General features: G+C 40.0%; 2 protein-coding genes across 3 annotated transcripts in view; both read left to right on the forward strand.

Annotated features, from left to right (window-relative positions):
* The window catches only part of LOC121632764 (BTB/POZ domain-containing protein 17), a 4,144-nt gene extending 3,507 nt beyond the window's left edge, over window positions 1-637 (forward strand). The window contains exon 3 of the mRNA XM_041974496.1: window positions 1-637. This exon is cut by the window's left edge and continues 504 nt beyond it. Coding sequence (XP_041830430.1) covers window positions 1-571 — 571 coding nt within the window. The 3' untranslated portion in view covers window positions 572-637.
* A 4,382-nt stretch (window positions 638-5,019) lies between these two features.
* On the forward strand, window positions 5,020-47,635 carry map2k6 (mitogen-activated protein kinase kinase 6). Of its 2 annotated transcripts, none has more exons than XM_041973698.1 (12): window positions 5,020-5,377; window positions 16,935-16,987; window positions 17,813-17,861; window positions 18,349-18,462; window positions 19,609-19,728; window positions 21,638-21,754; window positions 21,880-21,931; window positions 24,451-24,578; window positions 25,772-25,849; window positions 29,862-30,001; window positions 36,941-36,986; window positions 38,787-47,635. In XM_041973698.1, the coding sequence occupies exons 1-12, from the start codon at window positions 5,264-5,266 to the stop codon at window positions 38,862-38,864; spliced, it is 1,089 nt and encodes a 362-aa protein (XP_041829632.1). In that variant the 5' UTR covers window positions 5,020-5,263; the 3' UTR covers window positions 38,865-47,635. The 2 variants fall into 2 exon arrangements, with proteins under 2 accessions (XP_041829632.1, XP_041829631.1); XM_041973697.1 differs by having other exon boundaries at window positions 5,020-5,354; window positions 16,924-16,987.
* Window positions 47,636-72,089: the final 24,454 nt, after the last annotated feature.

A 72,089-nucleotide genomic window follows, 5' to 3' on the forward strand; every position in this document is an offset into this window, starting at 1 on the left:
CATGTCCTATCAGTTTCATTCAGCTTCGCCACTGCAGATGGCCAAATACTTTGATGTGAACTGCAGCCTCTTCGTGCCCAGGAACTACCTCTCCCCAGTGTGGGGTTCACCATGGATCATCAACAACCCCACCCGGGATGACCGCAGCATCAGCTTCCAGACCCAGCTAGGGCCCAGCAGCCACGATGCCAGCAAGCGAGTGACGTGGAACGCGTTGTTCTCACCCCGCTGGTTACCCCTCAGCATGAGGCCGATGTTCACGGAGACGGGCGCCATGCAGCCAACACGTGTGGAAGGCGGACGCCCTCGCATCATCATCACCCCAGCCACGTCCAGTGCCGACTTTGCCGGAGTGAACTTCCAGAAGACGGTGCTTGTGATGGCTCGGCAGCAGGGGAAGCTGGTGGCGAAGCACGTCTATAACTTCCACCAGAGCACCGAGGAAAACGGCGACTTCTTGGCTGACGCTGACCTGCACCGCCGGACGTCTGAGTACCTTGTAGACAGCTCCCTCATCCTCCATATTGTAGTAAAACCATTGTACCAAACCCTCATAACCACTAAGAACTAATCCCACTTAGCTCCACCATCCAGCCCTCACTCATATCCCACCGGGGGCCTGAATCCTCGCTGGTGCAGCTAAGAATCAGAGCGCCGGCACCTGAGAGCATGTTATGAGAGTAAAATCAGAATGAAACATGTTTCTCAGGAATGTTGCTGTTTTCTTCTTACTGTCAACAAATCACAACATTCATGTCCTTCTGCTACAAAAACTCTCTTAAGTAGCAAATTTAGATTAATCCGCCCCTGAAAATAGTCCCCAATAGATGTACTGTTTCCTCCTGTGTAATACGAGTGCTTGTAAACATGCATTTATTTATTTATTGTCAAGGAATTTATTGTCATTAAGAAATCCGTAGAACATCACCAACCTCATTGTACACGCTTGAGGTTTGTTCCCGTCATAGTCTGTGTTACTTCAAAATACTGGTGCTATTTAGTCTCATTTACACATGAGGGGTCGCAGCTGTTCATCAACCAGCTTGTGTGGATTTTATGATTTGTTGATTAAAATATTAATTAAAGTTGACATAACTGCTTGTTTGTTCATTTTTAGATGTTTGTAGAGCAATAAAATGTTAAAATTTGTGCATACTGGGCACCCAGTATTCATCCCATTGAAACTTTTTTACGTTTTTCACTTAATCTTTTGACATAATTAATTAAAAATCCTGAATACTTCATACCGCATTAGATACCTTGTTTGTTAGTTAGCTCTGTAATTTGACTGATTTTGTTATCTGAATTTGTGAATTAAAATGATCTGATAATAAAGGTTTTCACAGTTTTGTGTGACTAAATGTTTGCATCTACATGCATTTGTATTTTTGGACGCACAATTCGGATGCAAACTGGATGTATGAAGTTTTGTCAGTTTTAGTTTAAGTTGACTTTTATTTATAATTAGTGGTATAAAATAACATTTATACCACATGTGCATCACAGACTTATTGTACAACCTCTATTTATGCAGGAAAACAATTAATTTTATCTTTGAAAACAGCAACGTGACATTAAGTCATATTTTTGTCATTCTTTGATAAAAGAAAAGGGAAAAAGTGAATCTCCTAAAGGAAACACGCAAGCTTCACTGATAATCTACTTCATCGTGTTCACTTGTATTGGTACAAAATAGTAAAACATGTATTTTTTTCTTTTATCTTTTTATCTGAAGTCTTTATTTGGCACTTTAACAAAATGCAAGAAAATAGTTTACACAAATATTTTTTGTATTTTTTACCTTTTATTGTGTAATATGTCAAAATGATTGTGCTGCATATTTGTATAGTTATTGTATCCACCAGGGGACAGAAGACAAGTATCAGCATGTGTTCAACAGGGTTTTGAGCAAATATTTTACCATAAAGTGATGCAAAAGTTCTCAGAAACTGTATGTATCAAATAATATATATACAGCATTAAAGGCTTAAAGTCGTAGTGACTGGACAAAGTTTCAGGGATGTGCAACAATTTGTGTTGATTTTTGTGACTGCAACATTGCAAATTTCTGGAGGAACTGAATGACAGAGCAGTCATTCAGTTCTCTGGCTTTAAATTTCTTAAAAATTTCAAAACAGTTCAAGTGCTGTATAAAGGCTTTATACACTGCATCACTTTTTTTATATGAGATGTAAATACAGACAACAAACAAATCTTACATTTGTGTCAGGATTAATTTCAAGATTATCATTGATCAATTTCACCAGCATATCACTTTATTTATACAAACATTTATTTATTTAATATAGGTCGTCCAAATTCCAGGTATCAACATGCGATCAGATTATGAAGGCTACTTTAACAACAGACAAAGCAGCTTGCACATGAATGCGCATAACAAGGAAAATAAAAAAGTATCATTTATTTATTTCAATTCAATCTTTATCAGTCAGAGGAGAGAGTCAAGGTCCAAAAAAAGGTGAAAAACCAGAGTTAAAAATAAAACAAAAATAATAATAATTAAAGCCGCAAGCGGCATCCATCGGGTCCGAGCTGCCTGGACCCCGCCACCCGATGTCGCCATGACAACAGGTGGTGTAACGCGTTAAGGACCCAACGTGTGTGAATACTGTCAAGTTTGGTGCAGTTCCCATTCATTCCTGTGGAGATATAAGCAAAGCGTGTTTCATGGCGAGAAGGCGTTTTCTGTCGGTTGCCACGGTAACACGCTTTCTCCTATTAGAAAGATTTGAGGAGCGTTTGGTCTCCAACTTGTCAGGAAGGTTCCCACCAAGTTTGGAGTCAGTCGTACGAATCCCCTTAGACTAGTTCGTTAAAATGGCAGTGAAATCCAAGATGGCGGGCAGTCCATTGCCATGGCAACAGGTGTTCTATTGACATCAATGCTGGACTTGGGGTGTCACAAGTATGAATCCTGTCAAGTTTGGTGCAGATCCCACGTATTCCTATGGACATATAAGCAAACCGTGTTTCATGGCGAGGGCATTTTTCCGTTGGTTGCCACGGTTACACGCTTTTTCCTATTAGAAAGATTTGAGGAGCGTTTGGTCCCCAAGTTGTCAGGAAGGTTCCCACCAAGTTTGGAGTCAGTTGCACGAATCCCCTCAGACTAGTTCGTTCAAATGGCAGTGAAATCCAAGATGGTGGGCACCCCGTTGCCATGGCAACAGGTGTTTGATGGACTTCTTTGCTGGACTTGGGGTGTTACACGTATGAATACTGTCAAGTTTGGTGCAGTTCCTCTGTATTCCTATGGAGATATAAGCAAAACGCGTTTCATGGCGAGAAGGCTTTTTCTGTCGGTTGCCACGGTTACACGCTTTTTCCTATTAGAAAGATTTGAGGAGCGTTTGGTCCCCAACTTGTCAGGAAGCTTCCCACCAAGTTTGGAGTCAGTCGCACGAATCCCCTCAGACTAGTTTGTGAAAATGTGAGTGAAATCCAAGATGGCGGGCGACCCGTTGCCATGGCAACAGGTGTTTGATTGACTTCTTTGCTGGACTTGGGGTGTGACACGTATGAATACTGTCAACTTTGTTGCAGATCCCATCTATTTCTGTGGAGATATGAGCAAACCGTGTTTAATGGCGAGGTCTTTTTCCATCGGTTGCCACGGTAACACGCTTTCTGCTATTAGAAAGATTTGAGGAGCGTTTGGTCCCCAACTTGTCAGGAAGGTCCCCACCGAGTTTGGAGTCGGTTGGACCATTCCCCTCAGACTAGTTCGTTCAAATGGCAGTGAAATCCAAGATGGCGGGCGACCCGTTGCCATGGTAACAGGTGTTTGATTGACTTCTTTGCTGTACTTGGGGTGTCACACGTATGAATACTGTGAAGTTTGGTGGAGATCCCATCTATTTCTATGGAGATATAAGCAAACCGTGTTTCATGGCGAGAAGGCGTTTTTCCGTCTGTTGCCACGGTAACATGCTTTCTGCTATTAGAAAGATTTGAGGAGCGTTTGGTCCCCAACTTGTCAGGAAGCTTCCCATCAAGTTTGGAGTCAATCGCACGAATCCCCTCAGACTAGTTCGTTCAAATACGATGTGTGTAAAGTGGAAAAAATGGCAAAAAAATGGCCGCACACGCCAAGATGGCGGGCACCCCGTTGCCATGGCAACATGTGTTACATTGAGTTTTTTGGTCAACACGGGGTGGTACACGTGTGTGCCGAGTTTCGTCTTCCTACGTTGAAGTAGACTTCCTGTTCCCCATTGATGTGGTGATTTTTGGTGACTGTAGGTGGCGCTGTTGAGCCAATTTTGCACTGAATAGTATGCGGACCTTAGAATATCCGATTTTCGCCGGGCTTGACGTGTGTGCCAAGTTTCACAACTTTTCATGGGTGTTTAGGGGGTCAAATTTGGCGTCGAAATGCTTAGGAGGAGGAGGAGAAGGAGAATAATAATAAACATAGCAGAAACAATAGGGCCTTGCCATACTTTGTATGGCTCGGACCCTAATAAAAATGCACAGACATCCTAAAATATATTTCAGCCAGCCTCCCACAAGAAGAAAAGTGTACCAATGCCTCTGGAATTGATATTGGTGAATTTCACATGAGTCAGTCTCATAATAGTTTGATTCTCTGAAGAATGATGGCAACAAATAAATTAGAACATAATATTACAAAGATTACAAAGATTTAATATAGAGCTGCATCAGTTGTCAACCAACAAAATATTTATAAATTTTCAATTTTTTTCTGAGAAAAAAAGTTTTCCTAATGTAATTTATTGAAAGACCCGAAGAGTAGAAAACGTTCTTGTGACATTTCTGTGTTTACTCGTGTTTTTCTGTTACAATTAACTACATCTGACTAAATTTTGAATGATTTGCTTTTTTAAAAAAGTAAGGTGTTCTCACGCAAAAAACAAATAAATCAAACAAACAAAAATGCTACAGCTTTCCGCCGCTCCACCTCTACAGAACTACATTTCCCACAACCCTTTGCGCTCCAAGCAGGAAGAACGTTTTCTCGCAGGGGCTCACACTGATCCAAGTTAGGAGCTTTCAGCTGCCAGCCTTGGCCCATCATGTAAGTGCTGCGGAGAATTCTTTGCAGTGCAATTGCAAAATTACCTGTTTTGCCGACGCCTGCGGGGGCTGTGCATTCCTACCAACGCCCTGTACACGGACACGCACTCTTCGGACGCAAAAAGGCTCCAAGTGCATGAAGATCGAGGCTTGTATTTTGCATCTTTGTTGCAAAGCAAGCCGCTGAAGCTCCAGTACGAGGGCGATGGAGGGAGGGAGTGAGAAAGAAGGCAAAGTCTTTTGTGCTTCCCCTCCCCCTCATCAAAGCAAAGGGGAAATGTCTCAGCCAAAGGGAGGTAAGAACATGAAGCCGATCTCTGCAAAACTAGCGACATGCAATCACTGCTGCACGGTTTGCAACATGCACCGCTGCAGCTCGAGCACGGCCGGTGCAATGTAAGTTCGAAGGCTTAAAAGGGTCAGTTGCATTTCCTGTTTGAGATCTTCCCCTTTGCACAGTTCCTGGTAAGACGATGCTGTGCGTACTCACTCATATTGACGCTATTAGCAGCGCACAGACAGGGATGTTTAGCACAAGACGTCTTTAACAGTCACGAGATAAACAAGGACACTGCAACTCTTTATAATAAACTCTGCTCGAGTTGTGGCCCGTGCACGTTGCTCAAGGTAAATCTTGAAAACCATGTCGTGTGCAGGGCCACAAGTATGCATGCGTCTGTACAGGAGGAGAACATGACGTGACAACCTGCGGCTGTCAGTGTTCAAGTTTGTGTGTTCGGATCTGTCTCTGCTTGTGGGAGACAGAATGAAATTCTAAGAATAGACTTAGTTGTGAGCTTTAAGGAGGTGGTGGTGAGTTCAGGAACAGGGGATTCTTTGGGCTTTTAAAACACTGTCAGCTGCTGCTTCTGTCCAGGAAACTGGATATGTGTCAAACCCCTGGGTGTCCACTGATGTGTAACTTTTTCCCCCTGCATGTACGTCACACTTTGACCCCTGCTCTGCCACCCTGCAGCAACTACTCAAACCCCTGCAGCCGGGGGGGAGCTCCAGCTTGCTTGGAGGGTGAAAACAGCTGCAGTGAAAGCAGCACAGTTTTTCTTTTTTTTCTTCCCCTCATCGTTTTTCTCAGAAGTCCAAAGTGAGGCTGGTTTATTGCACAACATGCACACACAAAACACACACTCCCAGCTGCATTGGAGGTGAACAGGTAGGAGAGTGAGAGAGCCCTGGATGGTCAGAACCTGTTTATCTGGTACAGTCAAATGTCCACCCACCTACACAGAGGAACTGTCTACTTGTAGCCAAGCTCAACTTGTGATGAATAATGCACACACTTTTATTTGTTTTGTACATGAATGGTCGGGGTCGGGGTTTTCCTGAGAGCAGAAGTGGGTTTCTGTTGTCACCTACTGACGTTGCAGAAAGCCGCTGTCGTGCAGTCGATTATTCACACACAGATTATTCTTTCAGCTCAGATTTGGCTTTAAGTTTTTTGTAGATAACAAAACGTTTCTCCCATTGCAATGACTTTATGCCAAACAATCCGCTCGGCTTGCAGCTGTGAGGAAGCAACATGTCGTTATGTAAAGCTGAAGAGTTGTTAGTCAAAGACAAACTTTTATATTAAGCTAAAGATGCTAAAACGGTTGTTGGCTCCAACTCCAGTGTGAAAATGTGTGCTTTACTCTATCTGAAATGTGTCTGCAGAGCCTAAAAGTGATTTTTTTCATGCTGCCTTGTACTCTAGCATACATTTCAAGAGAAGTGTTGCTTAAATGGACCATAATTATAAGCCCTTTTGCAGGTTATGATTAAATTCTGCAGCAGATTCAGTCAATGAGCTGTGCAGAAAATCCTGCTCACACATAAATGCAACAGTAACTATGTTACAGTTACAGATTTTCAGATCATTTTTCTGCTGATTTCTGGTGCAGATTATTTAGTTTTTTTATGTATTTGGCATCAGTCAGTTAATTTAAAAACCTGGTAGCCAACAACAGCAGCAGCAGTGGTGCTGCAGAAGAACAGTAATTACCTGAGGATACATATAGGTCTCCACTTAACCACACATAGAAGGCGTGGACACAAGTGAGGAAATGAATTCATTTTAATAGTTTTGTGTCTCATCCTGATAATATGTTGTGTTTTATTAGATGTAAAACTGACAAACAAGTATTGTTTAGCTTATTCTGCTTTTGTAAATATTGTAGGTTAAAACTTCAGTTCAATCAGTTAGGACCTTTTTTAATAATGGCGTAATAATTTTCCATTTATAACCCACAACAGGCTGAAATTGTTTACTTCCCTTTCAGACCGGCGTCAGTGTTTTTGTCTCTGCTGTAACATGAGTGCTGCATCATTTTCAAGATGAGATTTAACTTTAAAATAAGTGCCGATTTATGAGCCATCACATTGGTATACGATTGTTGCGGCTGGAAACCTTAAGAATAGCAATGTTATTGCTACAAAAAAGAAGGTATATTTAGGTTTAGTTTTTTACAATTGGAATGCAAAAATTGTGGAATTGGTGTATAAAGAAATCACTTCTTATCTATAAATTTAACATCAGCAGCTCATTCTTGTGTCACTTTGTTCTGAGCCGTAATTGTTGCATCTCCTTCTCGAGTGCTGGGCTTTGGTTTTGCTGACGCCCCCTGCAGCCTGGAGGCCTTCAAACCTTTGCTCAATCATTCTGTTTGTTATGTAAATGTGCTGTGTTCACGCACTGATTGCTGGCCTCTTACGTTTGTTCTAGAGTAACAGAGTTGTTCATTGCATAGTTGAGATGATCCACCTCATTCAGACAAAAAATGTCTCCTTCTTGTTCTGGCCTTGGTTTGCAGAGAACCCTGATATTCCTGTTAGTGTATGCGCTGGTCTCATGTTTGAAATGGCAGCAGGTTTCCAGACTTCACTGCTGAGGTGAAAATCAGGGTGAGGAAGGGGGGAGGCGATGGTGTTACACCTTCTCATACCCATACAGTGGAAGATAATGCGCTGATGTTCTCTATGTGACTGCTGCATGTTTCCCTTTCATTTCTTTTTATTTAGGCCTGCAACTTCCTTTGTCTGCATTGCTAAATTTAGAATTGTCTGAAAATATTTGAAGATGCTTGCTTCTAGTAGCAGCTTCGTGAAACAGCAGTATGCAGTAGAATTTGAGAAGAAAATAAATATAATATTCACCAACATTTCACTCGGATGTAGAAAGCGGTTGAAATGCTTTCTCTTTTCTCTGGCTTGAATTATAAAACTTTTAACATTTTAAGAGCCATCTGGAGACACTTTTAATACTACCATGTCTTATATGCCAAATCGATGTGAAGAACCCACCCTGATCAGAGGGCAAAGGAGATCCAATCATCCATTCATCCATCCATCGATCCATTCATCCATTCATCCATTCATCTATCCATCCATCCATCCATCCATCCATCCATTGGCCATACCTGTTTATTCCAGTGCAGGGTCACAGGGGCGCCGAAGCCCATCCCAACAGCTGTTCCATGATAGGCGAGTTACACCTAGAACAGGCCGCCATTTAGTGAAACTGAGAATTTAGAGACACCAATTAACCCTAAACATGTTTTTAGATTGTGGGAGGGACGATAATGCAACTTAACCTAAAAACCAGTTGCTCTCTCTAAGCGTCCAGTTTCTCGCACACAAGCCAGCAGTTACAAGAAGGTGCAGGAAACTGGCAATGTTCGAAGTTTTAGCTGTGTGTTGTTTATGGATGCTTTTTTAAAAAAGTTGTACTTTTTATTTATTTATTTATTTAGTTAGTTAGTTACGGACAGACAAATCCCAGCAAAATATTTTGACCTGAATATGGTCCCAATGTGCATTTTTGTTTGGCCCAAAATTGGCCTTTACTTACGGCCTTGACCAAACTCAACTCAGTGACCACCACATGTTGCCCAAAAGGAAATTGCCATAAGGAAGGCTTCCCGTATTAGGACCACCTCTGGCCCACAAAATACTTGGCCTAATCCATGTCCAGGCCAATAACTGACATCTGGACCACGTGTGGCCCACACAACCCTTGCCAGTGCTGTAACTGAGCCATAAGTGCTAAAAGTAACCTGGATGTCTACTATCTGGGATGGGTCAAAAAGGACAATGCTTGAAGGGGAATAATTAGTTACTGATCAGCCACAATGTTTTGTTCTGGACTAAATCTAATCTGCTGCAACTTAACTTTCAGTTTGCAAACATTAAAGTTCTCGTGTTAATTTCTTGGAGATACCAGCGAGCGCCTTTAGATATTTTTTAGTACCAAGGGCATGTATGATTTTTAAAGATATGAGCAGTTCAGGCTATAAATTGACAACTATGAGGTTAGTAAGTTTTGCCGTCAGTCTTGGTGGTTTTTGTTGGCCACTGTAAGGCAGCTTCATGCTGCAAGCGACCAGACTGAATGACATAAAGCGAAGCAGAGGAACCTGCTGGACTTGGAGTCGCTGTCTCAGGTATTTGTCCTGGATTCTGTTAGTGACAGCACCGTCCGTGCTCACTTTCTGCCAGTATCATTCAACTTGATCTGAGTACACAGGAAGTGTAGCGCGAGCCGATGACGGCATGATTCCCAAAGGAGCATCCAACAGCTGTAACCTAAAGGAGCTGCCATCTTTGGAAGTGTAGAGTATCTCACAAACTGCCAGAGCAGTCGGAGGGGGGCAAACAGCCGAAGGCCTTGGCTGAAGTTATTTTCAATCGTTTGGTGCTACCAGCCTCTCTCTCTCTTTTTCTCCCTCCCCTCTGTGTGGCTGTCTTTTCCTGTCCTTCCTTGTGTCAGTCTTTGTGGTTTGCTGCCTCCCTCCCTCTGTGATTGATCTTCCTTTAGCTCTTTGGAATTCCATTGAGGAGCTCTTGGGATTGTTTAAATTCCATGCCAGAGTGCATGTGTGGGTTAGCAGCTGGCACTGTGTGTCCCCCGTCATCTGGGCTGATTATCCCGCCAGCCGGACATCACATTCTGAGACTTTCTGCATGCACTCTGCCTCTATTTCTATAGCACAGACTGCCCTGCAAACCTTACTGTCAGCATTATTTTCTGTCTTTGACAAACTAACAAGATGACGTGCATACATGACGAGGCAGCTTGCATGCTCATATCGGGTGTGGCATAAAACTGAAAGCATAGTCTCTCAGTTGTTCCCCTTCTCGCTGACACTTCTGGAGAAAAAGATAGCTGCACTCATTACAGCAAAGCTAATTAATCACCTTCCTTGTTCTTGTTGGTTCCACTGGGAACAAAATGTGTCCCAGTACAGACATCTCCTGTGGCCTCCCTCTGGTATTTTACCACATATTTGAGCTCATGTGCTGAAAATCACTTGGAATGATGTGAACTGCTGCTTTTAATTAACCCACGCTTCCTACCACAATTTACATGTTTGATACTGAGCTTAGCAAAAATGAACAAGAACAAGGAAAGAATTGTATATTTGAGTCGTGCAATATAATCCGAAGAAAGGCTGAACTGGGATATTCTTATATTACTATCAAATATTAATTCATTAAAGGCAGTATGTAAGTATTTAACTACTTTCAAGATTAAAATATAGTACTTGCTTGTAGTTATGGCTGTAAGAGATGCTGCAGTTCAATAACTTGCAAGCATGATTTTAGAAACCAGATTCAACCAAACCAACTATTTAAAAATAAATATTTTTAAAATAGAAACTACTGCATATGTAGTATTATATTTTGTCTGTGTGCAGAACACACACCGACATTGAGGTTTATAATGTCCTATTTATGCAAATATAGCAGAATTTACAGGTTGACATGACCTGATCCAATACTCATTGGGTTTACTTTTTACTCAAATGTAGTTTTTATGTGCAAAAAATACAGCTTTGGAGTAAATATGAATACAAAATACAAAAAATACAAAAAAAGTTTGTGTTGCAAAATACATTTGAATATAAATGATTTGAAAACCACTTTTAATCAGAACGATAGCTTTGTAATGTAGCCGTTAACCTTTTGGTCTGGTTGACATAGTTCCTGATGTTATGTTGTTTATTATTATAGCAGTTAACTTTATCTTGTTTACATTTACTTTTGTGATAACACAGCCACTCTAAGTTTAACTTTACAGCTAATCTTATTTTCCACAGCCTGACATAGCAGACTTATATAAACTTGCAAGGAGAAAGTAAGTATAGTAGTAAAAAGGAAAATATTGTTTAGCCCAAAATAATGGCCATTGTAGCAGATGTTGCATGTTTAATCCAAAGTTGTGGGTAATGCCATCTTGTTCATGCTAATTTAATAGTTAATATTTTGATTAGGCAGACATTGACAGTTTAAAAGGTTGCTAATGTGTTTTTTCTCATTTTGACACAGTGGCTAATGGTGGTTTGTTCAGACTTATATACTATAGGAGGTAATGTTTTACAATATAATGTGCATGCACATTACCTCAGTGTAATTGCAGCAGTCTTTTAAAAATAAGGTTTATGTTCATACATGATTCCGAAAATTCTGCTATTGTGACATCCTGAATGTTACTGCAAGTTAAGGATGAACATTTATTCCTTCATTGTCCAATATAATGCTCCAAAACAGAGCTCCTGCTTATTCTTTTCCACCACAGAGATTACACAATACCCAGCCCCTCCGACCCCCACCCCCTCCTCTCGGTTTCCTTTCTACACCTCAGCTCACTCTTGTCATTTCTCGTCAGACACTTGCAGTCCGCAAAGGCTGCACTGTTGTTTATTGAGACCTGTTGTACAGGCAGCACTTTGCATACATACCTGTCTTTGCAGGCCTTGTGTTGTCTTTGTAGATATATGTTGTGCATGTTAACATGCATGCTGAGGTTTGGAGAAGGAATCTATCTTCTTACTGTGAGGAACATGCCGTCTCTTGTCTCATGATCTCAGTGCAGCTGTAAGGCTGAAATATTTCTTAGTCAGTCACTGTACGCTCCCATGGAAAAGGAGAAAAGGATGCCGTCGCTTTATTGTGATCACACAGTGGGCCTTTTGTTCAAATATTGTTTAACATCACTCATCTGGTAAACTTCCAGGTCCAGTAACCGTAAATTACAGTGCGGACTTTCCTTTCTCTGAATGTGAAACCTGTTGATACTTCTGCTGCAGGGAATGTAACTACTTACCCTTTTAAATCAGACTTGAATGAATTTGTTGGAGAGTGGAAACATGTGCAGAGATGAGCATATTTTTTTTTTACTCCTGGTGGAGCTGCAGAAACTTGTTAACACTGTCCATCTTACTTCTACTGCTAGCATAGCAATTATGCAAACATGTTACTGACTGTCTTCGTTACATTTTACCTCTCTTTTAAAGCATTAACCAGACTTCATCTGAATTCTGTCAAGAATTGTCAGAATTTAACTAATTTAATTCTCATTTTAAGTGTCAGACTGTTAAATAGTATACCCGTCATTGAAACATGAAAGTTTTGAATGGGAAGACCTTCTCTTACTGAATGTTTCCTGATCTGAAATACAAATACAAATCAGGTTTGTTTCTTTTGCATTAATCCACAAATCTTATCTGATAATAAAACAACATTAAACAGTAGCTATTCATTTACAGTTAATGGTCCATGGCCTGTCAGCTTTTTCTGTTTGTTTTGCACTTCTTTGACAGCAGAAAGTGTGTAAACTGAGAGTGTGTATGTGTGTGTAAATTCATCTGCAACAGAAAACTACCATTACATATTGTTTCATCTGACCATTTGTAGTAGTGAACAGGATAAGAATTTAACTGTACGACTGAAGTATAGAATGAAATTCATTTGATTTTATTTACAGTCAGTCAGTCCCTTTTAAAGTCTTAATATCTGACCTGGCAGGAAGTAATCACAGCTTCCAAGAGCCAACTGAAATTATTTGTTAATGCACATTAAAAACTACTGAAACAGCTTTTAGAGGATTGTGCAGACTTGATGCAGGTGTTGTTTCTCTGTGTGTTTTCTGGTTTCCAGTGTGAGCTGTAAGCACACTGCCCGTTTCCAGTTACTATTGTTGTCTGTGCAAATGCATGTAGGAGGGGCTCACACTGACATTTTAGTGCAACAAAGCTGCTTTGGAAAGTGGAGACCAGGAGGCAGGCAGCAAGAGGCCACCAGTGAAGGACTGCATAGCACAGCAACGTCACACCCTGTGCTGGTGTTGGAATAAACCAGAGCGCACTACACTAGAGTGTGTATGTGTTTGTGTATGATATGCCTTTAGGAAAGCTGTTTGAAGGACAGGTCCAACCACAGCCACTTGTACTTGTATCCTCTCTTAGGACAACAACTTGAGAAATTCCAGTTATTCCTTTGGCACATCTTGTCTTATAAAGAGACACACCTTCAGTTTACTTTTATTAGCATGTGATGACATCAGCTGCTTTGAGTGTCACACGCATTTCAAAACATTCACAGGATTAAAAAACAAGTTACAGATCCCGCATGGCTGGCTGTTTTGCTGCTGCACCTTATGTGCATGTTCAATTCCAAAACTATTAATGGATACAAAAGCTAGCGCCCAGAAAAAGACTTACAAACAGGGCCTCAAACACGTTTGAAAAGGACCATGGACCCTTGAGATCTGCAAGGGAAAATGAGCGTTTTGTTAATAGCCTGATGGCTTTAAAAAGAGCTCTTATGTCATGCAGAAGTGCAGTCGTCTTGATTTATGAAAGTCTGAACAAGGTTAAATTAAGCCTTGTAGAACTATGAATGAAGATGCTGCCTGATGCTTATTGAGAAAGATTTTGATGTGACGAAATACTTAAGCTAATAAGAAACAACAAGTATTAACCGAAGCAACAAGGCTACCTCAGTCAGACGATCAACTAGGCTATTTGTGCACAAATCTAGTTTTCTGTGACTTTACTGAATGGTTAGCGGTTTTTCTACAACTTCAGCTCTCTTAATAGTCCCTTTTATGACTTTAGCTGTGTGGTCTTACGTTTTTGCCGTATATTAGCAATCCTCAGCTATTGTCACCTGTCTTTTTATGGTTTTAACTGTGTTTCAAGATGTTTCTATGACTTTAGCTGTGTTGTTGAGCTCTTTTTTTTTACTTTATCTGTGAAGTTTCTGCCTTTTTTGGCTTCTGTACTTAGTTTTCTTATTACTTTTAACTATAGTTTGCTGTCTTTGCATGTTCTAACATTGTTGTTAGCACTTTCTAGAATTCCAAGATCTTGTAAAAGAGATAATTGGTTCTGAATCATCTGCCTGGTAAAAAAAAAAGGTTAAATAAATTCAGAATTACACTTCAGCTTTAGCTCTTTATTTGACTTTAGCTGTTTAGGTGTCTGGTTCTGTGAACTTAGTTGTCTTTTTATGGCTTTAGCTGAATGGTTATCTTTGTATGGTTTTAGCTGTATTGTTAGCTCTTCCTTTAACTTAAGCTGTGTAGGTTTCTGTATTTTTGTAAATTTTTATGGCAATAATTATTTGGTTAAGCTGTCTTTTTATTGTTTTGTAGTTGTTGTGTTGGGATTTAAACTGAGTAGTTACCCCTGTCTTTAACCTAAGATATGTATACTTAACATACTTAACATTGTATTTAAATGCTTTTCTGTGGCCTTATCCATCAAGCTAGCTCTTCCTTTTACATCAACTTTAATTTATTGACCTCGTTAACCTCTCTGTGTGATCTTAGTTTTGTAGGTAGCTGTCTTAAGCTTACTGGTTAATTGTCCCCAAAATATACATAAATGCATTTTTGGTTTGCGTGTCTATTTTCTCATCTCAACAAATTTAAAAGGATTATAAAGTATGACCAAATCTTTAGCATGCATCCAGCATTAAGTTTTTGTAGGGCAGTACAGCTGCAGCTAGCAGGGGCCCAATGTGACCTTAATCCAGCCACGAGCAAACTTGGACTGGGTTGAGGAGCTGCGAGCCAGTGTGAGGAGGTTTGAGCCAGATGCTACCTGTAGACAAAGCAACTGCTCACATGAGATCACTCACGACTAACAAGGCGTCCAGCCGTTAAACAGCCAGTTCAGCACCTCCACATGAAGAGAGCACACCTGGGATGCCAGACCTCCTCCTCGTTCTCCTGTTTTTCTTCTTGCTCACAATTAGTTTCAATAAGTTAGGATCTGGATCCACTCACTGCATCCAACCGTGAGTATTGATGATGAAGTTAAGATTTGGTTGCTGCTGTAGTTGCTGTATACGCAGGAAATGTAAAATTGGAAAATATTAACTGAAAATTTCTGTTGAAGCTTGACTGATGGTTCTTTGGTAGTTGCATGCCAATATAATGAATAGAAAAATTCACATATTCAGGCCTGCAGAATGTGTGCTCTGCTGCGGTTGAAGGGAAAAACAGTGTGGAAAGCTGAGCAGGATGATCAACTGATCTTTCATCCTGAGCTATGTTAAGAAGTTAAGTATGCTTTCATCTTGTGGTATGCTCTGCTGCCAGTGAAACCGTCCTGTAGTCTCATCAGTCTGCTATCTGCTGCTCATACCTCACCCAGACTCAACTATTATGCTAGTTTACACTCAGACAAGCTGGGGCACAAAGAATAACAAAAATTATACAACAGATATTCGATTAATCATTTTGAACCAAATATGTCAATTTGTGGTTCCAGCATCTTAAATGTAAAGCTGCTTTTCTCTTGTGTATCCCAGTAACTACTGAATGTACGGTATTAGACAAAACAAGCACGCTGAATATGAATATGCTTGTGTGGACTCTGGCAGCACATGGTGTGTTTTTTCTGAATATGTCCTCAACATCGATCACTTTCTTTTTTAGACTGTCCTTCTTTTAAGGCCAAATCTCATTCTTTAGAAACTTACTGAATGCCTTCTATTTTCCAACGTAGTTGTATTTGCTGTAGCCATCTTTGCTGCATTAGCTTTGAAAAACATTGAAGGCGAGTACAAATATGTCCATCACTCCAAAATATGTAACCCAAATATTTATGCTATTTCATCATATTTAGCACCATACCTGATCCTTGTTTTTAAATATGATTTTTAAATGCCTTATTTTTACGTATTAATTTACTGACATTTGTGCAAACATGAATGCAAATGCAGTTCTCAGGCTTCTTGAATTTTTAGGCCAGTCTTAAATAGCTTAACAAAGAAAGACGAAAACCAAAGAAAACATGAAATTGGTCATATATGCAATAATCGGAGTGAAAATGAGCAAAAAAGAAGCAAATGTCTAAAGAAAGTCTGGAGAACTGTGGCTCAGGAGCAATCTAAAAGACCACCAGACAGTCTGGCTGCTTGGAAGCCAAATATAAGAAATGAAAACTGGATCAGGAAGTTTGTGTTGTGCTGTATAGATTGATTATTAAGCTAGCTGCCACTTAAATATGTGCCCTCAAGCTCCCTGCTGTGATGATTATAAGACCTTGTGCGACGTCTTCAGACTTGTTGTGAATTCATTTTGTGATGGTAAAGTCTAGATCAACCTCAAAGTTGCCTGTACATGTCCCAGATCATCTGACTCAAAGGATAAATATCTTTTTAGAACAATTCTTAGTATGCTTCCATGAAACTAGCCTCGGTGTGGCTGTTGCTGCTTATTGTTACTGTTGCATTATTAGAATATTGGAATTGGCTGTTATTGAGTCAGTGTTTTTTCTTGAAATCTTTAGTATCAAATATTCATTATCAGGACAGGATAAGCACACGTATAAAAAGAAAAAACATCATCAGGAAGAAGTCAGAACAAAACTAAATAACCTGTAAACAGCTGTAAATCTGTGCTGGAGTCATAGAGGGTCTTTTACAGTTGCCGTCCTCTTACTGCAACTCTAAACTTTAACAGCTTTTCAGATATCTGATATTTTTTTCTCTGTTTCTCTTCCCTCCAAACTGCAACACCATTTTCAAACTGTCCAAATCCCATAAAAGCCCTTTAATGATGTTTGTGTTTGTTTTCAGTCAAGAAGAAGCCGGTGCTCAAGCTCTCCAAGGAGGTGTTTGAGCAGCCAACACCCGCCGCCGTGTAAGACTCTTTACTTTCATCTCAACATGCACTCTTAAACCCTGCCGTTTATTGATCCTCACATCCTGGTTTCCACATACCTGATCTTCTTTAAACCCCACCAGACTGCTGAATATGTGAAATAAAAATCCACTTAACAGCAGTAAACAGGAGGAGGAAGCTGTATTTCTGCAAATATCATCATTCCGAAGCGCTCACTCACGCTCAGCTTTCTATATAACAGGCTCATCTGCTCATCCTCCGTCACAAATACATGAATGATGAACATCTGTTTGCACGTTTTCAGCACAGTAAGGGAGCCTGCAGGGTGATTTTCATTCTGAGCTTCACGTTAAAAAGGACAAACTTATCCATCAAGTGAATTATTCACATCTAGAAACCATCACCTGCAGACTGTTGGCTTTATTATTATATTATTTCTGTAATATTCTGTGTTTATGTGCTGATACCAGATTTATATTACTATCCATCCATCCATCCATCCATCCATCCATCCATTCATCCATCCATCCATCCATCCATCCATCCATCCATCCATCCATCCATCCATCCATCCATCCATCCATCCATTCATCCATCCATCCATCCATCCATCCATCCATCCATCCATCCATTCATCCATCCATTCATGTATATAAGAACATTTTTATTGTATTTTATATTTAGTGGGAAACTCCTATTGGTCCATAGTCTCCATCTATGTGCTGATAACAAACCATAATTAAAAACTCCTGTTTTTATATTTCAAGGTCAAAAGAAAAGTAACAACTATATTTATGTAAAGCTAAATATTAAACTGTAATAAAATATTTTTCTCTGTTTCAGACCTCCCAGAGATTTGGATTCAAAGGCTTGTGTAACGATTGGAGAAAAGGTCATTTTATTTCTTTGGCTCATTTTTGGCTCCTTCCACTTTTTCTTTAGTTGTATTCTAGTTATTTATTTTTTCTTTACCTAGGCTTTTTACGTGACGTCTTGATGTTGACTCTTTTTGCTTCTCCCAGTGTATTTATTGTTGATCCTCATTGATTGGCGTAATAAAGGGCCCTGGTAAACATTACAGCCATCTCAAACACTTCTGATTGTGGGGAGAGAGGAATGCTTTTTAATGACCCTCAGGCAGTAAAAATATTTATTTTAACTCATCAAATAAGAGGAATTTAAGAGGGACCTGATCTTTCTCAAGTTGACCTCAAGACAGAGAATTTATTTTCCTGCTAAAAAAAATAAATAATAAAGAACAGGAGCTTTTCATCATAAAGGAGACATTCAAAAGGTGGCATTTTCAGATTTAAGGCAGAATGATTCTCCTTTTCTAAGTGTTTACGTCCTCTGATGTTACCCTCTTGTGTCCTGAGCAGAAATGTGAGGTGAAGGCGGACGACCTGGAGCAGATCTGTGAGCTCGGCCGTGGAGCGTACGGCGTGGTGGACAAGATGAGGCACGTGCCCAGCGGCCTGATCATGGCTGTTAAGGTTGGTGGAGGAACAATGACCAGCAGGACCCAGCAGGGTTCTGCACAGCCTGTTCAACAAAGTGGCTCTGAAAGTGGGGGCCAAGGTCCCCTGGGGGGCACCAGGGGGTAGCTCGAGGGAAACTTAAAAAAAAAAAAAAAAAAAAAGTTCAGCAGCAAGTTCGGAACTACGACGTCATAATCCGTGTCGACCTGGCGGTCATCAGGCTGCTCTGTTCCTCAAGCTAGTGTAGTTAGCTAAAGCAAAATGGGCAGGTTTTTGACAACAAATAGACCAAAGCAGCAGACCATCAGCCGTGGACTCAACCTAAGAACTCATGGCCGACTAAAATACTAAAATCAGATGCAGCATACATCAGGTATGACTTTACAGCCGCACAGAAAAATGGCCATGATTGCTCGAAATGTGTTTTCTGCCCACTAGTTTAATCTCTGTCTATCGCTCTTAGACACAGATACACACACCTGCACGTGCATGTGCACGCACACACACACACATGCACACACGAGAGAGGTTTGATTTTTTTTGTTCTCATCTGTCAACAAAAAAAGTTTATTCTTCAGCGGGAATATATGGCGTTTGTTAATAATTTTCTTATGCTAAACAAATGTAATAATTATTGAATAGTGAATAAAAGTAAGAAAATAAATTCTAAAAGCTGATGTTTCTTTACAGATTGTGGGTGGGTGTTAGGGGTCCCTGGCCAGAAGCTGATGCTGTTTGGGGGGGCCTTGGCATGGAAAAGTTTGGGAACCCCTGGTTTAACAGACTGCACATGGACATCAGTAGGACCAATATCCCCTCGTTCTTGCTATAGAGTCGGTAGACTACTGTTCTTTTGTGATATTGGCCATTTTTGGGGAACAATTAAGCAGTGGAGCTGCTGGTGAATGGTGTACCCGGTTTCCCAACTATTCAGCTAGGCAAACCCAGTAAGCCCAGTAAGCTCTCATCTTAACTTAAAAATAAAATGACATAAAATCCTAATTATCCGCATCACATGTGCGCTATAGACATAAATTCCCACGTATAAGTAATGAGTGCCACAAGTTCATTATCTCTGTTGCAAATTCACTTTTACAAAGCTGCACATACTACGCCATTTTTCTTTTAAAATGTTTGATTATTTATGATGTCTTTCCTCAGAGGATTCGGGCAACAGTGAACACTCAGGAGCAGAAGAGGCTGCTGATGGACCTGGACATCTCCATGAGGACGGTGGACTGCTTTTACACAGTCACCTTCTACGGGGCGCTATTCAGAGAGGTAGCCTCATATTCTATCACACCGATGCAATGCAGCCGTCTGCAGGAGAGAAACATCTTTTCAAGTACATCAGCAGGAAAAATGGGCTAAAAGTTTAAGTTGAGTTTGATAAAGTTTTGCTCAGATTCTTTTCTACATCTCCTGCTGCAAAGATAAAATGACAGGAACAAAACAAAGAGGACATAAAAAAGCAGAAAATGTATTTTAATCAAAGCCTTCCAACATTCTCATACATCACATGATATTAATATTACAAAAAATACAAATAAAAAAGTAAATTAATGTTAAATTGGCAATAAATAGTTTTAATAAAACTGAAGTAACTGAATAATTATTAACAGCCACTGAATTTCAAGCCAACAAAAAATATCACCCAGGATTTAATTTATTCATTATCTTGACCTCTTATTCCATTACGGGTCGCAGGTGAGCTGGAGCCTATCCCAGCATCTTAACAGGTGAGAGGCAGGTACACCTGGACAGGTCACCAGTCTGTCGCAGGGCCAACACAAACAACCATTCACACACACACACTCTCTCCTAGGGAGAATTTAGAATAACCAGTTAACCTAACATGCATGTCTTTGGACGGTGGGAGGAAGCCGGAGAACCCGGAGAGAACCCACGCATACACGGGGAGAACATGCAAACTCCACACAGAAAGGCCACCACCCCCCAGGTTCGAACCTCCCCCCAGCCGAGGCTCGAGCCGGCGACCTTCTTGCTGTGAGGCTGCGGTGCTAACCACCACACCATCGTGCAGCCCATTTAATTTAATTCAATTAATTAATTTTTTTTTATATTTATTTATTTTACAGATAATGGAAACAATAAATTTTTTTTATAAATATTGGGAAATTGTTAACCTAACATATTATTATAACATTTCATTTTGTTTTATGTTTGATGATGAGTTTTTCATATTTGCATGGTTGTTTTGTTGTTTTTATTATTTTTTGTTGGAGCACTAAAAAAAACAACCTCCCTTCGATACATGAAGCAAATCTGAATCTAACTAGATTAAAACTGAATAAAGCATAAAAATGGTAAAAATGTCAGTTTTGAATATGAATAAAATCAGCAATTACAGTCAATTCAACAATGGAAAATATAATTAAAAACAAGCCTTCTTTTAGTCTTAAAACTAAAGTACATCAGCTGTTTTTATGCAGATCTTTGGTACAAATTTCCAAAAGAACTGGCTCAGAGATCAGGATCTTATCAGACCCGTAGGCCACAGCACGGTCTTTAAGGTTCCAGTAAACCAGGGATTTACTTCAGAATATTTAGTTTTCCAGTAGAACCAAAGTTCTGAGTAATTTCTGAACATTTTATTTAGGGTCATGCTGCCCAGGGCAGGACAATCTATTGATGACAGATAAATACTTTATTAATCCCAAAGGAAATTTAAGATAAAACTGACATTTAAAATAATTTTCCAGGACATTACAAACTCCATACCACTCCACTAACATGAAGAACTCCCACAGTGGTTATTAAGTTTCTGGTCTGCAGGTGATGTGTAGAATTTAAATATGAACATGTCAATTTTTTTGATGTTAATATATGTGAGTGCAGAGTTTTCTCCAGGTTTACAGCTTTAAAGGGGCAGGTGGGGTGATGAGCGTCAATGCTAAAAAAATGCTTTCTTTGTATCTGTCCACTTCTGAAATGCATCAAAACCAGAACCGCCTCTTTGTTTCCCTGACAAAAATAAAAGTAAAAAAACACCTCTGAAGCCTTTCGGATACAGAAAAAACTTCCTGCAGCAGTGAGTAGATGTTCAGGATTTCCTCACCATGACTCAGACTCTGGGAAATCTTTTACTTCCCGTCTGTTTGGAATCCGGCCGGCTGCTTGTTGTGCTGTTCTGTCCTGATCTCTCCTAATCTCTCCTGTCTGTTTCCAGGGCGACGTCTGGATCTGCATGGAGTTGATGGACACGTCCCTCGACAAGTTCTACAAGCAGGTGATTGAGAAGGGCCTAACCATCCCCGAGGACATCCTGGGAAAGATCGCTGTCTCAGTGGGTTCACTCACAGCACATAAAGCTTTATAAGACATCCTGTGAAGGCTTTCTTCATCCAGTCAGAATGACAGTAATTTCTTATGTAACTCTCATTTGCTTATTAATGGGCTCTGTTATTACAGATAGTAAAAGCTCTGGAGCATCTGCACAGCAATCTGCAAGTCATACACAGAGGTAAGAGCCTGAGAGGAAACCCATTAAACTCAGAGACAGTTTATCCACTCAGCTGCAAGCAGCTGCTTCTCTCTGTCTTCCTTCCTTCCTTTAAACTCCGTCCAGATCTTAATGAAGGACAAGAACAGCATTCACTTAACAGTTTCATTCATATCTATTTCTGGTGGGTGGGACCCTGCAGGCTGGGACTGAGCAGGGGGTAAAATGATGTAAGATGCAGCAGTAGAGTGAGGAGGGTGTTGTGTTGGGCCTGAGTCAGGAGTTGAAACTCGTATGCCACAAACAACAGCGCCACCATAACCAGTAACACCCGAAACAAAATGCAACACAACGCGTGATCCGTTCACTCCACCCAAACATATCGGGTATCAAATGAAACTAGAAAAGCTGCACGTTCATATGATGCCAAGCATAAAAAGATATTCACCAAGCACCTCACGTCAGTCTCAAAACAAACACAAAGCTAACCTTCGCATATCACAGCAGCCTTATCAGACAGCATGTTTATCACCAAATACACCAAATCCCAAAGCTGTTCTCACAAACAGCCACATTTTTCATTTCCTTACCTTTTTGTGGTCATTTTCAGTCTATCCACAATGTTCTTCCACCAAAACACAGCGTAGTAAACCATAATCGTGAAACTGTCATATGCTCCCATTCACAGCCATTTTGTTGTCTTGTTGTGGGTCTTGGCAGTGTAAATAAAGTTTGGTCAAATTCTACATCTTACAAGCTTTCCAACGATATCTTACACTTGAACGAGGCTTTATCTGTCAGGTATAAATGCTTGCGTGTAAACAAACGAGCATCATCGCCATTTTGCTGCAGTTACGCACGTGGGCGCACCGGAAAGAGCGAATATCGAACAGCTTTCATTTCTTTGCTTCATTTTGACTTTTTATCTATTTATTTAGAACAAAGGATAAAAGCAATGAACATGTCCAAGAAATTACAAAGAACCAAATACACCGTGTTAGAAGCTCTGGAGGAAATACAGACACAGCACAGTTTGGCACAGTTTGGGTATCCAAGGGGCCAAATAGAAAGTCCGCCTGGTCCTATCCACACTAAAACCTGCATAAAAGCTATGAGCTCTGTTCTATTCTCATGAAGCTTTGTACAGTTGTAGTCAAGGAGTTGCTGAATCCATGCAGTGGTATCTTTATGCACAGAATGATTTCTATCATGATGTTTTCATCTGTGTAAAAAAAAAACAATTAGGCGAGGATAATTTTTTTAATTTTACCTGTGGTTTATGACAATTTGCACAGGCATATGAACATTCTCAATGTTTCTGACACTGGATTTATATTACATAGGGTCTTACCTATCCATTGAGACCAAGGTTATGTATGTTGACCTGAAAATTACAGAGTTATTGTTGATTTAATTTGGGTAGGTCTGTTCAGGCGAACTACACCTCCAAAAACCCTAGGGTTTCACGGGGTTAAGTTTTTTAACTTAGAGTGTTAAATTGTAAAATGACTACCTTCAGTGTGTCCAGAGGGAAAACCTACGATGCCATCCAATACGATGGAGCTATGAGCAGAGCTGTAGTTCTGAGCAAACGTTTTGAGCCACTCGTTTCCTCAGAATAATGCAAAATATAAACAGAAGAAGAAATATAGATGCAGCACTTTATTGAAATGTTTGCATAAATATATGGAAATACAGCATATAAGGCGAAAACTGAGTTTGTGTCATTCTAACATTATTTGGTCTGTGCAGCTTAGCCTGAACACAAAAATATGTTGAGGTCCAGGCTCTGGGGAGGATTCATCCCTCCAACAGACCTTTTGCCACTGATTTTCAGTCCAGTTCTTGTGTTATTTGTAATTGTTCAAGCAAACATAAGATATAGAGTGAACAGGAATAAAAAAGAGAGTAGAAAGAAGAAAGAGGAGATAAAGATTCACCAGGTGGAAAGCAACACACTGACAACCAACTACTACACCCGTACAGAGCGAGGATGGGAGCCCAAATCCAAGGCCCACCAGACCGTCCCCCAAAAGCCTTTTATTTATTTTATTTTATTTTTTATTTTTATGCACATGAATGCACAAAAAAAAAAAAAAAAAAAAAGAACAGGTAGAAGGACTGGATTGGAAATGTGTGAAAAGCAGCCAATGACAGACCTTCAGAAAGCCGGAGAACCGCGGTCAAAACCACTTTAAAGGGCTGTAAAGAAATGAGGGGAAGCTCAAGACTTTTCCACAAAATTTTTTATACGATCTTTATTTATTAACCTCTTCTCATTATTTTAACAGTCGCTCTATTGCTGATGGTGTTTCACTTGTATCAGTGTTTCCAAGAGTGTTTACCATTTTCTTTGAGACTTTAAAAACAGGATCCTTTCCTGTGTCAAACCTCTGCTGTATGAAAGCATTACGAGTGACAGGAAGCAGCTATGCATCTGGTCTGAGCTGCAACCACAGAGCTGCAGACGGGCAGCCAGCTGTTCTAAAAACAGAAACATTCACTCAATCAAACTGCCGCTTCCTTCTTCATCTGTCCAGATGTGAAACCCTCCAACGTACTGATCAACACTCAGGGCCAGGTGAAGATGTGCGACTTTGGCATCAGCGGCTACCTGGTCGACTCCGTGGCTAAAACAATGGATGCTGGCTGCAAACCCTACATGGCGGTAAGCAGGACGAGACCACATGAAACCAAAACAGTTACTCACATGTTGAGTGTGTGTGTGTATGACATCAGGAGTCGTTTTAAAGGGGTAATATGACACATTCAGGCCAGAAGCAGCTTTCGAAACAGTCAATAAATCTTTGTTTTTCAGATATAATATAAAAAATGAGGTTTTAATCTTATACTTCTCTTTGAGTGGAACTTTTTAACTGAAGAAAGTAATTTGTTCAGTGTAAGAAAAGTTAGAAATGAGGAGAATGAGCACTGCTCTATTAGTTTTCCTTTACCTTATACAGCCCTTTTAAAGAGCCCTGTGATAGACTGGCGACCTGTCCAGGGTGTACGCTGCCTCTCATCTAGTAACCAGGCTCCAGCTTCCCTGTGACCCTGAATTGGAATAAGCAGGATAGAAAATGGATAGATGGATGGAATCCTTTTCAGCTTTACTCATATTTCTCTTTTCGTTATAAAAGGAGGGTTACATGGTTAAAAGTCTCTGTAGGATCAGGTACCTTCCACCGCTGCTTGTGTTTTATTTGGTGAAGAGAAGCAGCAGTTTCTCACTGATGATTTATGTCATGGTTCATTTACAAGTTTTTGCACCAAAGTGAAGTTTGTGAGAGAAAAAGTAAAGATGCAGAAACATTCAGACAGCAGATTACACGCCCACCACATCCTGCACCTGTCTGGTGTCCAGGATGCTCGTGCAGACGCTTCATTAAAATGAGATGAGATGATGTCTGAAAGAGGCTGGAGAGAAATTAAAGAACATGTTTGGACGTCATTCCACAAGCATCATGTTTGCAAATGATTTCCAGTCAGGTTGACAGCATTAAAATGCAGCAGGATTGTCACTTTCTTGTGACTTCTGGTGTTCAAAGGTTAATTAATAACACCAGGATTGTATACTTGATAATTTCTCTGGATACAAACCACTAGATTTTAACTGGAACTGCAGCAAACCTCTTAGTTTTGAGGCTGAAAGCCTTTTTTATAACTCCAGCCTCTCATTATTATCTCCCACACACCTAATGAGCTGGTTACATTTTAACCACTGAGCTGCTGATTAGCTGGTTGACTTTTAGGGCCAGGTTAGCAGCCGGGAACACTCAGTTTTAGCATGGATGGGGAGCGTTTTGGTTGTCCTTGACAACCGCTGCCATGATCATCATCATGTGTCCTTGTGTTCCACAGCCAGAGAGGATCAACCCAGAGACGAATCAGAAAGGCTACAACGTGAAGTCTGACATCTGGAGTTTAGGAATCACAATGGTGAGGCAGCCTGTCAATCACACACCCTCATCCAGTCCAACTTAATCTGTTCACCTCCACTGAAGGCCTGAACTAAATCCAGTTTAATTAAAGGTCCATTTGCAGGACAGTAACAAAGGTCAGCTCCTGACAACACAGTGCTGAGATGTTAAAAATTCACAAGTTTCCAACTAAGATCAGAGAGAATTATCATGAAGTGTTTGTCTCTTGCTCATCTTGTCATCATTAACCCTTTAATGCCAGATGTATCATATTGAAACAGTTTCTGAGACCTTTTGCATCATTTTATGGTAAAAAGTTTGCTCAAAACCCTGTTGTACACAATCAGGTGCTTCCTCCCAAACGGTGGATGCAATAATAAAAAAATAATGCGCTACAATTATTGTGATCTCACATGGTAATAAGCAGTAAATATAACAAAATAAAAGTTAGTTATTTATAAACATTTTATTATTAGTTTTAGATTTTAAATTAATTTAAAAAATTCTCCCCATTATTTTATTGGGTCAGGCTTTAAAGGGTTAAACACATTGGCTGTTTTAAATAAAGATGGTGTTAATGATCATAAGGAAGAAAAGAAGTAATTTAATTTAATTTAATTTAATTTAATTTAATTTAATTTAATTTTTTATTTTTTCTTGTGGGGTGTCAGTGATGGACGGGGTAAAAAGTAGATAAGAGGACCGTTGGATCAGTACATCATAATAAGGTTTTGATGGCTTGGAAAAGAAAGGTGTGAATGAAATATGGCAAGAAAGAAAGCAAAAAAAGAATGAGCACAACTTCCATATTAAACTTTCCCGAAGCATAGAGCTGTAATGTTCATGGGATTTAATGTTTGTTTTTTTTTCTTAGAATTTTTAATTAAAATATAAATTGTCTGGTGAAAAAGAAAAACACCCTGGATTTAGCTGAGGAAATGAGAAAGAGTCTCCCAGTGGAAAAGTTTTACAGTGATTAAAATATTAAGCTGGAAACTAGTTATTGAACTCCGACTGATGCAGCGAGCAGCTTCTCGTCCTGATGTCATTGGAAAGCTGTCAGTCTGAGTCAAACAGCTATTGATAAGCTCCATTTTAATGTTTGGCTTTTTAAAAATGATTAAATATCACAGTAAATGGTCATTCTAAAGTAAACTCTCTAACATAAAGTTACAGCATGAGACCGTAAAAAGTCTTGGATTCCAGCCCACACTGAGGCAGAGGGATGATCGCTGATGTATCTTCCCACATCTGTAGAAAAGCTGACAATATTGCATAATAACTGATGAAACAGATAAATCAGTTACACAGATGAAACATTAAAATGCACAAAATTAGAATCAGATTTCTGTCTTACTGTTTCTTTGCTGCCATCAGAACTGAGCAGCTTGGATTTTGCATCGTATCAAAGAGCTTGAGAAGAGTGTCTGTAAGTCAAGCTGGAAGAGGACCGTTGAAGAGGATAATAAATACACCAAGTAATGATCAAGCAGAAGAAAGGCAGGGTTATGAAAGGCTTTAATTAAAAGCCAGATCAGGAGCTTAAACAGGCGAGAAAACACTTTAAGCTTCTTCAGCGGCAGGAAGGAAGATTCCAGTCGGACACCTACAGGAAATTATTTCAACACCAGCTTCCGACAAACCAGAACATTACGGCTGCTACGATGTCCACACAAAATTTCTCAACTCTACAACAATCGTTTCTTTTTGGGGTATGAATCTGATTTCTGGAGACATTTTAAATGAAATTTATTACATTTTTGTAAAGTTATTACAGTAAATAATTAGATAATAGCATAGAATTACAGAACATAATAAGATATAAAAAGGGATCATATTAGATAATAAACATTTTGTAATAATTTATAACAAATCTTTTAGCTTCCTTTTGCAGATTAATAAAATATTTTTTCATTTCATTGGTGGTTTTGTAGTTCTAAATGAAGCAGCTATGTTTACATGTTTTATGCTGCAAATTCAAACGTATCAAGAACAAATTATATCCATAAATATTAAAATTGCACCTTAATGAGCAGTCATACAGTCATGTAACTGGATGCGTTCCAGCTTCACCTCGACCCTCAGTACAGTCAGAAACATCTGGAATCAGGAACGTCTGCTTTTGGAGGACTCATATCCATCTGTATCTGCAGTGTTAGTTGTTCCCCACATCATCTGTTTAATGTGACAGATAAACATGATAAACATGATAAACATGATAAACAGGCCTGCAGATGCTGCTTTATTTGTATGACAAAGCCATTTTTCGGCCTGTCATCTCATGGCACTTTTACAGATACAGTCCAGTCTATTTCCTTGTTGTCCACTAATTAAAACAAATCCATTATAAGATCCACTTCAGCTGAATTTAGTCTAGTTTATTTTAACTGTGTTCATATCAACTAATTCACACGTGAAAATTGAATAAAAGCACAGTTTGAAGTATTGGCTTTTTTAAGTTAACTTTTAAGTTATTAGCTGTTTTAATTCTGAATGACATCTTTTTTTTGTATATTTTTCTGCTTTCTACTCCGGCTTCCTCTCACAGTCCAAACACATGCTTTCTCGGAGTGAGTGTGAGTGACTATCGTTGCTCTGTGTGGCCCTCGGATGGACCAGCGACCTGTTCAGGGTGTACCTGCCTCGCGGTCGCACCTAATGGCTGCTGACAGGCTACAGCTCCCCCACAACGTTGCACTGGAATAAGTGGGATTGGGAAATTTATAGATGGATGAATCTGTCCTCTGTCTGCATGATATTATCCTTTATAGATCTAAAGTATGCCACTAAATCCCATGATACCTTAAGAAAACGTATTATGTTCTTTAAGAATTTTGGTGCAAAGTCATTAACTAGCTTCAGCGAAGTAGCTGCTGATACTTTTGGACAATGGGCATGAGAAAGCGGTCCAATGTTAACATGAAGAAAGGAACATGTATCAGGTGTCACACAGCAGAAATAAACCACTTCCCAAGGTTTAGATGATTCCAGCAATGTGAGATAGTAACCATAGCAACCACAGCTGTCCGTCTTCTCCTCTTTCTCTGGAGCATTTACATGTTTAACATGTCCGGTTTCTGCCTGCTGCAGATGTTTCCTGATGTTTTACTGAGTTGAAGCTGTACTAAATGAACCAGGACCAGTTTGGTTGAGCTCTAGTTGTTGTTTTCTATGATGAACCTATGTAAACGTGTGCAGGTTAGTAGCTTACTGCATGTTCCACCACGGTTCCTCTGTGGCCTGGATGTGGAAGTTTGTTGAGCAGCCTGAGCCTGATGGAAACATCTGCGTTGTGCTGAGCGTTTGTGTTGTTTTGTGTAAAATCTGATCAATGATCTGAACGTCTCTCACATAATGTTGCTGTTTAGGTTTTTTTTTGATGAACTGATCTCAACCTCAGACTGTCATTTAATTCTAAAGTCTAATTATTGGTTGAAATGACTAGACTGACTTTGTTATTCATAAATTCTGTGTGTAATTTTATATTTTTTTTTACTGTTTTCTAAATTAGCCCCTGATACAGTATAATGAAGATGTTATTCTGTATGTCGACTCCTATTAAAATGCCACCTGTTACCATCTCCTTTAATTATGCCTGTACTGTCCTTTTCAGTCATAAGTTTTTAATTATTTGTAAATAACTGAAATAATCTTTGGCATTAGATGTTTAATTTACTTTATTCCTTAATAAACTCCTGACATTTCTCTCTTTTATCATAATACAAATTACTGTTGTACATTTACTTATGTAATTTGTACAGTAACACATTACTGGTCTAGTGTGTTGCACAAATTATTTCCTGATGTTTAATGAAGACAATGTGACATTTTAAAGTTTACTGCACATACGTAAAATGCTATATTGTGACTTAAATTTAGCAGGAAAAAACAAATTGATGAGAATTCATCCTGTTATTTTGACTATCGAGGCATTAAGTACATATTGATGAGTCTGTGTCATGCTCAGTTTTAGCTCATGTGCTGTTCTGTGTTTTTATTGTCTTTAAATGACCTTCTTTCTGTGTCCTCAGATCGAGCTCGCCATCCTGCGTTTCCCGTACGACTCATGGGGGACGCCCTTTCAACAGCTGAAGCAGGTGGTGGAAGAACCTTCGCCCCAGCTTCCTGCCGAAAAGTTCTCCCCAGATTTTGTGGACTTCACCTCTCAGTGGTACATCTTTGTCTTTTAAGAGTCTAAGAAGCAGCCAGACAGACAGAAGATGAATAGGTTGTTTTTGCTGCTGTAAAGTTGTTTTTGCAACATAACGTCATGGTGCTTCATCATTCCCAGGAAACTTACTCCCTGCTATTATGTGTGTGTGTGTATGTTTTAAGCTGTAAATTGCTTAATATTACTTTGATTTAATTAGCTGCAATTGAACAGTTTTGACAAAGAAAATAAGAAATGGGATGAAAAACAAACAAACAAAAAAAAACAAACAACAAAACTCAAACTGAATTTCTCGCTTTTATAGGAAATTAGGCAGAATTATTTATTATGACTATGTAAAGTGTGTGTGTGAGAGAAATCTTGCTTTAAGGAAAAATGTATAATAGAGATACTGTTCAAAGTCTTCACTAAACCCTCATTCTTTATATTTGGAAAACAGGAAATAGGTGCAACATTTTACTGAAACGATCATCTGCTGTATAGTGGACTCTAGCAGAGGGCTGGAAAGCTGCTGATGTATTTCAGACTACTTCAATGCAGCATTACTCCATAATTATGCAATATGCATTCAGTGAAGTGTTGCAGATGCTGACAGGGTACATACGTGCTGAATCTGAAGGAGGACATACCACAATGTTCCGTTGTGGCGTACAGACAAATGCTCACAAATTGTTTTATAATCTTTAGTTTTCAGAAAGAAAAAGATAATCTGAACATCCTGTTGCATGTCGTTTAAGACATACTGTACCACGCATATTTCTCGAAATGGTTATCATTTCATTTACTTATGTCGCAATCAGCGCACTTCATAGTGTTCGAAGTATTTAAGTGCACTGCTTGAGACACACCCATAGAGTACATTATCTGTTAATTGATGTTTGTGTACCACGTGATAAAATGCAGTGCGTTAAATTAGTGACAAAATAGCTGACTCACTATATGGTGAATGGGTGGAAAATTCAAACATAGCCATTAATGGAAAACCAGTGTTTAAGTATATTTTATTTCCATGTGAGTATATTAGTAGATTTCAGGAATGAAGCTCTTGTTTGGATGTAGTGAAACGGCTGGGCGGCGATGGAATATCAGTAACCAAAAACACATGATCAGTGAGCAACTAAATGTTTTGTAGATTTTTTCTCTGGACAAAAGCAGCTCTTACAGAAGCAGTTAAACATCATGTTAATTTCAGATCAGCTGTTTTCCTGTTAGACCCCAGCTGACTTTAACTCCGACAAACACGAAGAAAATGAAATAGCTGGAATCAGATTTGTGAATTTGTGCAAGCATTGTTTAAGTGAACATGCAATTAGGAATACATTTGAATAATATTTGAATTCAGTTTATTCACCTGCCTGCACCTGAACCCTCACACTTCGTCTCTTAAGACAGCTGATTTCTTACATTTTTCACCTACATTAGAGGTGTGTGTGCAGGGATAGTGAGTGTTTATCCATTTCCTTGTGAGATGTCTTCATTATTTGGATTGTGAAAATTAGCCTCTGGACAATTCCTGCTGCTGGTTTTGTTTTCTTCTTTCTCGGTTGCTTAGTTACACATGCAGGTATTAATGTTGTGGGAAGATGCAGCCTTATACTGTTATGCTGTTACAGCAGTGGAGGACTCTCTTGATTTAGGAGGCTTTTGCCTTTTTCTGCTGGACACAGGAACTTCTGTGGTCAGCGAAGGCGGGCAGCAGACTGAAAATACTTAATATTTTCTTACATAGTTTCTCATCTGTTATTTAATGTTTGCTTCATCAAATGCATTTAATATATTCTTTCAGTATCATGTTGTTCATATTGTAGATTTTTGCAGGAGTGGCTTCATAATTCCCTGAACTGCACTTGTGATGAGTGTCGTCAGAGAGCTGCATTGAAAACTTTATGCTCAACACTGATTTTAATGACACTAAATGTTGCTTCTTCTTCATTAGATTATTGTTAGACTCCGTGTTAGCACCATTATCGTACCTTTCTTTCCTCCTTTCTCCTCAGAGTATGTGGCAGAGTAGAAAACGGAAAAAAACACTTTGCAACTTCCTAAAAATGAAAGTTGAAGTTGCTCTTCGCTGAGTATCTTTGTTTAAGCTGTCTTAACCTTTTGATAAAGTCTTAGTTTCACTCAGGATGGACGGATGTGTGGCTTCATTTGGCAGCACGTTAGCATTAGCCAACCTCTGCGGAGAGGTGAAGCAATCAGACTGAGAGCTGTTGACTTCAGCTGTTTATATGAAGACATAATAGGTAACTAATGAAACAGTCAGCTAATGGTTTCTTTTTTCTCTCTCAGCTCTTCTTTAGGCGGTTAGTTTTGTTTTCCACTGTGTGAAAAAATTCATGTCCCCTCATTGATTCCGCTTCAGCTAGGCTGTCAATCAGCAACGCAGTAAATAATCTCGCTTTAATAGGCTCAAAATTTCCCTTTTTTTCTGGGAAATAAGTGTGTGCAAATTTTTGTAAATATGTCAGAATATGTCAGTAAAAATATCAGAATCTTTATCATTGTTGCAACAAGTGCAGCGAACTTGTGTGTCTTCCTGCTAAAAAGAAAAAAGATATGAATGAAATTACACATTAACATTTAAAGTGCTAAGTGGCATTTTAATGCTCTGAAGGCTTCGGGAGAAAAGCTGCTTACCAGTTTTCTTCTTCTTGCTTTCATTTTATAATGTGTAAGTATTTACACATTTTAAGTATTTACACCAAACAAATGCTTGTGTTTTTCAGATATAATGTATAATTGTTATAAAATCCACTCCTGGATTTTATTTATGGTGTCCTGTTTGGGAGCCACTGCTGTGAACCATAATGGTGACGTTACAGTCACAACAGACACGTTCCTGGTTTTTAACCTCATCTTCTCCGGAGGTCTGGTCAGATAACAGCCATGAAAAAAGCTGTTTGAATCCTCTAAATGCGAGGTAAAGGAGCTTCAGTGCTTCCTTTTATTATCCTCTTCAGCATAGGAAACACTGGGGGATCCTTTTGGGGAAAAGAAGGACTAAATTAAACTTAAAATTTCTTGCAGCTGCAAATTTCAAAGACATGCACTTGTACCATCAGTGATTTGTGTAGATAAACATGAGACCGTGAGGGTGAATGCGAGCAGTCTGAAACAACATGATTAATTTTTGTGCCTTTTTCTGTAAAATGCTCCTATATGTGATAGTCTCTAACAACGTGATCAAACTGGATTTAAAGTCTCTGTATGAAACATTAATTGAACATCTTTATTTTCCGAGCTGCAGCCTAACATGAAGTGTCAGTGTGGTCAGGTTTTTATCACTACATGGTTGTCTTTTCCTAAATCCTTATGGTTTCCTCCTTCATATTTTAATCTCGTGAAATTTTGTAACACAGTCAGGTTAAAGAGCTTATGAAACATGATAGAACGTCCTTCTATGACTATTCTATCTGTTCCACTGCTGTTTCTTTCTCTGTTTTCCAGTCCTCCCATAGGTACAGCTGTCGTGTGTGTTTATGTGTTAGTCCTGTAATAGATGGTCACATCAGCGAGGATAAACACCAGGGATTCACTACCCTGAACGGAAATGGAGATATGAGGTGGAGAGGAATGAAATTTTGTGTCCTGGAAGTGATGTTAGATCATGCCCTTGTTCATGCAACACATGACATGACTGATCAGCAGCCAGAGGTCACATGGTACAAGACTGTTCACCAGACGGCCCTCCACTCATCTGACTCTTCTTTATTAATCAGTTAGCTCCTCTCAAAGAAATATCCAACATCTACATATTAATCTGGAGACCAAAACATCTCAGCAAGCGCCACAAGTCACGTCTACATGTAGCACAGATTTGCCTCAAATCTGTTTGTTGACGACCCCCATTTTCTGACTTCAAAATCAGAAAAATTTGTATGTGACTGTCGTAAAGCGTGTTTATTTTATTCTGCATAAAACCCAAATATCTACAAGTTTTTTCCTGATAGAGAAAGTAAAATGTTGCTGTCCGATTGGCTTCAGATGACTGTGGGTGTAAATATTTATGGTACATATATAGATCTGGGCTCCGTTTCAGAAAGCGGGTTTAGTGAAAACTGAGTTAGTTGACTCTGAGTTAAGGGAAACTGGGGGTGTTCGGTTTCACAAAGTGAGTTCAGTGTAACTCTGAGTCAGTTACTGCGGCAACAGACTCCCTGAAGCTAACCTGCTCGCTGGCAGGTTTTCTTCAACTAACCCTCTTTAGCTGCAGCTGCAGACTGAAGGAAGTGTCAGACATCGCGTGTCCTTTTCTTGAAGAGCCAGTTGACATTGAAGCACAATTACTCTGCAGATATCTACGTCGGGAAAGGGTGATCAGACCCCGCTTGGATGTTTTATCATTCCCACATGATTAGTTGTTTGAGCGTTACCGTTTTTCTGCACAATCAATCTTGTATCTGAACAAGATTCTCAGCCCTCATATTGGTCATTGTTGCACTTTGGTTTTTTGCCAACGGGAGTTTTCTTTATAACATCAGTGACGCTGAGCACGTTTCAAAGTCTGTTGGGCTGTGAGAACTGTCACTCTTGCACTGAAACGTTTGCTCTACACTTTTGTGGTGTTCCCAAGTCACAGACCCACAAGAGACACCGAAGAAGAATTCCACAGAATTGCAGGTATTTGTCTAAGCAATAAAGAACTTATTTTAAAGTGTGGAACACATCAGTTAATCTGATATATTTTAGGGTTTCCAGGTGTGATTGGCTGCATAGATGGGACTCAAATTCCTATCACAGCTCCTTCAGTAGATGAAGGAGATTATGTGAATAGGAAGTCTTTCCACAGCATTACTGTGCAGGTAAATATTAGCCTTTAGAATCCCTGATACTTCACATTACAGCTACTGCATGTAATTACTGTTCTGTACTTTGAAGATCATGTTTGATGCAGCCCACATCATCAGTAATGTGGGAGCAAAGTGGCCTGGTCTGTGCCCGACTCTCCAGTCTTCCTGAGTGTACACTGAGCTCTAGAGTTGCCCGTATTTTGTTTGACCTATCACAACTAAAAAATGTAATATAGTTTCCTGTATTATAGGAGAGTTTTCTGACCTCTTACCCTGATCCTGAGACCGGCTTGGCTCACTGCAGGACTCGAGCCAGCGTAGAGATGACTATACTTAAGGCCCGCTTCTAGTACCTTCGTAGACTCAGAGTTGCCCCAGATAGGACATGTGAAATTATTGTGGCATGTGTCCTTCTCCACAACATTGCCACAATGAGAAGCGAGCAATGTCCGACTCAGCCACTGAATGCACCTGATTATGAACATCCTGACCACCTCGCTGATGCACAAGATGGAAGAGCAGTCAGAGACACAATATGCCACCATCATTTTGAGTGACCCATCGCCTCGCCACTGTCAAATAAATAAATAAGACGTAAGCCATTGTGCTGTTGGGTTGCACCTGCATATAAAAAAATGCTCACACATGGGTAACGCATCAAATAAACCTGAATAAATGAGTGATGAAACAACAAATGCAAATACTTCCAACAAGCCGACTGCATGGTAAAATGATGCACTTAACTTCCAACCATGCTCTGTGGCATGTAAAAATGCTGAGTTGATTCTGATTTTGTATCAGGATGACAAGAGGGAAACAAGTGACTTTCAAAAAGGGTTGATTGTCAGGGCACAGGTGGCAGCTTCAGTCACAAAGATGCTCAACTAGCTGACGTTTCAATAGGAACAGTGACGGAAGTGACATCTGCATTTAGATATATGAGGAAACATCCGTAAACAGGGTCAGACATTATGGTCTACAGCACATTTGATGCCCGTGATGCTTGTGCATTAGTGCGATATGCAAGGGGAAAAAAGAACAACTCTTCTTATAACTGTCACTGTAGGATGTGATCAGACTGTCAACGAGAACAATCTGCCTACAGTTAGGGACATTCTAGCAGGGTTGCAGTGCATAAACAATTGCAAAACACCTAATTAAGAAATATCTTTTGAGGATATTAATACCAAGATACACTGAAGAGAAACAGCCGAGATAAAAAAAAAACTACTCACGTGTTGACTCGGTCTGCCAGCTCACGTTATTTTGCTGCTGCTATTGTATTGCTTTTTTATTTTTCTTCGAAATATATGGTCATATTCTGTATATGCATTCATTAATATTTCTAACTCCATTGGAGCAAAATGTGAGGCCTTTTTTCACCTGTTGCCATGATAAATCATGTTATCTGTGTTCCATTGATGAGTTTGACAGCTCAGAGTTTGTTGAACCCGCTTTCTGAAATGGGGCACAGATTGTTTATAAAATCAGATACTTCTTATGAGAATGCTTAAGCAACAGCAGGAATTACCAACTTCAGACTTATTGGGCCAGTGTCCTGCAGGTTTTAGATGTTTTCCTGCTGCAACACACCTGATTTAAATGAAAAGGTTCTCCAACAGCTTGTTGTCAAGCTCTGCACAGGCCTCTTGATGAGCCATTATTTTGAGTCTGACATGTTGCAGCAGGAAAACTTCTAAAACATGCAAGACACTGGGGTGTGGAGTTAGGACTGTGATAGCTCTCCGTCCTCATTTAAGGTGGCTCATTGTCTTCAGTGGATTTAAGCTGGCTTAGTTTTTCCTGAAACCAGGAGGAGATCCAGACCGTCTGGTGCAGGTTGTGCTTTTAGATGAGGATACAGTCTGTGCATCCAAATTACAATAAAATGTTCAGCAGTGTTGTCTAAAGTAAAATATCTCTTCATATCCTTAACTTAAAATGAAAAATGATTTCTGGGAAATAGGAACCAGCTCACGGTTTCTATCAGAAACACACAGACATCGGTGCTTTGTCAGTGATCTCATGAGGTTTTAGTCCTCGTAGACGCGCTTGATTCCTGTTAATTGTGAAATTGAGTCACTTTAGTGTCGTGTGCTGCATTTGTTGCCAAGTAATGTTTTTGTTGCTGTTATTTCTCCTGCAGCTTAAAGAAGGTTTCCACAGAGCGGCCGACTTACACAGAACTCATGGTGAGTTTCACTCTTCCTCTCCTCCTCCTCCTTGTCTTTTCATGACTTGTTTTTCCTGTTGTCTTGTGTTCAAATGAAGGCACTTTAAAATACTGATAATTTACCACTAGGGGGCGGCCTTAAACTGTAGTTTTCAAATCTTTTCCCCTCACATCTGACAACAAATGTCAAGTTACTTAAAAGTCACATTCATGGAAGGATGTCCATAAACACAATACACAAAGAAACTGATGCAAAACCACAAGAAAGAGATTTAAACAAAGCACAGTGACTGAGCTAAGAAAATAAACACACAGTTATCACACAGACACAACAGAAAACTTCAAAAAACCAAATAAAAATAAATTTAAAACAGTGCTTATTTTGCACATTGCAGCGCTTATTTACTGTGTCTTTGCAAACCTAGCATGAAAAAGTCAAAACCACACAAGAAGAGCAGCAAAATAACCTCAGAAAGACACAAAAATAAAACAAAAAACAAGATGTAAAGAGCACAGGGACAAAATGATGCAAATATTCCAGAAGAAGCAGAGAAGTGTTAAATGAGAGATGGTCAACACAGTTTTTTGCATGCAAAAGAAAACAGAAAAAGATGCAAAACTATGAAAAAAAATACACTATCATTGTGAATTGCAAACAGATGAAAATAATCTAAATGAACTAAAACCAGGCACAGTGACCACTGCAAGAAGCAAAACCTACACAGAAAGACAAATTAAGTTTAAAAACAACTGCGAAATTATGTTAACATGAGCACAAATATCTGCATAAGCATTATAAAGAGACAAACTATACTGTAAAGGATGCAGAGTACAAAAAGAGCAAACTGTACGCCACTAAGACAAAAAACAGATCACAAACAAAACACACACTTTACAAAACACAGCACCTCAAAAGCAGCCGTGAGGTTAAATTAGAGTACTGAGAGATGTAAAATAATAAAATAAAGCACCTAAAGGTGCAAAACTTCATTCCAGCACCTGTTGTGTTTCCAGGACATGAACACACACAAATGCAAAATCTCTACCAAGGACACGCAACACACACAATAGAGATTTTTAGAAGGTGCAAAAATGCTAAAAAGTGTTTAAAAAGATAAGCATGCAGACATAAAACCAAACAACATGGAATATAACGCAAATAAATATAAAATCATTAAAAAAGGACATAAAGTTATCAGTAACAGAAGCAGATAAACTACAGACAGAATGAACTGACTTAAATGAGACAGTGACCAAAGGTAATGATGCACACGTCCTGTCAATGCAAAACTTCACTAAAACACAACGGCTCTTTGTTTGTTTGTCTTTAAAAATGAGAAAAATTAAATGAAAACCACAGCATGGCCAGAAAAGGATGAAAACTAACCAAAATGAACACAAGATGATGCAAAATCTTTGCAGAGACATAAAATAATCACATAGGGTGACACCAGGGAACAAGGGAAAAAAATGGGAATATGAAACAAACAGCAGTGAATTGTAAAAGCTGCACAACCTTGGCAAGACATAACACGACAAATACAAAGCAAAAAAACATCACTATGAGATGCAAAGCTAACAGAAAACGGTGCAAACTTATGACAAACAGAAAATAAGCCCTTGGTGCAGAATGATAACTGAGAGGCTGAATGTGAACACAAGAGGCTGCAAAATCAGAGCAAAACTAGACAATTTTAACACAAACTGACGTAACTTTTGTTGCTGTATTAGTGGCTTTGTTTGCATGTTTTTATCCACGGGCCTTTGGTCTCATCATCTCATCACATTATTTCTAATCCCATGTCTGTCTCCTCCTCAGCAACATCCCTTCTTCACCTCCCATGAGGCCAAAGAAACCGACGTGGCTAGCTTTGTGAAAGTCATCCTCGGGGACTGATCTCCACATTCGCATGGGGAGGGAGTGACGATCTGATGAGAAGAGGGGAAAAAAAGAAAAAAAAGGAGAAGTACCGATGGCAGCCCCCCTTTACCTGCTGGACTCCCTCTCACCACTCCCTCCGGAGCCCAGAGCACGAAGCGGAGTGAGGAGTTCATCCCCCTGCCTCCCACCTGGCCTCCATTGTCCTCTGTGACGTGGCAGGAGGGGTGGGGGAAACGGGTGCCTCTCTCTGGAATAATTCAAGGTCTCCGTATACCAAACCTCCCTCATCGATTCGATTAGCACCTCCACTGTGCACCACCTACTCAAACATTATTAGAGTTGACTGCGTGGTCTGCTGTGGGGGTCAAACTCAAGTTTTCTTCTCTTGTTGCTGAAAAATGAAGGTGGAAGAGGTGCAGAGTATATGAAAAGATGAATGATATAATGCTATCCGTGTATAATCTACATGTTTGCCTGCTCAAAGCGAGTGTTGCATCAGATTTTTAATTGACTGCATGTACAGAATATATCTGTGGCCGGCTCAGACGGCCGGTCAGGAACAGTTGTAGTCAGTTGTTGACTTCAGGGGTCCCCTAGTGGTTCTTAATAGGTACTGCACTTCAACAGCTTTTTTTTTTTAATTTTTTTTCCCCTGATTACATCAGAAATCTAACTACATGTTTTGGGCTCTTGGCTGCCTCTGAGGAGTGTGAATGTGAGTTGGTTTATGATTTATGTGTGTGTTCGCAGGGCTGCATGGCTCTGGATGCAAATATAGTTTAAATTTTCCATTTGGAGTTGAGAAAATAGATTTTCTGATTACTTTTGTCTCATTGTGCCTGTGAGAGCTCGTCAGGTGTTCTCATGCTCTCATTTAACTTCAGTTCCGTTTTTCAGGCTGTTGTGCTGCAACAAATTAAACATGCATCTGTTTTCTTTGCTCAATTCTCTAAAACATAAAAACAAATACATTTTAAAAAATTATCTTTTTAACTGGGTATCATACTTTTTTATTTCGGGGACCCTGACTCAGTTTTGTTCACAAACCAAAAATAAAGGTGTGTAAAGCACAAATTTTAGCCGCCTTGTGACAATCAGACTAAGAATTCATCTATATTAGAGAAAAAAAGCCTCTGCACCATTGATATGCATCAACATGCAGCTTTAATGTTTAGAAAAGCTTTGTATGCAATGGAAATAAGCAGTACAGAAAGAAACTGAACAAAACAAGCTATTCCATGCCAAATTAGCTGCTTTTTGCGTGACCAAACCTCTGAAGTCAGGGGGAAATATACGACAATCACTCTTTAGGTTCAGGTTCAGTTTATTGTCCTTTGCATGCATCCATGAAACAAAATTTGTACTCAGGACCAGCAGTGTACAGCATCTTAAAAATATTCTATAGTAATTTAGAGACAATAAGTAGCACAGCAGTGCATTAGTGTGGCATGGAGTTCTCCTATCTGACAGCCTCTGGGAAGAAGCTGCATTTGAGCCTGTAGTTATGGCCTTTATGTTCATGGCCAAGTGGTTGAATCCTGCTCCTGCAGCTGTTGATGTAGATATCCACAATGGAAGGAAAACTGCTGCGGGTGATCTTCTGGGTGGCTTTCACCACCCTATGCAGCACCTTCCTGTCGATGGTGGAACAGTTTCCAAACCAAGTGGTGATAGAGAGGGGGTGCGCTCCACCACGCACCTGTAGAAAGCTGCCAGCATCGAGGTATTGAGGCTGGCTTGCTTCAGCTTCCAGAGGAAATAAAGGCGCTGGTGGGCCTTCTTTAAGATGTTGGGGGTGTTTATGGTCCATTTAAGGTCCCTGGAAATGTGAACTCCAAGATAGTTAAAGCTTTGGGTCATTTCCACGGTTGTTCCATTAATGAAGAGGGGGTGTGGCTCCTCCTCCTAAAATCCATGACCAGCTCTTTTATTTTCCCCACATTTATGCAAAGATTATTTTCCCTGCACCTTCCACCAGATCCTCCACCTCCTGCCGGTACGATTCGTACAAATTAATTTAGAGCAAGAAATGCCTTTAAATTTGTCCAGGTGGAGTGTTTCTCCAAGGAAAAACTACTGTCATTGATTGGTTGTTTTTCCATCCATATGTTTGTATGCAGATTTTTAATTAAAAGGTAATAAAATCTCTGCATTGTTTGGTTGAGGTGGAAAAGTTGCCATGTCGGTGAAAACGGTTATTTTCAATTAAAAAAAGAAAAAAAGTATTTTTATTCTTAGTCAGAAGCTGCTGAGCGGGATGTGATGTTTTACAGCGAAATCCTCTCATCATCGTCAGTCCACATAAATTTCTCCTTTTTTACGCCATTCTTCGCCACCATCTTCTTTGTATGCTTGTTAACATCACACACCTTTATGTGCATGCTCCTGTTCGTTCCTGTTTTTGGTTTATTTTCTGTGGCAGTGTTACAGCGCCACCTACAGGCCTGGTATATATACTACAGTGTTTTTAGTGGTTTTGCGTAGACACGCTAATTACTTAAAATGATTCCATCTCTGTGGAAAGCTTTTCCTTCTCCGTGTGGACATAGCCTTAATGCCAACAAAGCTGATATGGAAATCTGGGCGGAGTCTGATCAGGCCAGTGAAACTGACCAATGAGGACAGACTGGGCATCTCCTGAACACCACAGCAATCTGTCAGCCATTTTATTGACTTGTTTCACTTTATTCCTCTGGTTTGATGCTCTCGATTGAAGAATACATCCCACCTGGTGTTGAACAACCTGAAAAACTCCTTTGCCAATATTCTCCAAATGTATAAAATTTGTGCTGTCTGGATGAAAACAAGCTAATATGTTTGTTTGGGTCTCTGCAGCTCAGAATATTTTTCCCTCACAGTTTCAGCTAAATGAAACCAAAACATCATTTTACTTTTACACAAATATGACGTCGTCCCGCGTCTTTTTAAAGGCTTAAGTTTTCGACACCTTCAGTTTCCTTCAAGACATTGTTAGTGCTGCTGTATTAATGAGGAATGAAAAGGGAACTCTTGATGAATACTTTCACCATCATGGCAGCTTTCGCCTCCTCGTGCCTTCTTCCGAATCCCAACCTCGGATCATCCGTTACAGATCCCTAACTATGAGTGGTGAATGGTGCGATTCAGACGCTGCTCAACGATCTAAAAACTATTTGATGGATGCAGATGATTCTAATTTTTCTGGAAATTTGTTGCAGCTCATCGTCTTGATGATGCAAATGTTGCAGCAGAAGCTGGATGCAGCCTTGCAGCCCTGCAAAGCACCACAGGGGTTTTTTTTAGGCAGTGTGTGTGTGTTGTGGGAGAAGATTGTCCTTTTTGTTGTCTGTACTGAGCCAATCACAACCCTTTCCACTCCATGCTCATCATGAAAGGAACTGGACATTATTGCTATTATTGTTATTAATATTATATTAATTATTGTTATTTAGGTCCAGTTTTCTTCTCCAGACATATTTACTGCAGCTTCTCTTATTTATTACAACTGCTGTCTCCCTCTGAAAACTTGACCGATCCATTAGAGACTTTTCTTGTGCGTTTGTGTGGGCTGTGTTTGTTTTTGTCATGTTTTTGGCTCAAACCTGTAAATGCTTTTAAACTGTAACTTGCAAGCCTTCTATGTGCCTCTAAATACACAAAAAAGACTAAGAAATGAATATGTTGTGTTAAAGATGATGCAGGTATGAGGTCCCTCCCTCTTCACACGCTGCATGGCATCATAATTCCACTTCCTGTTTGCTTTGATTATTTTGTGTTGTACTGTTGCTGGAGCTCGAGGCTGTCTCGTCTGCGCTCGTCTGTCGTTGCCTTGGTTTTTAGCTTTTTCTCACAGTGGTTTCTGAGGGTGGAAACTGGCGAGGCCCAGCTGATGCTCCAGTTGTTGATACAATTACTACTTTAATATCAAAACTGGAAACACGGAATGCTGCATGCGGCTGGGTGTCGTCGCAGTTGGACAATTTCAGGTGTCCTCCTGCCTTTTTGATATTTACTTGCTCAATTATAACTTGATATTTGTCATTATTTAATTCTGTCTTCAATCATGTTTTGAGTTGAATTTGCTTAAAGACTCAGCCTGTGATCTAAACATGGGTCAGATCATTTTAAAATTAACAGGATTTTTACCATTTCTTCCTTCCGGTAACAGCAAATTATAGTCCGCAGCTGTGCAGCAGCTTTAGAAATCCTTTAAAACTGCTAATTTAAATCCATCATAAAGGTAAATGTTTCAAAACCTTTGGGAGCCAAAACACTTGGCATCAGCGATGTGCGAAGCTGTATTTAATGATTTTTACTTTTGGCCATTAGGGGGCAACAGAGCAAGCTTCAAAGTCAGTTTGTGACTTCCTATTAAAACACTTTTCTTATTTTATCAACAAGCAGGAAGGGAGACTAGCTCGCTCAATTTTTTATTCATTTTAGTCTCCGTTTCATTCTCAGCCAACTCCTGAAGGAAACGCACGTGGCCAGTTGTACAAAGCACCCGGAACTATTCCTGATAGAACAAGTTAAGAAGTGGTTTCCTTAAGATCCCAGTTTTTACTTCTTATAGTGACAAAGTTATATTATACTTAAGGAATCCCATAAGTAACCACGTTGAGGAAAGATCCACAAGGTACCTCTAACTCTATCACATTAGCGTGTTCTGCAGGAAATAAAGAAAATCAATATATTCAGAATAGATTCTGAATTGGATTCCTATTGGATATATTTAATACAGGGTATTAAAGGTATCGCCCAACCACAACTGAGGAGTCAGATCACTCCTCAGTTGTGCTCTTTTTCAGCCTGTTCACTGTTGATGACCGCGTACCACGTCATGCAATGAGTTTCAGTCACATGATCTGCTGAACACTGCAGAGATGTTCAGTCCTAAATACACGAGGTAGTAATAAGAGCAAACCTGGCTTAATAACAGCATATATAATGGCTGACAGCACACAAAGTTTTCCAGTCATACAATATGAAGATCAATTCATTAACACAAAGTATGCAGGATGAAGTCTCCGGTGAAGCTAGAGATATTTATTTCAGTTAAGTGTATAAAAGTTGTCTTTAACTCAAGACACTTTTATTCATTCTGTGCAACAACCATGAGAAAAACCTTTTAACTAAGGACAGATGTAAAAACTTTGGGTGTTTTGTGCAACTGGAATTTCTGGAGGCTTTCTTTGCCAGGTGGTTGAGTATTTATTAGGTATCTTATTGCCCGTACATTTCGATTAATTTTAACTCTATCTTTTGCACGTCAATAAGAGATTAGACTGCACATGCTCATTCTTTCGGTTTAAAACATGATTGTTTTAAACTGAGCTTTGACCCAGTCAGGCTCTGAATTACAACCTGGGCCATCAGGGTTTAGTTGCTGGGCCTTCAATAAACTGCTCAGGCTGCATCTATCATCACTTCTCCTTTATATTTCTGTAAAGAAAATTCTGACTTTGCTGTTTCTCCCTTCAGAACAAAGTCTTTTGCCCTCAGTCTGTCATGTTATCTGAAGGTTTCCTGTTTTGCTGCTGATTAACAACCTTCCTCTCACCCTTTTAACCTGCTCCCAGCTAGACTCAGGTCCCACAGCCTTCGCTTAAATAACTGCTGGAAGTGTTGCTTACAGCTTCCTTCTCCTTGTATGTTCTGTACCGAACCATCACCCCTCCTCTGCTACTTCCTGCCGCCATGGCTGCGCTTCACCATGGCAGATTCTTCTGAGGGGCAGATAAAACATGGTGGATCTTATTGTGTTTTTACTCCTAGATCTCATTAGCACCTCTCTTTGCAGAGAAGGTGAGTCAGAGGGCTTGTGACAGACATGAGTCATCACATTAAGAACATAAAGGGCTTTCTCATTAAGACATTTCTGTGCCAAAAATGGAAATGTACTCCTGAGAAACTCTTTACTCTATTTACTCTTACTTCACTATGACGGGTCTAACTCCTCATGTACTGGTTTTGTCTTTACATCAACTATTTCACTAATTTAGCAAGTGTGGCCAAAGAGGAACAGACCCTTTGATTCATCTTTACATCTCAGCAGTGGATTAGGTGTGTGTAGTGTATGTTTTAAAGTGCCTAACAATTAATTTCTGTGGCTGTATATTTACATTTAAACACTTCTCTATGTTGGTGAATGATGCTGAAACACTGTTGTGGTCCTTCAGTTCCTCTCCTGGACCCACTGACACTGCATGTTGCTGTGATGTTTTCACTGTACTTCGGAGCCATATCACTTAGTCACTATGTAAGAGCGTTTCTGTAAAAAAAAAAAAAAAAAAAAAAGCTCATTTAGTGGATGAAAAGTTGCTGTCTGCTCATTGTGGCGGTTTGTGTTTTCCTGCCTCAGCGTTGTGGGGTAAACTGGGCCCGAGTCTTTTTTGCTGACCTGTTTGTTGTTTTCCTCTCGCTTGTCAGTATTGTGGATTCATGCAAATGCATATTGTCATGATATCAACCCAAAAGTAACGCATCATCCACGGTTCATGACGTGATGTAAACAAAGCATGACCTTCATGTGGGTTCCATCCAGGAGGGGCTGAAGAACCTCTGCCACCTCTGCTCTGAAGTGCATGACCAGGCAACAGTGAAATCCCTCCAGAAGTCTCTGGTGTCCGTGTGTGAGAACAGATTTAGATTTTAATTGTCTTTTATTTAAACATTCAGCAGTCTCCATTAATCTGTATCTGAGGCTTTTTTCACACACAAGACACGACACATTATCACAAACACTCTGGAGTGGACTCTTCAATGTAGACAGAAGACAGAAAATAAGACATGCTGAGGAAATCACAGTTGTGTTCACAGCACATTGAGGGTGGTGGACAAGGCTGCCGACTTTTCCAGAGGGGTGATATTAGTAATACATGTATTGGGTCAAATCTGCAGTATAAACTGAACAGCGGAAAGCAAGCGAGACGGCTTCTGACTGAGGGTCCGGCAAGGTCAACTTGAGCTGCCTCGCACAGCAGAAATAAAGGGAAATACAGTATTTACGGCAAAATCAGACATTGTACAACTTCAACCTTGAAAATGAATATTTTGTCCAAGCAGTTTTATTCTTCAAGAGTCTGAACCCTTTTAAAGAAGCTGGAAGTATTCATCAGGAATAGTTTTCCGGACTTCTTGAAGCTCTTGTTCCGTTCTCTGTCCAGATGATCCCACACTGCTTCAGTGGTGTTGAGGTCCAGGTTCTGGGGAGGATCCATCCATCAGACCTGTTTCCACTGGTCTTCAGTCCAGTTCTTGTGTCATGTGACATACCTCAGCCTTTCTCCCTGTTTCCCTTCCTTAAGAATGGGTTCTTGACAGCCACGTTTCTATGGAGACCATTTCTAGATGGATCAGCTGAAGGTACAGATACACCTCTAAGGTCCTGTCTTCAGCTAAAAAAAAAATCCTTTTTTTCTGTTTGACAGATGTGTTATTTTGGCATTTTTCAAACATAAACTAAACTCTTTGCTAATTTATCTGTAATGTGTCGACACAACAGTGGTTCATCCCCTGAGTTTGGTGCCTTTTAAAGCTTTCTTTTAAATGAAATTCCTCAAGAACTGGACTGAAAAAAAGTAAAAAATGAAAAACTTTAAAGGAGCTTCAGAAAGCTGGAGAACTATTGCTCCTGTAAGAGATTACAGGATAGACTGGCAGCTTGGATGGAAAACTTACAGAAATTAGCTCTGGATCAACACTTTTTCAACATGAAGGATATACCAGACTAAAAAATGTCAGACTTTGCCATGATTTGTGGTCTCAGAGCCTCACGACTCCACGCTCTCGTTTCTTTTGACACTTCTGGTCACAGATGACTCACAGTCGGTTTTCAACGGGCTGAAATGAGATGAGAGTGGAGTGTAATTGTGCACCACATGGCATCTTCCTCTATATGTGTGTGTGATTCTGTTCCCGCCGCCTGCTGGGCAGAGGTCAGCTCTATCTTCACCCTGCTGTTCCGGATAAAATCAGTCAGTGTCACCCTCCTCAGAGCCTGCGTCCAGAAAGCTTTTTCTGTTTTGCGTCTTTGTGTCTTCTCTGTCAGCGTCCATATCCGTCTGCCTGCATGTTGGAAAATCACATCCCTTTGTGTCCTGCTGTCCTGCTGAGTAAACGCCGCTCGCTGGGGAGCAGGACATCCGAGTGGAAACATCCCATGATGATCTCCCTCGTCACCTCTGAGTCCATCTGACCACCCAAAAACAAGCACGTATTTGTGGATGATGCAGCTTTGACTGGAACAAGGCAGATTTATTTATTTTTATTTTATAAGTGAGGTAGAGAAGTGGCTTTCTGAGAGAACCGGAGGACATTTTGTTCTCTCAAGTGTGTCGGCGGACAGATGGAAAATATCAGAAAGCTCGTGTGAGGGATGTGTTCGGCCAGACTTTTCCAGATTATTTCAGGTGTAGTTTTGTCATTTGTAAATCCTGTGACCCGTGGAGCTTTCTGTTGGTAAACTGCTGGTACACAGCGGTATGTGACTTCTGATGTTGCAGTGTCGTGTTCTTTAATTCTTGGCGGGGAGGGTAATAGTCTAGGGATGCTACTGTACGGACGGCAGAAGGTCTTTATGTTGCTGTTGGATGGGTTTGGGGAGGGTTACCATGGCTACAGGTCTGTGCCCCATGGGAAGTGAAGTTCTCAGTATATTTACACGTCTCTTATGCCTCTGCTAAAGACTGATGACTGTTCACTTAGAGCTCAATGAATTTCTATAAATATTTTAGATTGCTCAAACTGATTGTGTGCAATTGTAATGATGGAAATTCAATAAAAAAAGAGGTATTTTTACACAATAAGCTCTGTGTCTGCTCTGTTTCCGTGTGTTTTTATTGTGGGAAGCCAGAGGGAGAAAAATAATATCATGTAGTTAAGAAAAGTTGTAGCCAGACGAGCTCTCCTCAGACGTCGGTGGAGTCGCTCTGCACGCAGAAAGTGATGGAAATAGATGTTGGAAGAATAAAAGGAGAGCTGGAGAGAAAGGTTCATGTGTGCAGGCAGGGTCATTTCTTCTCCTCTACAGACATATTTTCATTGTTTGCCTTTTACCTGCATGTAAATGGTAAAAAAAAAGAGGCTTTTCTCCTTTTATTTATTTCTTACTACTTTTATTTCTGCTTTATTTCTATTTGGTTTTGTAATAAAAATGCATTTACTTAAAGCACCTTTTAATTAACCCAAGGTCACTTTGCAGTTCATATAAAACATGTCTTTTAATGTTTTAGGTATTTTATGTTCAGCACTTTGTTCAGTAGCTACTGTTGTAAAGAGCTTATAAATAAAGTTGGCTTGATGTTTAAAGGCCTGATAAGGAGCAAAGAAATGCAATGAAAAATGAAAAAAGATTAACTTTTCTTTCCTTCTGCATTTACTATATTTTTTATTACTTTGTGTTTTTCTTTATTTTTCTGTCTTTTTCTCACTTTTAATTTCACGTTTTTATATTTTTTATTTTTCATTTGTGTCTTTCTTTATTCCTCTAATGCGTTCTACATGGTTTTCTGATTTTCTTTACTTTCTTTTTGCTTCATGTCTTTTTTAGTCCTTATTTTTTTCCACTGTTTTTTTCTTTGCTCTTTCATTTTTTTTAATCTCTCTTTCATTTCTGCCATTCGTACCACCTTCACATTTCTTTTCTTTTATTTTCTGACACTTTTTCCAAGTCTTTTTATTTTTTAATTTTTCTTTATTCTGTCATTTTTTTTCATTTTGCCTCTTTTTTCTGTTTTTCTTACTTTTTTTCTTTGTCTTTATTCTCATCAATCTTTTTTTTGTTTTGTTGTTTTTTTCTTTTTACAGTGTATGTCTTTATTTTTTCTGTTTTCATTTTTTTCTTTCTATTGAATCTCATAGAACGTCTGTTTTTTTTCCCTTTGACATATAAAACCAAGTCTTGATGCTAATATAATCTGAAGTGTGTAAACATTTTCTGACTCCAGATTCCCTCGTCTGTCGATCCTTCGCTGCCTTTGAGGCCTTGTCTTTTCTGAGTCACGTAGTGCAGCAGCGAGCTTCAGAGCTGGGAACTGGACCCGTTGAACTTCCTGGCTCGTACAGTATGAGGATATGGTGTGTTAAAAGGGGAAAAAAATAACAACACAGAATCTCCTGCACACCCTGACAAACAGGAGCGAAATGAGAGCTGAGGATGCAAAACAAAGCCAGCAGAAGTGAAACAGTGAGCGTAAAGCGACAACAAAGCCAAAGTACCTGCACACACCACCTGCTCCTGCTTCCACTGCGTTTTGACGCACATCCTCCCGCCTAAACTTTAAAGTTAGGAGGTATTTTTGGCTCCACGTCGCACCGCAACTTCTTCCTTCCTCTAACGACCATCTCTCAGACGCTGGCGAGCAAAGTTCAGTCTGCAGTTTAAAAAACTTAATCCTGCATTCATAGAAAGTAAAACATAAAAATCAGACACTTTGTTGATTGTTGTTTACTGAACTGGAGGATTGTTTGTCCCTCCGGTCGCCTCTGGACACCGTCTGTAACTACCATCTAAAGACGGAGGTCACATTCACAGATAACTGGTGTTATCTTCATCATCTGAGCTTACTCTTTAGGCTGCAGCTTCTCAGAGTTACACAATTCTTTGATGTATGAAGCTTGAAACACTCGTGTTTTACAGAGTCCAGCTCCCCCAGGTCTTCATACTGATTACAGACATAAATGTTCAAACTAAAACATAAAATCATGAATTATGTTTGGAAAAAACTCACAATTTACAACCTGCTGCTGTGCAAAGTGTAAATCTCATAAACCCATATTTTATTGGCTGATTTCCTTTTCTAAAAGAAAGCCCAGGACATAAAAATAATCTTGTCCTTTGCAGGTCTTCAAACCAGATGTATATTTATATCTTACATGGTTGTGGAGAAATTGTGTTTCATTCTTCTTTTCTGTGTTGCTTTAGTTCATTAATTATCACAACATTTGTTTATTCGTGGCTCTCTTCAGGTCCCACCACAACATTTAAATCAGATTAAAGTCTGGACGTTGACTGGACCATTGCAGCACATTGATTTTTTCATTTTCATCCATTCTGTTGTAGATTTTCGGTGTGCATGTTCTATGTCTGTAAAACCAACCCAAATCATAATCCCTCCACCACCATGCCTCAGAGGTGACATTCTGTGTTTGGTTTTCTCCAAACATGCTGCTGTGCATTTTGACCAAACATTTCCACTTTGGTTTGGTCTATGCAGAGGACACAAATCTTTATAATTATTCATATTAGTTTTACTTTCAAATGGGACAAAATAACTTTTGATTTTCTCAGTTTTAGCTCTGACAGCAATTGTTTTTATCTCCCCAACTTTCCACGTAGCTTTGAATTTTAAAATGTTTCTTATCAGTATCTCATAGGGCTAGGATCACTAACTCCAGCCCTTAAGGGTCATGGTCCTGCAGGTTTTAGACGTTTCTCTACTTTAACACACCTGACTCAAGCTAATGGGTCATTGTGCAGAACTCAACAACAAGCTGGTGGATACATTTCATTTTATCAGGTGTGTTAGCGCAGGGAAACACCTAAAAACCTGCAGGACAGTCGCCCTCGAGGACTGGACTTGAAGATCCCTGTAACTCTTCTGTCTGTTATTTACCTCAAAAACAGGAGGGCAGGGTGTGAGAGGTAAATTCACAGGTTGGCTGAGGAACATAACAAAACCTGGTTGAGCTGATAACTGACTACACTCAGACAAGAAAAGCTGTGTTTCACAAGGACCTTTTACTAAACCGATGCAGCTTTTGTTTAAAAACCTCTACAGAACTGGTTAAAGTAGGACAATCAGGACTAGTGGTGGGTAAATATTCATGAGTCAAATCCAGAACAGGCATCTCAGTGTTTTTAGTTCATTGGAGATGAAAGTAAAAATGAGAAAAACAAAATTTTAAAGAATTTTCTATTCCTGGAAATAAGCTGGGGCAACAACATGGTGCTTCACAATATTTATCCATTATCTTAATTTAACAAACAAATAGCTACATTTTTGTTTGTTAAAACTGATATAAATACTGAATAAACCACAAAGTATTTCAGAAAAGTAAAAAAAAAAACAAGCATTTAGTTTCATAGCTTGATTTTTTTCTCAAACTTAAAGAAATTTTAATTAATTAATTTTATTTATTTATTTCATATACAGTGTCTGATGAATCCGAGGTAAATGTGACTGAAATATGCTGAGGCATCTACAGTCTCAGGGTCCCAGAGAGGTGACTTCTTTAGGATTTTTTAAAATAAATCCTGACTGCTGAGCTGCGTCGACTCGGTGGAGAAGCTTTTTGGTTTGTCTTTTTATTGATGATGTCCACCTGGTCCAGGAGTGATGGGCCCTCTCAGCCAAGAAAGCTGCCACAGATGATAGACCCTAAACTAGCATTAAAACAAGGTTGGCACAGTCATCTTTCTGCCACATGTAATAAGCCCCTCAGCTGGACCAAACTCAAACACACCAGAATTAACAACTTATGATGACAAGAAGCTGTTGTCCCCTCAGTGATAAACACTGGCCCTCACAAGCAACACCGATTTGGGCCTCCGGCCGTCCACCAGCAGCAGATTCCCACTGCCCTGCTGCTGCTGCCCTGCTTTGAATTTCTGAATATAAGCGACTGGCTTCCCATACCGACAGCTGATGATGTCATGGAAACTCTTCTGAGCAGTGCGCTTAAAAACTGGAGAATGATTTATAATGAAAGCCCCAACCCCCCCTCACACACACACACACACTTTTTGGTTTTTATTTTATAGAGAATGTGAGGTTTGGATTTGGACTTCAGATGAAGAGTTTTTGCCTGTGTGTAACCAACAGCAGCCATGACTTCCTGTCATGATCAGCCTGCAGACATGAGGGGCCCCACAGCTTATTATAGAGAATCTACCTCTACAAAGTCTCACATGACCCTTTCTTTCACCTCTGGAACAAGCAGCAGTCGGCTCAGGCCTCAGGCTCTGCAGCCTGACTGACAGATGGATACTTTCACTCTTGATAAATGTGTTACATAAGAAAAAAAGTCCTCACGAAAATCTCTCATCTGCCCTGTCCTCCCGAATCTCCTCAGGCAGCAGAAAGCTCAGCCATGCCAAGATGTCCGTACAACAATCCAAGGCAGAGAGAGGAAGTGGTGGACTTGTTTGGGAGAAGGATGAGGGAGGGAGGGCGGCTCTGGAGAAGTTTAAGCACCTGCATTAGCACAGCTTCTTGGGAAAAGGGAAACAAACAGGATCTGAAACTCAAACAACATCCTGCCGCTCCTCCCTCCTCCCCTCCTATTGCTCCTCACCTCATCCCAGAAGTGTTTATGCAGTTTTTCCTGCTCATGTCTAAAAAAAAAAGGATGGAGATAAATCGGTCAAAGGCGAGCGGAGGGCACTTCCTGCTCATTTGCATTCAAACACTCATTCATCTATTTTTTTTTATTTTCAATTCAGCTTACTGGAATCAAGAGTTTATCAGATCCTGTTGTGTTGAATGACAACATGGCAACTCATCAGCCTCCTTTCATCTTAAATTATATCTGCAGACTGTGATGCCTCTTCTTGTACAGTAATCCTGCTTCCTGTTGGAAAGTCTGGAAATACAGGAAATTCCCAAATAATAAATATCCCCAAATATTCTGGTAATTTATAGTAGTCGCTCACATGGTTTCTGGTGCATTCACGTGTCATCTTATTACTTCCTTTATGCATTATTTTTGTGCTGATGGAGGGAAGAGGAAAAGTAAAAGCAATGATTAAGCGGAAGTCTTGTTTAACAGTGAGGAAAGCTGCTGCTCGGATACGTGCTCACAGTCAGGCTTTACGTCAGATTCATCACACTGAGCGTTTGTCATCTGACGGAGGAATCAAACCAGCACCCTTGCAGCTGAGAGATGAATGCTGGGAGTTTTCACAATCAACAAAAAGAGATGAGACAGTGGGAGACCATGTGGAAATGTTCTGATTTATCTCATGTTTCCTGTTTACTGAAGCAACTTTTTTTCTTCATGTTAATCTCTACTTCTTCACGGCTTATATCAGTCAAGATGATGAACAGATAGAAAACAATCATACTCAGTGTGTGACATTTGAGTGATTTTTATGGAGATTTTTGCTCTAATTTGAGTTATTTTATATTTTATTCAGGTCCATTAATGTGTTTTTCTGTCATTTTGTGTTTTCTGTTGGTTCTGCTGCATATTTCTGTGTTGAGATCTTCTTTTCTTTATTTTCATTTTCTGTTTCTTTTTAGAATATTTTAGCTTACTGGCAACCTATTTAGGATAACTGTCAATACTTAATTATACTTTGGTTATCTTCTAACAATGTTAAAAGACGCTTTACAGAACTTGTGCAGATGTTCTCAGTGATGCGCCCCCTGTCGACGGCTAATTCTGCATTCATCTTCATCCTACCTGATGTCTCCTGCCAGTAAAAGACAGTGTTGTCTTGACTTTTGTCTTATCTGTTGCTCTTGTCTCTTTCTCTCTTTCTTTTCCACCAATGGAAGGGTGGCTGTCATGAAGCCATTCAGGGAAAGAGGGAGAAAAGGTCACATGACACAAGAACTGGACTGAAATTCAGTTGCAACAAGTCTGAAGGAGGGACGGATCCTCCCCAGAGCAGTGTGGGATCTTCTGGACAGAGAACTTAACGAAAAGCAGCCAACATCCAGAGAAAGGCTTTAGAAAGCCCTTCAGGAAGTCTGGAGAACTATTTGTAAAATCCACTTACAGAAATTACAACAAAGCTTGTCTAAAGACCCATTTATGCTCTCGTACGTATGTAAATAGCGACGTCCGTTTCAAATGTTGTCATAAGTCGCCGTCCTCATACTTCCATGCATCTTTTGGGTTGCCATGGTAATTAAGTCAATTCCTACACTAGCAGGCAGTGCTGAGGTCAGGGTTCACTTCCGCGAGCCGATGTCAGTTTCAGACGCTGTTTGGTGGCAGTAATGCGTCGCTATAAAATTGTTTCCAACCGCCCAAAAAGCCTTAAACACTGGCATATTTAGTCCTTCTTCAAAAGCTCACACAACTTCTACAGTTGTTGTGCTCATCTTCACTCTTCTTCTGCTTCTTTGTTCACTTCCTGATCCTTTTTTCTTCTCTGGTTTGTGTCTTTCACTGGCTGGATGTCAGCTATTCTGCTCAGCACTGCCCCCGCGATTTCTAGTGGTATTGCTCCATCTTCTGCGTCAAGCGACTGATAGCTAAGCTCCCTGAAAACACGAAAAATTACACATGCAACCGATGCAGAAGACGGACGAAACTGTCCGTCCGTCTGCGTATCCGTCTTCTGCGTCGAGCATAAATGGGCCTTAAGAGGGTTCAGACTGTGTTGAAGAATTAAGCTGCTCAGACCAAATGTTGTTAGACATTTATAAACTCTGTTTTTGCCTCATATATTGTAAGTTCATTTAAATTTGCAAGTGTCAATAATCCTGATATAATAATCAATGTTAAATGACTTGAGACTTTTGCACAGTATGGTACAGTTTTGTATTTGGAAAGAAAAGATTTAATTAAATCTCTCAGGGAGAAATTCTTTCCATTCACAGAAAAAAATAATGAGTTAATATTCTTGGACTGTATTTTAAAGCACGCACACTTAATTCTAGTCGGTGAAAAACCAGTCGGGGTTAATACTCAGAAGGTACCTCGTGTCTGCCGACCACAAAGGAAGTGACTACCAAAGAGGAAGTGAACATGTCCCGCTTGTATGTGCGGCCAAGCGGAACAAGAAGTGTTATAGTTACGAGGCGAGTGGGAGTGCTGCGTTTAGGGGGCATCCTGTGCACAACAAATGCTTCCTGCTCCAACACCTCAAAACAACCATGAAGGCAGGGGCAGGGAGAGCGGAGTGGCGTGGAGTATGGAGGGAAACTGAGAGCTGAAGCTGCCTGACATGTGAACCTGCCAACAACTGCACACAGGTGGAAACAATACAGTGCCCGCAGGAAAATATCGTGAGCTCCTATAGAAGTCCTGAAACTCCTGAATGGAAAAAATTATGTTTTTCATTTTAGCAGGCGCATTCCTGCACACACACATAATGGGGGCCCCTCCTGATCCACAATGTGAGTAGCTTCTTAAGCTTCAGAGAACATCAGGTTATTCTGAAATGTGTGATGCAACAGTGGGAGCGTTGACAAAGCCGTGTTCCTGGCCAATCGCCTGTCCTCAGCGGCCCCAGGCTCTGCAGCCCTGTACCTGAACTCGACAGTGATCTGAAGAGGCTCATCAGAATCAAGTTAATGAGAACTCAATGTTTTAATCTCTGGATCTGAACAAACGCACCTCAGTGTAAAATTTTTGGTGCTGCAGATTAAATCGAGACAGTTGGAAGATTTTGTCAAGCTTTTAAAGATTAAGAATTATCTGCTGCTTTCTCCAATTGCATCATTGATTAGAAAGAAGAAAGGGAGATTTGGTGCTTTTACATTAGACGAAGCAATCCTCTAATATTGTAAATCTTCATGCACGTCTGTGGTACTATCAGTGCACAGCCTCTCAGATGGATCCATGTCTGACTGTTCAGTCCAAGGTGGGTGTCCCTGCTGTGTCTACGTGATGTCCCTCATTGCCAAAACATGTGCACCACCCTTACCCACTCCCTTAAATCCACCCTCCTGACTTCTGTTTGTGCTGTTGGGCCTGACAGTTTCAGCTGTTATCAACCATCTTGCAGCAGTCTCACCTCACACTACTTAAAATAAAAAAAGGGGATAGTCAACACATGCCGGGTCCACTCCCTGCATAATTCCCCTTCCTCTCACCGCTCACTTGTTCACACATGTAAATAACAATCGGTGTGTATCTGGATGCTGCAGCTGACTGAAATCACTGTGAGGGTGACATGAACTTCAGATCAACATGCTCTCTCATTCTCACAGACTACTGAATCATTCTTCTAATGGACCGTGATTAAAGTCAAACAAAAAACATGAAGTTGGACTTAATACTCTCCAAACAGCTGTGAATTCTGGCCTGAAGGTGAGCCAGACAACCTTAGGCACAAGAATTGTCCAAAGTTAAATTTTCACATCACGTATAATATATATATATATGTTTATATATATATATATATATATATGTATAAACAGACTATGGTGGGGATAAATGAACTAATCTAATTTGCATATTAATTGAGAGTCAGCAAATGACTGACAGAGTCTTGCTTGAACAGATGTTTGCATAAGAGCTTCGGTTTTTCTTTACAAATCTTCTTTTACAACCATGCAAATCTTTTTTCTACACATTCACAAATTTTTTTTACAGGGTGGCAAAACTTGATTTACAAATACGAACTCTGAAATTTGCTACATTCATTTACATCAGCAAAATCTTTATTATATCGAGCACATACTAGAGTGTCTCCAAGATAATGTAAAATTCAGATATCAAGAATTCAAAAGGCCGTAGACTGGAAGTGGTTACAGATAAAAACATACTGTGAATGAGAAAAAAGTTGGATATAAACCAGAATTTAAGATGGGAATAAATTTACTCCTCTATTCTGCCTATTGAACAAGAATCTGCAAATAGCTGAGAAATTACTTCATCAACAGTGGAAAAGTAATTTTTTGTGCTTTCTATATAATCTGCTCTGTGTCACTGATAATAAATCCATTCTTATCAGCTCAGTAGGGTGTCATAAACCTTGTCAGTCAAAAAAGTGTTAGAATTGTAGATCCATGTGTCTGTTGTCTCATAACAGGTTATGACTTTCTGCTTGGTGCAATATTGCTACTTTGGCACATATGGGGTTAAAGTGTATTTCAGTCTTGAGAGTTACAGTAAGAAGGTGGCCACTACTGTAGTCTTTAAAAGATCCTAAAATTAAACAAGAGGAAAGTCGTGCAAAAAAAAAAAGTTCAATAATGAGATGCAAAATTAATGCAGAGAAATGTGGCGTCACATAGAAAAGACAAGAAATAAGCTTTAAAAAAATGCTAAAATTAGACACAAAGGGATGAAAAGGACACAAAGTGATGGTAAATGATAAAACTAAACCTAAAGTGACTACCGCAAGACAAAATAACAAGATAAAGACACAATAAATGAAAAATAAAATCATCTGAAAGTCACAAAACAACCAAATGTGAGACTAGACACTGAAGGCTGAAAAATGGGTGGACAAAAACAATAAATGCCATAATTAAGCTATGAGTGCCAAATGTGGCCCAGATTCACAAATATTTAGTCATCTGGGATAATGACAAAAACGTTTGCAGAAACATTTTAAATCTGAAACTTTTTTCATAAATTATTATTTAGTATTTTAATTATCACATAATTTAAACCCTTTCCGTTTCTGTTGTTACTACCACCCTGAATCTGTTTATTTTTTTTAATAATTTAAGCTGTAAACCCAATAACCTGTTGCATAAACAACGATTAACTCATAATACAATGACAAAGTCAAGGTTGATACATTGATACCAAAATATCCAATCTGTTATTGATCTTTTGATACTGTACAGCTTGTAAACACTCTCTGTCACTACTGACCTTCAGATGGATGATTTATGGACCAGCAAGTGTTACCAACCTGATCCGTCCACTGAGCTGGCCTACAACCTCCCTCTGAGGTTGGAAAGGTTCAGGCCGCCCCTGCAGGACCTGAGGATTAACTCCACTGTCCAACACTTCAACACTTTGGAGCTGCGCCATGTTTTTAACAGGAAACTCTGCCCCGAAACAACAAGGCATCTCCATGTTTAAAGTAGCAGTGCAGAGGTTGCTTCGACCAGCAGTGTCACTCCAGGTCAACGACCTCAAGTAATGCTTGCCTTCAGAATGTAAACAACTTATAGAGGTATGTTGACATCCCTGAGAGGGGTAACCTATATGCAGCATCTCAGTATAGAAGCATGACGTCATGGGAGTCCTGCAACACACTGGGGATCACCAGCTACTGTTATGTTTTACCTTAAGTCTTTGCTGCCATCTTGATTTGATTCAGTTATGATTCATAAGGTTGTCACAATTATTACGTAATCTGATTAAGATCACATGATCACAATTATTTTTCTTCATTATCATAAGCATTTTTATTCACCATCAAAGAATCAGTTGAGTGAAACAAAACATGAATATTTATGTAATTTCCTGCTGCTTGACAGTGCCATTTGATTTGTGACTTTTGCAGCACAAGAGAAGACCAAGGGATCCCCCAAAGAATACAGGGGGTCTGCAAGTTTTTGACTGTCCAGAAACTGTGTGGCTGTTAAAATGATGACCATGTCCACACAGAGAAGTTTAGGTGTATCCCTTTGCTTTGGTTATCATTTGGAGTATTTTTCTTTTTTTTTTTTCTTAAAACTTCTATGACAAGATCCCAAAGTGAAGTAATGGGGGTCACCAAATTTTAGTACACAACAATATTATTAAGTAAGTAAAATTTTATTTATATAGCACATGTCCATATGAAAATCACAATGTGCTTAAAGAACCCCCCAAAAAACAAGAAGACAAAAGTACAAAAGCAAGTGTATAAAGATGGTTTTTAGCAGCTTTTTAGAAAGAGATCACTGAATCCACAGGTCCACGGATCTCAGGTTCAGAGGAACGACTGTTGCAAAGACTGGCACCTTTAGTTTCTAACTGTGTTTGCTGCATGACCAGCAGACCCTGATCACATGGCCTCAGGGACCTGCTGGGGACATATGGATGCAGACGTGACCATGTAGTGCTCTATGCGTCCCTACTGCAACACACTGGTTCAAATGAAATAGTACACAAGCAGCTTGTTGTCAACGACTTATTTGCTGCTGCATGGACATATTGAAAACTTGCAGGACACAGGCTCAAGAGATCCGGAGTTGATCATCCCTGCCCTGGATATTAAAACCAACATTTTCAAATGAACTCTGTCATGGACGAGGAGCCGGTGCAGCTGAATGGGAATACTGTGACGATTTTGTAGGAGCCTTGCAGCAGTATTCTTAAACAAAAAAATTACACAGTAGGCCACAACTTGTGCATCCAGTCTATTTTCATCCATGCACTGTGTGCTTAGTGAGCTGCTGGAGCTATGGATTCTCGATTTACTGGTTGATCTACGTTTCCACCCTCACCTATGGTCACAAGCTGTAGGTAGTGACCGAAAGAACAAGATAGTGAATACAAGCAGCTGAAATGAGTTTTCTCCGCAGGGTGGCCGGGCTCTCCCTTAGAGATAGGGTGAGAAGCTCGGTGATCCAGGAGGGGCTCAGAGTAGAGTCGCTGCTCCTCCACATCGATTGGAGCTAGATGAGGTGGCTCGGACATCTGGTCAGGATGCCTCCTGGACGCCTCCCTGGTGAGGTGTTCCGGGCACGTCCCACCGGAAAGAGGCCCCAGGGAAGACTCAGGACATGCTGGACGGACTACGTCTCTCGGCTGGCCTGGGAACACCTTGGAATTCCTCTGGATGAGCTGGTGAATGTGGCCGGGGAGAGGGAAGTCTGGGTTTCCATGCATAGGCAGCTGCCCCCGCAACCCGACTCTGGATAAGTGGCAGAAAATGGATGGATGGATGGATTAATAATTACCGCTGTACTTGGATTAAGGGGTGCCTCAAGGAGAATGGGTTGGGAACAACTGGATTAGAGCACCTTCTTACTGTGAAGCGTTTGTGTTATTCAGTTAATTTTGAAGCCAAACATCACAGTTTCAGTTTGGGGAAATTTAGGTTTTAGGCCAAATGGAAAACAAAGAAAAAGTAGACCCACTTCTCTGAGTATCACTACACCACGGTCAGCAAACTCTACTCACCCAGACCTTCTCCTGGACTTCAGCTGTAGAGTTCAGGTGAGGTTATTATAAAGTTTGGCTCTAAGGTTGTTGACAACTGCTGTAACTCAGGGTTTTCTACAGCTATACAAGTCCAACATATCATCAGCTCTGAAAGAATCCGCCTTTCTCTTCCCTCAGATTGAAATGCAAAGTTGACCATGTCCCATTAATTTGAGGCTCACAAGTCAGGTTGGTTGTGTTTCTTGAGGTTGTGGACGTTAGCTCAGGATAGAAACAGCTAACTTGGTCCCACATATTTGTTATTTTTCCAGTGTTTTTCATTTTTATGGGGCGTATTTTTAAAATCTTATTTGTGCTTTCCAATTGAATGACAAGATTCTGAACTGTCTGCTTTCAAAACTTTCTTTGACTTTCTGCTGTGTTCTTCTGTCATCGCTAACGTTAGCATAACATTGAAGCTGCTAAACGTTACTACTACTTCAGTGTTTTAGACCAACCTAATGAAGGTACTAATTCTTTTTCTTCAATTTTGTTGCAATGCTATGGCCAGAAAATCTGCTTTTGCTGATGGTATACCATCATTATGTCGTAGCTTCAAACTTTTGGTTTTGTTCCTTCTCTGCATTGCTACAAAATCCTCACATTTACATCTGGATTTATCTTGGAATCGAGAAATTTCCCCACCAGTAGGATTTTCTGTATAATTGGTGTGACCTTTCCTTCCAACAACTCGTTGCATTGTTTGATATTATTATTATTTGCAGTTGTCCATCAGTTCTTCCTATAACAAGGACAAGATTTGATTTGTGTAATGAAAATTCCACTGTGTGTGGGCAGTCGTTTTTAAAGTAAATGAAGATGGAAAAGTGGAGCAGCAGAGACCTTGGCCACCCCACATTGTTGCTCTCCTTGTGCTTCCATTGTATCATATGTCTCCTGCCGTGCTTTCCCTCCACTCATGCTTCCTCTGTGTAATTCAAGACCACACAACACAACTGGCTGTGGCTCGGGGTAAAATTGAAACATTAACGTGGAGTTGCTGAGTGGATAAAAAGAGTCTGGAGACTGTGATTTTTTTCATCCCCCTTGTACCACTTTGACTCATCACATTTTTTCCATCTGTAAAGCTCAGGCTGATCATGTTCTCTAATTGAGGTTTGTTTCCTCTTGTTAAAGAGAAAACAGAAGAAGTTAAATTTAGAGTGACTGAATATTTGCTCTGAAAGGTCACTCTATCTGAGACCATTTATTTATTTGCCTCCCTGCAAATATGATGGGTTTAATAATAATAAAAAAAAGAGCATGAGGATAAATTTAGTGTTTAAGTGTCTACAATGATTTCAGCAGTCATTGTTTATTGTAGGTTGAATTCCTTGGATAAGACATATTTAGTGTATGTAGACCATAGTATGGTAACACTGATTAGGCTGACACGTGGCAACACACATGGCTTAGTAAGTCAAAGAAAACTCTTGGTTTTACCTGCTGTTAGAGACCACAGAGTTGCAAGCTTATTTTTAGCTCTCAAAAAGGGCCTGTCTGGATAAAACAGGATTTCTGGTCTGGTTGAGCAAACAGCTGAACCTGCACTCTACAGGTGCATCACTCCTACACTGGTACTGAAAATATGTAGCTTCTATTTTAAATACAAAAGCCAGAACTGCTGTTTGAAAGCATCGAAAGATGTTCATACTGAAGGACAGGACTGAAGTTCTCTGTCCAAACACAAATGGTGTATATAACCTAGATTAAGACAGATCAGCTGAAACAAGCAAATGATTTGCATTGTGTTGTGTTGTTTTGATTCATGGGTTAAAGAAAATCATCATTTACAGCCCCAACTCCTCCATCACCGTGTGATGCTCCTGCCCAATAAAAACTCATCATACTTTGTGTCTGGACCTTCTCACCACTTTAATCTCTGAGTCATAATCAGCCCCAAGAGACTGACATGACATTCTCACCGTCATTTATCGCCTGCAGATGAACATGACCTTGTCTTCATATTCACCAATGTCAGAGTAAGAAGTGGAAATATATTAAACTATCCTTGTGGCTGCTATTTTAGACGTGGAAAACTGTGCAAGGGAATGTGCAGATATTTCATTATTCCCATCTGAGTTTCTTAATCGGAATCAGTCTTTTAATAGACAAGGTGGGACACACCAGCGAGTAACTGAAGCTGGGTATCTCGAGCACGTGCGGTTGACTCTCAGTTTATAATGTAGAGCCTTTAAAGGAAGCTATTTTTGAGTTGACCCCTTTAGAGAAAGGTAAAGAAATAATATTTACCTGCAATTAAACAGGACAGCAGTGTTTCCACAAACACATTGAGCAGAGGTCAGAAGGATGGTTTTGAACCGTGGGGTGAACAGGCGGCTAGTGTAGCTCTGCACAGTGATCTTCTTCTGGGAAGCTGCAGATAAAGACCGCTGCTGTTGCAACCAAGTTTAATTTGGCTTTACCGAGATTGAGTAAGAGAAATATTTCAAAATGGCTTACTGTAACTTCTCTGAGGGAAAATTACCACAGAGGAAGCATATTCATGTCCCGCAGTGCAGTTAGTGGTCTGCCATCTCCTGTCCAAACGTTACGTTAAGTATTTCTAAACATAGTAGTGGAAAAAAACAAGTACACCTTCCTGATTTTTAAAGGCCAAGTAAAGCAAATTCAGAAATGTTCATTGAAACATGTTGTATGGTGACAGATGCTAAAAGGACCATGAGTAATGGTCCTGGACTTTGGTATCAGACTTTTAAACTGATCCTGATTGATTTTATACTCGCGAGTCCTAGATCAGGTCTAAAATGATTATTAGGATTTCAGTTGCATTAACATACAGTATACGGTAGCAGTGTTATGGTTTCTCATCTCCAGGTGAGGGTCAAAATGTTTACTGTCTGGGCTGGATTTCCTTTGTAACCTTGACCCCTCCTGAGTCTGTTACCCTCCCAAGTTGGGAGTGCAAAGTGGCTTGAAGATATAAGGAAGGGGTGTCAAAATCCAGTCCTGGAGAGCTTGTAGATGCATCCCTTTATGCCTGAATCAAATAGCTGAATTCCCTCATCTGCATGTCTTTCAGCTCTGCAGAGACCCGGTAACGAGCTTTTTATTTGATTCAGGTGTGTTGGAGAAGGAACGCATCTAAAAGTAGCAGGATAGTAGCTCTCGAGGACTGGACTTGGGTACCTCATACATGACTGGAAGAAAACAGAGAAATGCTTCTCATGCAGGCTCTAGTTTGCTGGCTATAATCTAGAAGAGAAAAGCTCTCAATGAAAAAGAAGCCAAGCCAGAGAAATATTCTCTGTCCTTTGCCAAAAAATAAAACAAACCAAAGAGAGCAGGTTTACAAGACAAGCCAGTTTGGCCAAACTACGCATCAGGAGAGAAGACAAACTGGCAACAAGTGGAGAACAGACCCAAGCTGAGGAGCAGGAGGCAATCAGGTGAGTTGCATCAATAATCAGCCACACCTATAGATGCCAGTAACAAGAAGGAAATCCACAGATCCAGAACAGAGGCTGCAAATATAATAGTAAATATTGACAGAAACATGCTGATATCACTAGTCCCAATTCTGACTATATGTAAAGGCTAGTAAATAATTCAATTATTAGGAATTTACTGTTTTATGAATATGGACAGTGAAGGTATTTTTGATTTAAGCCTTTATTTTTATTTTATTAGTTTATTATTTTGTTTTACTGTATATTTTTATTTAAATATTTTTGCTTCCAAAAAAAACTCTTTAAAACTGGGAAATGCACTTAAATGCATTCACTGTTTTGGTTTAGTAATTAAAATAATTTTCTGAAAAAGAAACCAAATCAGTGGTTCATGTTCAGGGGCCTATTTTTTTGTTTCTCTCTGGACTAGTTATTATGTGTCTTTAGTTAAAGTATTTATTATCTTTGTAATAGTCTTAATTTTTTGCTTCAGCTCTGTTTTCTACAATGGCTGACAGGTGCAAACGCGCTGCAAATACAGAAATGCACTGCATAAACGAAAACAACTACAAGAAGAAACTATATCAAGGTACGTAATTTTATCTGTTTATTTTACATTTGGCCTCAGTCTTGTACAATATTATAAAAAGATCAGCTGTTCTAAGTTACTGACGTAAGCAAAAACTTTTGGTAATGTTGTTTCTCTCCTTGTGCTCTGCTCAAACTTCCCACCAGTTCTGTTCTTCCCACCGTGGTCTGTCTCTCGGGTGAAAACCCACCGCAGGCCCTAGAAACCGGAGCGCGTCCGTTGTGTCTGTGAATTTGCAGCGTTTTCTTGCAGTTTTCATTTATGCAGCATGTTTCTGTATTTGCAGCGCGTTTGCACCTGTCAGCCACCGTAGTTTTCTAATCATTTCTGCTCTGAGTCATTAAGATGTTTAAATGGTCCAGTTGATGAGAATAGCTTACCATCATGTACTTGTAATATTGCTGCATCAGTGATGTTCATGTTATTGATCAATCTAAATGGAAAATGTGATTTCAATGCCAGCAGCTTCTGTAATACACAAAGTATCTGAATCAAAGTATCTCTGAATCTTATTAAAGTTGCTTTATGCATGTATCATATATATCAATCTTTATGACCCCTGATTGCACTTTCAAATCTCAAGCTAAAATGCTGCACATGAAGACCTGATGAGATGTGTAGATACCCCAGCTCCTAGGATAAGAAGGTTTGATCAGATGCTGCTGATCAACTTCATTGTTTCACCTGAAGGCCTTGCAGTGCAGGTGCCCTTGTGATGAAAGCTGAGATTCCCTGGAAGCCGTGTACATGCACTCCTCCACCCCCGCAAGTCTGCAGAGCTGCAAGACCTTGCTGTGATAGACTGTGTGAGGACTGACGCAGGCCAGTGTCCGGCCTGAGCCGAGCGGCCGGCTGCGTGTAAACAGCTCCTCCAATGTCACACCGACTCCCATAGCAGCTGGTTCCGCCTATTGTTCTCTGCTCCTGGAGAAAGCGTCATAAGCTGTTGGGCGACACCTCTCAAGGGTGTCCCCAGAGCGACCTAGTGCACCTCTTTCACACAATTCATCTCAATCTTTAAGGAAAATGAAGGCTGGGAGCAAATCGGAGACGTTGAAGATGAGCTGAGAAGCTGGAATGTAGAAGAAAAGTTATTAATCTTCTACATTTCTTAGTTTTGCTCCTTTTAAATTTTTTTCCCCCAGTATTCTTCCACGTACCCCTGAACATAAACATGCAACGTACAGCACATTTAACTTCATATACAGGGGTGTTCAAAGTGGGTCCCTGAGGGCTGCTGACCTGCAGGTTTTAAAACTTTTTTCAAAGACAAATTTTAGGATGCAAGCTCATCACATCAGTCTGATTTCTACTGAAATAACATTTTTACATTTTTAGGGAGACACTCTTAGCGTGTTCACTAGGATCATTGTAAAGGTGCAGTTTGTAACAAAATGAAAGGTCAGTTTAATTTATATAAAAAATGTTTCTATTTGTTTCCGATCACTTTAGTAAACTGTTTTTTGTTTTTATTCTTCTAGAATGAGCCATTTATAATTACTTGTTGCGGCTCCGCGCACACGGCAGCTGCCATATTTATGCCACCATTTTTAGCATGTTGTCTCTGAATGGACAAATAACTCTGTGTTAAAGCAGCCCCCCTGAGCTTTTATACTGCATTGTTGGTTTTGTTTGTTAGATGCTAGAGCAGCCTTGACCAAACAGGGGGTCCCGTCCCCCACAGGGTCCCATGATAATTTCAGTGGGTCACCAAATCATTAAAAAAAAAAAAAAGTATAAAGCCAACAATGATCAAATAAATTTAGAATTTATATTGGGACTGCTTCAATGCAAAGAGATTAATCTGTGAAATCAACACATTAATGCAAAAAGTTAATACTTTTGCCCTTTTAAACATTCAAATTTGGTATGATCTCGGCAAGAGGAGATGAGATTTGAGCGTGTAGGTATTTTGTTACAACTGTGAACTGAATCGACCAAAAACCACTTCATTCTCCTCAATTTTGAGGTTTCTGATAGTTTTCCAGCCTTGCATTTAGTAATTTTTGTCAACAGACGCCTGTACTGCGAAGCTGGGTTTTCTCTAGTCCAGATAACTTCATGGTCGACCCTGAGTTTTCTGTACAACAAAGCTGGTTGACTTCTTACCGGGGTACATCACCATGGCAACTTATGTTGAGCGGATAACCTGCTCTAGACTGAGCAATTGCAGTCATGGAGAAACCCTGCAGAGGGTTTCTCCACCATGAAACACTGCAGACACCGCCCCCTTTTTTTTGTGGGCATGCTCTGATCTAGATGGTAAACCCTAGGTTGAATTACCAAGCTGATAACCAGCTTCGTCATATTGCTTATCCAGATCCTGAATGTCGGGGTAAGTCAACTAGGGTAACAGAGAGATATCTGACGTATATTAATCACGGTTTGTCGTACAGGCCTCAGGCGTCCAGACACAAAATTTTTATGGGTGCTATTTTAAAAAAGAGAGATGTGCTGATTTTCGCCATATGGGTGCTTTCTCACAGCTGTTCACAAAATCCACCAAAACCCATTTGTCCTCTTTATTTATGAAATTTCTGAGAGTTTTCAAGCCTTACAGTTAGAGGATGGCTGCAGGATGACCCATTTGATATATCACACAATTAACCAGTCATCATAAACACCGAGACACGTTATCTAGGGGTCGAGGCTCAAAAAGTTTGGGAACCACTGTGCTGGAGCACTGTTTAGGATAAGTAATGCCGTAAAAGGACCAAAGAAGAAGACAGTACTCATGCATACGATGCTGTAGTTACCTGTAGGTCAGATATTGCTGCATATGAGGCCACTGGGTCCTGTCACAGATGAAAACATGTTTATTTCTGGAAGAATTTTGGCCACTGATGGCCACCGTCCTTCACAACTGTGCTTCACATTTAAAGTAATTGGTATTCCCATTTTTACCACTAGATGTCAGTAATCCTTACACACTGTACCTTGTGTAAGTAAGGGAAAATAAAGAAACAAGCAAAAAATAAAGTAATTTTTATTATATATCATGTTTCATGGAAGTAAATATTGTTTGAATTGGATCATTTTCTGTCATACAGCTGAAGCTCTGCTGTCTACTTCCTCTATTATGGACCTAAGATTCACCACAGTGTTGAGCTGATGGTACCAATGAATGAGAATCATAAATTACATCACACAATGTTGACAAGTGGACAAGAAAAACCTCAAATTTAACTTGAACTTTAATGAAAAGCTCATCTTTGGAAATTTTTGGATGATTATTTTAGCCAGAACTTGCGGTATTGAACAGATGCTCTTCATATGTGCTCAAGCTTATGCAACATCAGGACAGACTGGGACATCTTTGATGGACATGGTCGTGTGCACATATTGGTCCAGAAGCCACGGAACAGTCGTGTCACATCATCGGTGGGACTTAAACTTAAGCTGCTAATCACAGGTTTTTTGTGTGTGTGTGTTTGTAAGCCTGCTGCAAAGTTGTCAACTGTGAGTGTAGAAATGTTGGACAAGTGTACAGATCATACAGCACAGCTCTGAACTTTAAGGACGCCTGCAGGGGCTGTGTACAGGTGAAGGCTGAGGGCAGGTTAACAATCCAAACTACAACACAGCCAGCAGCCTCCAACCTGTTAGACCTTCACTTCTGCATGCTGCCTCTGTGTTTACCATCTGTTTTTCTTTGGTCATGAGAGACACTATTAGAGGAAATTTGCAGGATGATCTGAATCCGGCCCTCACTTCTATCTTTTTCCTGAAGTTAGGAAGTCTCTCTTTATATTTAGATCACAGCTGTCCAACATGGAAATATCCAAGGCCCCCAAACAGCTCACAGAGACGGTGACTAAACTGAAAGATAAAATCTTTTCAGAGACAAACAAGGTCACCGGGGTGGCGTTAATACAGAAACACTTGTTAAGGTTTGTTCCTGCATGTTTCTGGTTTCTTTTTGTGAATTGTTAAAGTTTTGAGGAGGTAAAACGTCTTTGTTTTGTGTCTTTAGGAAATGATTCACCCAAAGTGATGCACAACTGTTTGTTAACCCTTAAAGGTCCCATATTATACACTTTATTCCCAATCTGAGACCATTCATTAATATCTAAATGAAATATTTCCGCCATGGTATGGACAAATCGACCCTCAGTTTGAGTGCAGCGGCTTCTCTTCACCTCCCTCTTTTTAGCAGCTTCAGAAATGTGCCGTTTATGGTGGGCGGAACCCTGGTGGAGCAGCTCAGCTGTTGGCTCCGCCCATTGCATCGCCCGTCATGAGGTGATTGACAGGTTAATATATTTTCAAGCTATCAGACTAATAAGGCCGAAACGATAAAATAACTGCCAGCTCTTACCTCTCCAGCTGTGTCACGGACAGTTGGTATTGAACCTGGCTTCAGCTTCAAACGGTTGGCGAAGCCTGCTTTCCATGCCCCCATGTTGTGGAAACAGTCCTCTTTGAAATGCTGGCCACAGACATGCAAAACCTTTGGAAGTTTTCCGGGTACATTTCCTCCAAAAATAAAATTAATCCACTCAGTCCTCGTGGGTTCAGTGGATGGAAGTAAAAAAACGTTTTCGTGTTCATTTATGCAGCCACAAACAGAACAGTGCTTCTGTCGCTTAGCCATGTCCGCTAACGAGGGTTGCCGAAGAGGGAAAAACACTGGGCGCTAGGTGATTTTTAGAGGGCGGGCTTTGAGAGCCGGTAGACGGGTCCATCGCTCTGTGGGGAGTGGTTATTGTCCCTTATGACGTCAGGTACACGCTTTCAAACAAGCTCATTTCAGCGCTTACTTCCCTAGAGGTGGAGCAGGGGGGAGAGAGAGCGCCTGAAAGAGTTTCACACTTACGGGTCTCCTACACATGCGGGGGGACCAGTATGACTGTTCCAAAACCATTAAAAAGTGAATTTTGCATAATATGGGACCTTTAAAACTGCTAGATCTCAGTGGCACCCGGATGCTATCAACAATTTCTCGGGAACGGTAGTGTGTAACTCTGTGCGGTAAATTGTGACGGATAGCTTACCCTTTAGGTGATCTACGGAAGTTTTCCAGACATTTATAACCCATCCAGGAGGTTTACAATCCAGCCACTAAATGTAGTGTTTATTTAGAGACTAAATATGGTAAATCCACAATGATCCACGATCACTATCACTACTATGTTACTATGTAAACTCTATTTAGACCATGAAATAATGATGAAGCCACTTCCTCTCAAACTTTCCACCAATCAGAGAGCTTAAATTGACGGTAATGATCAGTCAGCAGCAGCCAAAGATCAACCAGTGAGCAGAAAGTTCTGTGTGTCTGAAAAGAAGAAAAAAAAAAAAGCTCTTCTATGGCTGAAATAAAGCCAAGACGAGCTGAGTTAGAATTGGTTTTGTGAGGATAGCAGGTAAATATTAGCATAAATAAGTGTAAATGAGATAAAGTGTAAATATGTAAATAGATTTAGTTTGTTTCAGTGTTAATATTTTTTCCCCTAAAAGTCAAGACTTGAGAGAATGATATGCAGGTGAAAAGCCTCAGTCAATGTTGATCTGTGTGTTATTTCTACAGACTGTGCACTTAGGACACTTCATTTATTACAAACAGGGGAAGACATGAAGTCACATGTGGCATGTTTTATCTCCCGAAGTAAATACGGATGCTACATATGTTAGCAGTTGTGCAACTGAGGCAGACAAAATGATGATATAACTCTTCCATCCATTAACATTCAATATTCACGTGTTCCGCCTCCTCATGTGCAGAATTGTCATGTCTGTCTCAAATATTTATCTGATTTAGCACCACATATAAAAAAGGGCCTGGGTTGGATTTGGAAAGAAAAAAAAAAAAAATCTGGTCTGAGCTGTTTAAGTTGTCATAAAAAGGCCAGATATGGGTCACAGATGAATAAAAAAAACTAACCAGGATCATTCTGAAAAGAAACAGAAAGAGAAACAAAAAGGGAATAATAAATATTCTTTAATGTTTCACTAGCTGACAGCCAATTTGGACGTCCAGATCCCGCCTGGGATTTCCCACAGTTCATTATAGTTCCACACCAGCGTGACCTCAGTAACATGCACGTTCCCTGCAACCAGCTGTCGTTCTGCTTGTGTGAAACAGCTGTGTGCGAAAGGAAAAAGGGTGTGACAGACGGGAGACAATGACTGTTTTTAGACTCCACTGACCTGTTTCCAGTGTCATCCAAAGATCCCAGTTGAGCTGGGAATGTTTTGGCTGTGGTTGCAGGGAGGGCAAGACAACTGTCCTGCAACTTGACACACCATCAGAGAGCCACTGAAAATAAAGATTTCATCCTTTTAATAGTTGTGTTTCTATGTGGAGGTTAGTTAGGCTGTGTGCCCCCATCTTCCTGTGATTGTCCCGGTCATCCTCCTCTTTCCATGACTGAGCAGAAACCCAGAGTGTGATGGGATTTATGGCGGTTGCAGGTGAAATAATGCTTACAGGGATGTAAATACAAAGCTTCCTTAAGAGACTGGACAAAAAAATGTGATGCTTTTATGACAAATTGGGTTTATATTTGCTGCCAAAGAAAGACGTATAACTTTCCTCTCAACTTCCTGGCAGGGACAATGCTTGACTCTGTAGAGGTGTTGTGTAAGAAACCCATACAGGACCAACCCCAGCACTATCCCCCATAACACCACATATTTACATGATCCTTTTCAACGGCTATGATCCCAAAAAAACAAACAAAAAAAATAACAAACACATTTTCATTCAGGATTGTCTAACAATGAATCTGGTTTCGTGTTGGGAACATTTTTATCTGGAGCTTTTTTTTTTTTTTTTTGTGACCACCAGTTTTGTCAGGAAGTAGCAGGCTTACATTCGTCCTAAAGATCAAAAGAAGAAAACCGAGAAACATGCTGGGAAATGCAAACAAAGCTTGCCTTTGTGTAAAGTTTAGCAGTCACAAAAACACATCACAAATCTGATCAGGGAGCTTGAGACAGTTGAGACATCACAAGATCAGAGATCAGCTAGCCTGGCCAAGTTCAAACGTAGCACAGTCTGCACAAATCACCAGAGTCCCTTTATCTGTTCACACATCAACTTTGCAACTCTTCTGTCACCCACTAGTTAAAAAAAAACAGTTGCGTTTGAGACAGTGTGACGATTGTTGCAGAAACCACAATGTCGACACTTTCTGTTCAAAGAAGGATTTAAATGATAGATTTTATCATAGTAATCTCTAAGGTTGTTAAGAGTGACTAACTGACCTGTTTGCATCAGTGAAGAAAGAAAAAAAATAAAAGCAAATCAAAGCAACACATTAAATCTGTAAACAAATGATAAAGAAAATGATACCTACTAAGATGGAGTATAATAACATCTACCAAATACACAGAAACTACCGGAAAACCTTTCAGAAAATTCCCTGATATTACAGCTAATAACATCCTTCAGGAAGGTAACCAGTCACAACCCCCAGATTTAGTTAGTTTACCAAAGCTGGTTGTTTTTTTTTTGTGTGAGAAGCCAAATAAGTGGTAACTTTTTGTGTTTTTGGCCTTTTGTAATTTAAAACAAACTGAGCAAGCTGGAGAAAAATACTTTTATGATATGTCTGCCAATTTAGCCATTAATCCCATTTAGTGGCAGCTTGCAGTCGTTTCTCAGAGCGTACCTGGAGGCCATGATAGTTACCATCATGTTTCAGACATGCAGGGAAGATGTTTAGAGATTTGGTTTCCAGGAGAGATGGCCTGTTAGTCTGAAAGCTCGTCCCTGATTTGGATTTTAATGCTTCTGATCACATGTAGACACGTTTTGTTTGTGGGATGAACGACACCCCAACATGGCAAACCACAGAGTCCTGGGGTGTCTGCATGGTTTCTTTGTTTAAAAAGGACACAATAAAACAGAGGGACAATTTGTGCCTTTTTGGCTGATGTTTTTCAGGTTCATTAACTTTGAGGCGATGCTTATGATGATGCTCTTTTATCTGATACATCAGAGCCACTGATGTTCCTGAGCACACACGAAATGCAAGGATATCCATAACTTTGGTACATAAGAATGCCAAGAAACTGAAGGGTGATGTCTTTTTGACTCACCTGTAGCATCCCAACACCTGTGTTAGGATGCTGTTTGTAGACTTCAGCTCAGCCTTTAACACAGTTCTCCTGGACATGCTGGCCCTGAAGCTCAACAACCTGGGTCTGTCAGCACCTCTCTGCACCTGGATCAGTGACTTCCTTTACCAACAGGCCCCAGGTGGTGAGGACAGGGAAGTCAACATCTTCACCACTGATCCTCAACACTGGAACGTTGCAGGGTTGTGTGCTCAGCCCTGCCCTCTTCACCCTCTTCACACAGGACTGCTCTGCCATCCACCCCACCAACATGGTTGGGAAGGTTGTGGACGATATCCTGTGGGTCTCATATCCATAACTGATGAGACCCACTAATGAGAAGAGGTCCAGAGTCTCACAAAATGGTGTTTCAAAAACAATCCTGTTCTTAACAAGGGAGGGCGTGGTTGATTACAGGAGGTC

Source organism: Melanotaenia boesemani, chromosome 21, assembly GCF_017639745.1.
Source record: "Melanotaenia boesemani isolate fMelBoe1 chromosome 21, fMelBoe1.pri, whole genome shotgun sequence".
Classification (NCBI taxonomy): Eukaryota; Metazoa; Chordata; class Actinopteri; order Atheriniformes; family Melanotaeniidae; genus Melanotaenia; species Melanotaenia boesemani.

Excerpts from the sequence above, each read along its gene's own strand:
- map2k6 (XM_041973698.1), top strand. The coding sequence starts at position 5,264 with ATGGAGGGAGGGAGTGAGAAAGAAGGCAAAGTCTTTTGTGCTTCCCCT. Across the intron at positions 19,729-21,637 it reads ACGGGGCGCTATTCAGAGAG|GGCGACGTCTGGATCTGCAT; the intron begins GTAGCCTCATAT and ends GTCTGTTTCCAG. Across the intron at positions 36,987-38,786 it reads CGACTTACACAGAACTCATG|CAACATCCCTTCTTCACCTC; the intron begins GTGAGTTTCACT and ends TCTCCTCCTCAG.